Below are 72,089 nucleotides of genomic sequence, written 5' to 3'. Positions count from 1 at the left end.
AGTTCGGACACCGCTCTGAGTAAGACGAACGTGTTGTCCACCCTCTAGACTTCAATGAGGTTAAGCCGTGATACCTAAGACATATCTGCACTCGATGACACCTCGATAACAGCCGGTCCCCACACTTACATCTTGCTCTCCTTACGTCAGTATACATCATATCAGTCTGTGACGCTGGCTTTGCAACATCTTGCGTGCCTTTAGGTTCGCCGCGACCAACACTTACCATGCACTGACCACAAAAAATGGAAGCGCCGCGGCTTGAACCCTGCACCTTTCACATGCGAAGCGAACGCTCTACCAACTGAGCTACGCCACATGCACGACCAAACTGCGCTATTCCCCATTCTTTGCGACTCTGATGCGCACGGACACGATGGTTGGTTGGTTTGTAGCGGTGAAGGGAGCAGAGTACAAAGGCGCGGACACGTTCATATACACAAAAGTTCCAAGTAGTTTCGATGCTCTGGTATTACAAATGCAAATTCCGTCTGTTTTTAACGTCTTAAATTGATAAGAGCCGTCACAAATTGCTCCGTTTTCACTCCTTGTCGACAATCATACAGCACCTGAGGTAACAAACACATCTCGAGCCCCATTGTGCACTCCATTATTCATGCCAACTCAGTGCCTCGCTCTTTACTACTGTGTACTAATCTTGTCGTCCAACAGCAAAACACTGGGCCACAACAAGTTTCCACGTCTCCATTGCACTGCGCACACTACAAAACGCTCCCCAAACTTGGCACTCACCCACGCAGCCGACTTTTCCGACTTTCCACGAAGCTCCCGCTAGTGACAGCATTATTTATAGTTCGACGTCGCGCCAAAGCGAATGAGCACATTTCGCCTACGGCTTAGGCCGCCCTCCTAGTGTGGCTGCTCGGTGTCTGCAGGCAGCGAGGGTCTGCTAGCTTCCTGTGTTCGCACCTATGTCACCTGTGCTTGCTTGTCAGAGACAGACTATCGCAAAACATACAACTCACTCCATGAATTGATTGCTACGGCATCTGTTATCAGCAGTGACAACTAGCAACACCAGTAGCAGCCGACTGCACGCAAAGAATAGGAATGTGCAGTGGGATTTACGTGAACTCGGCGCAAGGCAGATCTTTCCGACATAGGCTTGAGAATCTTACGGGAACACTTGTACTGTTTCTAAATAAAGTGTAGGCGTGGGAGGAGGGTGCCTCCCGCGCACTAATAACAGCACGCTTGCCAATTGTGGATGCTAATCATTCGCTTGTATCTTCCTAGACACATCTGCAGGCTGAGAATTATTCCACTTGCATGGCAAGGTGCGCATGTAGGTGTGTTAAAAATTCTGGAGGCACTGGGTATTGATCCCAGTACCTCTCGCATACTAAGCGAGCGCTCTACCATCTGAGCTACGCCCGCCTCCCGAAGACTAATCGTGCTACATACAGCCATATAGACGACACAGACCCTTGCACTCCCATTATTCAGCAGACAAACACTACCCTCTATGTATCCGTTAGGGTGTCTTTCAGGTTTCGTGCATTCTGTATCGAATCGTAGTTGGCCACAATGAAAGTGGCACGTATAACGTCGAAAATAGAGTTCGGACACCGCTCTGAGTAAGACGAACGTGTTGTCCACCCTCTAGACTTCAATGAGGTTAAGCCGTGATACCTAAGACATATCTGCACTCGATGACACCTCGATAACAGCCGGTCCCCACACTTACATCTTGCTCTCCTTACGTCAGTATACATCATATCAGTCTGTGACGCTGGCTTTGCAACATCTTGCGTGCCTTTAGGTTCGCCGCGACCAACACTTACCATGCACTGACCACAAAAAATGGAAGCGCCGCGGCTTGAACCCTGCACCTTTCACATGCGAAGCGAACGCTCTACCAACTGAGCTACGCCACATGCACGACCAAACTGCGCTATTCCCCATTCTTTGCGACTCTGATGCGCACGGACACGATGGTTGGTTGGTTTGTAGCGGTGAAGGGAGCAGAGTACAAAGGCGCGGACACGTTCATATACACAAAAGTTCCAAGTAGTTTCGATGCTCTGGTATTACAAATGCAAATTCCGTCTGTTTTTAACGTCTTAAATTGATAAGAGCCGTCACAAATTGCTCCGTTTTCACTCCTTGTCGACAATCATACAGCACCTGAGGTAACAAACACATCTCGAGCCCCATTGTGCACTCCATTATTCATGCCAACTCAGTGCCTCGCTCTTTACTACTGTGTACTAATCTTGTCGTCCAACAGCAAAACACTGGGCCACAACAAGTTTCCACGTCTCCATTGCACTGCGCACACTACAAAACGCTCCCCAAACTTGGCACTCACCCACGCAGCCGACTTTTCCGACTTTCCACGAAGCTCCCGCTAGTGACAGCATTATTTATAGTTCGACGTCGCGCCAAAGCGAATGAGCACATTTCGCCTACGGCTTAGGCCGCCCTCCTAGTGTGGCTGCTCGGTGTCTGCAGGCAGCGAGGGTCTGCTAGCTTCCTGTGTTCGCACCTATGTCACCTGTGCTTGCTTGTCAGAGACAGACTATCGCAAAACATACAACTCACTCCATGAATTGATTGCTACGGCATCTGTTATCAGCAGTCACAACTAGCAACACCAGTAGCAGCCGACTGCACGCAAAGAATAGGAATGTGCAGTGGGATTTACGTGAACTCGGCGCAAGGCAGATCTTTCCGACATAGGCTTGAGAATCTTACGGGAACACTTGTACTGTTTCTAAATAAAGTGCAGGCGTGGGAGGAGGGTGCTTCCCGCGCACTAATAACAGCACGCTTGCCAATTGTGGATGCTAATCATTCGCTTGTATCTTCCTAGACACATCTGCAGGCTGAGAATTATTCCACTTGCATGGCAAGGTGCGCATGTAGGTGTGTTAAAAATTCTGGAGGCACTGGGTATTGATCCCAGTACCTCTCGCATACTAAGCGAGCGCTCTACCATCTGAGCTACGCCCGCCTCCCGAAGACTAATCGTGCTACATACAGCCATATAGACGACACAGACCCTTGCACTCCCATTATTCAGCAGACAAACACTACCCTCTATGTATCCGTTAGGGTGTCTTTCAGGTTTCGTGCATTCTGTATCGAATCGTAGTTGGCCACAATGAAAGTGGCACGTATAACGTCGAAAATAGAGTTCGGACACCGCTCTGAGTAAGACGAACGTGTTGTCCACCCTCTAGACTTCAATGAGGTTAAGCCGTGATACCTAAGACATATCTGCACTCGATGACACCTCGATAACAGCCGGTCCCCACACTTACATCTTGCTCTCCTTACGTCAGTATACATCATATCAGTCTGTGACGCTGGCTTTGCAACATCTTGCGTGCCTTTAGGTTCGCCGCGACCAACACTTACCATGCACTGACCACAAAAAATGGAAGCGCCGCGGCTTGAACCCTGCACCTTTCACATGCGAAGCGATCGCTCTACCAACTGAGCTACGCCACAGGCACGACCAAACTGCGCTATTCCCCATTCTTTGCGACTCTGATGCGCACGGACACGATGGTTGGTTGGTTTGTAGCGGTGAAGGGAGCAGAGTACAAAGGCGCGGACACGTTCATATACACAAAAGTTCCAAGTAGTTTCGATGCTCTGGTTTTACAAATGCAAATTCCGTCTGTTTTTAACGTCTTAAATTGAAAGAGCCGTCACAAATTGCTCCGTTTTCACTCCTTGTCGACAATCATACAGCACCTGCGGTAACAAACACATCTCGAGCCCCATTGTGCACTCCATTATTCATGCCACTCAGTGCCTCGCTCTTTACTACTGTGTACCAATCTGGTCGTCCAACTGCAAAACACTGGGCCACAACAAGTTTCCGCGTCTCCATTGCACTGCGCATACTACAAAACGCTCCCCAAACTTGGCACTACCCACGCAGCCGACTTTTCCGACTTTCCACGACGCTCACGCTAGTGACAGCATTATTTATAGTTCGACGTCGCGCCAAAACGAATGAGCACATTTCGCCTACGGCTTAGGCCGCCCTCCTAGTGTGGCTGCTCGGTGTCTGCAGGCAGCTGAGGTCTGCTAGCTCCCTGTGTTCGCACCTATGTCACCTGTGCTTGCTTGTCAGAGACAGACTATCGCAAAACATACAACTCACTCCATGAATTGATTGCTACGGCATCTGTTATCAGCAGTCACAACTAGCAACACCAGTAGCAGCCGACTGCACGCAAAGAATAGGAATGTGCAGTGTTTCCGACATAGGCTTGAGAATCTTACGGGAACACTTGTACTGTTTCTAAATAAAGTGTAGGCGTGGGAGGAGGGTGCCTCCCGCGCACTAATAACAGCACGCTTGCCAATTGTGGATGCTAATCATTCGCTTGTATCTTCCTAGACACATCTGCAGGCTGAGAATTATTCCACTTGCATGGCAAGGTGCGCATGTAGGTGTGTTAAAAATTCTGGAGGCACTGGGTATTGATCCCAGTACCTCTCGCATACTAAGCGAGCGCTCTACCATCTGAGCTACGCCCGCCTCCCGAAGACTAATCGTGCTACATACAGCCATATAGACGACACAGACCCTTGCACTCCCATTATTCAGCAGACAAACACTACCCTCTATGTATCCGTTAGGGTGTCTTTCAGGTTTCGTGCATTCTGTATCGAATCGTAGTTGGCCACAATGAAAGTGGCACGTATAACGTCGAAAATAGAGTTCGGACACCGCTCTGAGTAAGACGAACGTGTTGTCCACCCTCTAGACTTCAATGAGGTTAAGCCGTGATACCTAAGACATATCTGCACTCGATGACACCTCGATAACAGCCGGTCCCCACACTTACATCTTGCTCTCCTTACGTCAGTATACATCATATAAGTCTGTGACGCTGGCTTTGCAACATCTTGCGTGCCTTTAGGTTCGCCGCGACCAACACTTACCATGCACTGACCACAAAAAATGGAAGCGCCGCGGCTTGAACCCTGCACCTTTCACATGCGAAGCGAACGCTCTACCAACTGAGCTACGCCACATGCACGACCAAACTGCGCTATTCCCCATTCTTTGCGACTCTGATGCGCACGGACACGATGGTTGGTTGGTTTGTAGCGGTGAAGGGAGCAGAGTACAAAGGCGCGGACACGTTCATATACACAAAAGTTCCAAGTAGTTTCGATGCTCTGGTATTACAAATGCAAATTCCGTCTGTTTTTAACGTCTTAAATTGATAAGAGCCGTCACAAATTGCTCCGTTTTCACTCCTTGTCGACAATCATACAGCACCTGAGGTAACAAACACATCTCGAGCCCCATTGTGCACTCCATTATTCATGCCAACTCAGTGCCTCGCTCTTTACTACTGTGTACTAATCTTGTCGTCCAACAGCAAAACACTGGGCCACAACAAGTTTCCACGTCTCCATTGCACTGCGCACACTACAAAACGCTCCCCAAACTTGGCACTCACCCACGCAGCCGACTTTTCCGACTTTCCACGAAGCTCCCGCTAGTGACAGCATTATTTATAGTTCGACGTCGCGCCAAAGCGAATGAGCACATTTCGCCTACGGCTTAGGCCGCCCTCCTAGTGTGGCTGCTCGGTGTCTGCAGGCAGCGAGGGTCTGCTAGCTTCCTGTGTTCGCACCTATGTCACCTGTGCTTGCTTGTCAGAGACAGACTATCGCAAAACATACAACTCACTCCATGAATTGATTGCTACGGCATCTGTTATCAGCAGTCACAACTAGCAACACCAGTAGCAGCCGACTGCACGCAAAGAATAGGAATGTGCAGTGGGATTTACGTGAACTCGGCGCAAGGCAGATCTTTCCGACATAGGCTTGAGAATCTTACGGGAACACTTGTACTGTTTCTAAATAAAGTGTAGGCGTGGGAGGAGGGTGCTTCCCGCGCACTAATAACAGCACGCTTGCCAATTGTGGATGCTAATCATTCGCTTGTATCTTCCTAGACACATCTGCAGGCTGAGAATTATTCCACTTGCATGGCAAGGTGCGCATGTAGGTGTGTTAAAAATTCTGGAGGCACTGGGTATTGATCCCAGTACCTCTCGCATACTAAGCGAGCGCTCTACCATCTGAGCTACGCCCGCCTCCCGAAGACTAATCGTGCTACATACAGCCATATAGACGACACAGACCCTTGCACTCCCATTATTCAGCAGACAAACACTACCCTCTATGTATCCGTTAGGGTGTCTTTCAGGTTTCGTGCATTCTGTATCGAATCGTAGTTGGCCACAATGAAAGTGGCACGTATAACGTCGAAAATAGAGTTCGGACACCGCTCTGAGTAAGACGAACGTGTTGTCCACCCTCTAGACTTCAATGAGGTTAAGCCGTGATACCTAAGACATATCTGCACTCGATGACACCTCGATAACAGCCGGTCCCCACACTTACATCTTGCTCTCCTTACGTCAGTATACATCATATCAGTCTGTGACGCTGGCTTTGCAACATCTTGCGTGCCTTTAGGTTCGCCGCGACCAACACTTACCATGCACTGACCACAAAAAATGGAAGCGCCGCGGCTTGAACCCTGCACCTTTCACATGCGAAGCGAACGCTCTACCAACTGAGCTACGCCACATGCACGACCAAACTGCGCTATTCCCCATTCTTTGCGACTCTGATGCGCACGGACACGATGGTTGGTTGGTTTGTAGCGGTGAAGGGAGCAGAGTACAAAGGCGCGGACACGTTCATATACACAAAAGTTCCAAGTAGTTTCGATGCTCTGGTATTACAAATGCAAATTCCGTCTGTTTTTAACGTCTTAAATTGATAAGAGCCGTCACAAATTGCTCCGTTTTCACTCCTTGTCGACAATCATACAGCACCTGAGGTAACAAACACATCTCGAGCCCCATTGTGCACTCCATTATTCATGCCAACTCAGTGCCTCGCTCTTTACTACTGTGTACTAATCTTGTCGTCCAACAGCAAAACACTGGGCCACAACAAGTTTCCACGTCTCCATTGCACTGCGCACACTACAAAACGCTCCCCAAACTTGGCACTCACCCACGCAGCCGACTTTTCCGACTTTCCACGAAGCTCCCGCTAGTGACAGCATTATTTATAGTTCGACGTCGCGCCAAAGCGAATGAGCACATTTCGCCTACGGCTTAGGCCGCCCTCCTAGTGTGGCTGCTCGGTGTCTGCAGGCAGCGAGGGTCTGCTAGCTTCCTGTGTTCGCACCTATGTCACCTGTGCTTGCTTGTCAGAGACAGACTATCGCAAAACATACAACTCACTCCATGAATTGATTGCTACGGCATCTGTTATCAGCAGTCACAACTAGCAACACCAGTAGCAGCCGACTGCACGCAAAGAATAGGAATGTGCAGTGGGATTTACGTGAACTCGGCGCAAGGCAGATCTTTCCGACATAGGCTTGAGAATCTTACGGGAACACTTGTACTGTTTCTAAATAAAGTGCAGGCGTGGGAGGAGGGTGCTTCCCGCGCACTAATAACAGCACGCTTGCCAATTGTGGATGCTAATCATTCGCTTGTATCTTCCTAGACACATCTGCAGGCTGAGAATTATTCCACTTGCATGGCAAGGTGCGCATGTAGGTGTGTTAAAAATTCTGGAGGCACTGGGTATTGATCCCAGTACCTCTCGCATACTAAGCGAGCGCTCTACCATCTGAGCTACGCCCGCCTCCCGAAGACTAATCGTGCTACATACAGCCATATAGACGACACAGACCCTTGCACTCCCATTATTCAGCAGACAAACACTACCCTCTATGTATCCGTTAGGGTGTCTTTCAGGTTTCGTGCATTCTGTATCGAATCGTAGTTGGCCACAATGAAAGTGGCACGTATAACGTCGAAAATAGAGTTCGGACACCGCTCTGAGTAAGACGAACGTGTTGTCCACCCTCTAGACTTCAATGAGGTTAAGCCGTGATACCTAAGACATATCTGCACTCGATGACACCTCGATAACAGCCGGTCCCCACACTTACATCTTGCTCTCCTTACGTCAGTATACATCATATCAGTCTGTGACGCTGGCTTTGCAACATCTTGCGTGCCTTTAGGTTCGCCGCGACCAACACTTACCATGCACTGACCACAAAAAATGGAAGCGCCGCGGCTTGAACCCTGCACCTTTCACATGCGAAGCGATCGCTCTACCAACTGAGCTACGCCACAGGCACGACCATACTGCGCTATTCCCCATTCTTTGCGACTCTGATGCGCACGGACACGATGGTTGGTTGGTTTGTAGCGGTGAAGGGAGCAGAGTACAAAGGCGCGGACACGTTCATATACACAAAAGTTCCAAGTAGTTTCGATGCTCTGGTTTTACAAATGCAAATTCCGTCTGTTTTTAACGTCTTAAATTGAAAGAGCCGTCACAAATTGCTCCGTTTTCACTCCTTGTCGACAATCATACAGCACCTGCGGTAACAAACACATCTCGAGCCCCATTGTGCACTCCATTATTCATGCCACTCAGTGCCTCGCTCTTTACTACTGTGTACCAATCTGGTCGTCCAACTGCAAAACACTGGGCCACAACAAGTTTCCGCGTCTCCATTGCACTGCGCATACTACAAAACGCTCCCCAAACTTGGCACTACCCACGCAGCCGACTTTTCCGACTTTCCACGACGCTCACGCTAGTGACAGCATTATTTATAGTTCGACGTCGCGCCAAAACGAATGAGCACATTTCGCCTACGGCTTAGGCCGCCCTCCTAGTGTGGCTGCTGGGTGTCTGCAGGCAGCGAGGGTCTGCTAGCTCCCTGTGTTCGCACCTATGTCACCTGTGCTTGCTTGTCAGAGACAGACTATCGCAAAACATACAACTCACTCCATGAATTGATTGCTACGGCATCTGTTATCAGCAGTCACAACTAGCAACACCAGTAGCAGCCGACTGCACGCAAAGAATAGGAATGTGCAGTGTTTCCGACATAGGCTTGAGAATCTTACGGGAACACTTGTACTGTTTCTAAATAAAGTGTAGGCGTGGGAGGAGGGTGCTTCCCGCGCACTAATAACAGCACGCTTGCCAATTGTGGATGCTAATCATTCGCTTGTATCTTCCTAGACACATCTGCAGGCTGAGAATTATTCCACTTGCATGGCAAGGTGCGCATGTAGGTGTGTTAATAATTCTGGAGGCACTGGGTATTGATCCCAATACCTCTCCCATACTAAGCGAGCGCTCTACCATCTGAGCTACGCCCGCCCCCCCGAAGACTGATGGTGCTACATACAGCCATATAGACGACACAGACCCTTGCACTCCCATTATTCAGCAGACAAACACTACTCTCTATGTATCCGTTAGGGTGTCTTTCAGGTTTCGTGCATTCTGTATCGAATCGTAGTTGGCTACAATGAAAGTGGCACGTATAACGTCGAAAATAGAGTTCGGACACCGCTCTGAGTAAGACGAACGTGTTGTCCACCCTCTAGACTTCAATGAGGTTAAGCCGTGATACCTAAGACATATCTGCACTCGATGACACCTCGATAACAGCCGGTCCCCACACTTACATCTTGCTCTCCTTACGTCAGTATACATCATATCAGTCTGTGACGCTGGCTTTGCAACATCTTGCGTGCCTTTAGGTTCGCCGCGACCAACACTTACCATGCACTGACCACAAAAAATGGAAGCGCCGCGGCTTGAACCCTGCACCTTTCACATGCGAAGCGAACGCTCTACCAACTGAGCTACGCCACATGCACGACCAAACTGCGCTATTCCCCATTCTTTGCGACTCTGATGCGCACGGACACGATGGTTGGTTGGTTTGTAGCGGTGAAGGGAGCAGAGTACAAAGGCGCGGACACGTTCATATACACAAAAGTTCCAAGTAGTTTCGATGCTCTGGTATTACAAATGCAAATTCCGTCTGTTTTTAACGTCTTAAATTGATAAGAGCCGTCACAAATTGCTCCGTTTTCACTCCTTGTCGACAATCATACAGCACCTGAGGTAACAAACACATCTCGAGCCCCATTGTGCACTCCATTATTCATGCCAACTCAGTGCCTCGCTCTTTACTACTGTGTACTAATCTTGTCGTCCAACAGCAAAACACTGGGCCACAACAAGTTTCCACGTCTCCATTGCACTGCGCACACTACAAAACGCTCCCCAAACTTGGCACTCACCCACGCAGCCGACTTTTCCGACTTTCCACGAAGCTCCCGCTAGTGACAGCATTATTTATAGTTCGACGTCGCGCCAAAGCGAATGAGCACATTTCGCCTACGGCTTAGGCCGCCCTCCTAGTGTGGCTGCTCGGTGTCTGCAGGCAGCGAGGGTCTGCTAGCTTCCTGTGTTCGCACCTATGTCACCTGTGCTTGCTTGTCAGAGACAGACTATCGCAAAACATACAACTCACTCCATGAATTGATTGCTACGGCATCTGTTATCAGCAGTCACAACTAGCAACACCAGTAGCAGCCGACTGCACGCAAAGAATAGGAATGTGCAGTGGGATTTACGTGAACTCGGCGCAAGGCAGATCTTTCCGACATAGGCTTGAGAATCTTACGGGAACACTTGTACTGTTTCTAAATAAAGTGCAGGCGTGGGAGGAGGGTGCTTCCCGCGCACTAATAACAGCACGCTTGCCAATTGTGGATGCTAATCATTCGCTTGTATCTTCCTAGACACATCTGCAGGCTGAGAATTATTCCACTTGCATGGCAAGGTGCGCATGTAGGTGTGTTAAAAATTCTGGAGGCACTGGGTATTGATCCCAGTACCTCTCGCATACTAAGCGAGCGCTCTACCATCTGAGCTACGCCCGCCTCCCGAAGACTAATCGTGCTACATACAGCCATATAGACGACACAGACCCTTGCACTCCCATTATTCAGCAGACAAACACTACCCTCTATGTATCCGTTAGGGTGTCTTTCAGGTTTCGTGCATTCTGTATCGAATCGTAGTTGGCCACAATGAAAGTGGCACGTATAACGTCGAAAATAGAGTTCGGACACCGCTCTGAGTAAGACGAACGTGTTGTCCACCCTCTAGACTTCAATGAGGTTAAGCCGTGATACCTAAGACATATCTGCACTCGATGACACCTCGATAACAGCCGGTCCCCACACTTACATCTTGCTCTCCTTACGTCAGTATACATCATATCAGTCTGTGACGCTGGCTTTGCAACATCTTGCGTGCCTTTAGGTTCGCCGCGACCAACACTTACCATGCACTGACCACAAAAAATGGAAGCGCCGCGGCTTGAACCCTGCACCTTTCACATGCGAAGCGATCGCTCTACCAACTGAGCTACGCCACAGGCACGACCAAACTGCGCTATTCCCCATTCTTTGCGACTCTGATGCGCACGGACACGATGGTTGGTTGGTTTGTAGCGGTGAAGGGAGCAGAGTACAAAGGCGCGGACACGTTCATATACACAAAAGTTCCAAGTAGTTTCGATGCTCTGGTTTTACAAATGCAAATTCCGTCTGTTTTTAACGTCTTAAATTGAAAGAGCCGTCACAAATTGCTCCGTTTTCACTCCTTGTCGACAATCATACAGCACCTGCGGTAACAAACACATCTCGAGCCCCATTGTGCACTCCATTATTCATGCCACTCAGTGCCTCGCTCTTTACTACTGTGTACCAATCTGGTCGTCCAACTGCAAAACACTGGGCCACAACAAGTTTCCGCGTCTCCATTGCACTGCGCATACTACAAAACGCTCCCCAAACTTGGCACTACCCACGCAGCCGACTTTTCCGACTTTCCACGACGCTCACGCTAGTGACAGCATTATTTATAGTTCGACGTCGCGCCAAAACGAATGAGCACATTTCGCCTACGGCTTAGGCCGCCCTCCTAGTGTGGCTGCTCGGTGTCTGCAGGCAGCGAGGGTCTGCTAGCTCCCTGTGTTCGCACCTATGTCACCTGTGCTTGCTTGTCAGAGACAGACTATCGCAAAACATACAACTCACTCCATGAATTGATTGCTACGGCATCTGTTATCAGCAGTCACAACTAGCAACACCAGTAGCAGCCGACTGCACGCAAAGAATAGGAATGTGCAGTGTTTCCGACATAGGCTTGAGAATCTTACGGGAACACTTGTACTGTTTCTAAATAAAGTGTAGGCGTGGGAGGAGGGTGCTTCCCGCGCACTAATAACAGCACGCTTGCCAATTGTGGATGCTAATCATTCGCTTGTATCTTCCTAGACACATCTGCAGGCTGAGAATTATTCCACTTGCATGGCAAGGTGCGCATGTAGGTGTGTTAATAATTCTGGAGGCACTGGGTATTGATCCCAATACCTCTCCCATACTAAGCGAGCGCTCTACCATCTGAGCTACGCCCGCCCCCCCGAAGACTGATGGTGCTACATACAGCCATATAGACGACACAGACCCTTGCACTCCCATTATTCAGCAGACAAACACTACTCTCTATGTATCCGTTAGGGTGACTTTCAGGTTTCGTGCATTCTGTATCGAATCGTAGTTGGCTACAATGAAAGTGGCACGTATAACGTCGAAAATAGAGTTCGGACACCGCTCTGAGTAAGACGAACGTGTTGTCCACCCTCTAGACTTCAATGAGGTTAAGCCGTGATACCTAAGACAGATCTGCACTCGATGACACCTCGATAACAGCCGGTCCCCACACTTACATCTTGCTCTCCTTACGTCAGTATACATCATATCAGTCTGTGACGCTGGCTTTGCAACATCTTGCGTGCCTTTAGGTTCGCCACGACCAACACTTACCATGCACTCACCACAAAAAATGGAGGCGCCGCGGCTTGAACCCTGCACCTTTCACATGCAAAGCGAACGCTCTACCAACTGAGCTACGCCACATGCACGACCAAACTGCGCTATTCCCCATTCTTTGCGACTCTGATGCGCACGGACACGATGGTTGGTTGGTTTGTAGCGGTGAAGGGAGCAGAGTACAAAGGCGCGGACACGTTCATATACACAAAAGTTCCAAGTAGTTTCGATGCTCTGGTATTACAAATGCAAATTCCGTCTGTTTTTAACGTCTTAAATTGATAAGAGCCGTCACAAATTGCTCCGTTTTCACTCCTTGTCGACAATCATACAGCACCTGAGGTAACAAACACATCTCGAGCCCCATTGTGCACTCCATTATTCATGCCAACTCAGTGCCTCGCTCTTTACTACTGTGTACTAATCTTGTCGTCCAACAGCAAAACACTGGGCCACAACAAGTTTCCACGTCTCCATTGCACTGCGCACACTACAAAACGCTCCCCAAACTTGGCACTCACCCACGCAGCCGACTTTTCCGACTTTCCACGAAGCTCCCGCTAGTGACAGCATTATTTATAGTTCGACGTCGCGCCAAAGCGAATGAGCACATTTCGCCTACGGCTTAGGCCGCCCTCCTAGTGTGGCTGCTCGGTGTCTGCAGGCAGCGAGGGTCTGCTAGCTTCCTGTGTTCGCACCTATGTCACCTGTGCTTGCTTGTCAGAGACAGACTATCGCAAAACATACAACTCACTCCATGAATTGATTGCTACGGCATCTGTTATCAGCAGTCACAACTAGCAACACCAGTAGCAGCCGACTGCACGCAAAGAATAGGAATGTGCAGTGGGATTTACGTGAACTCGGCGCAAGGCAGATCATTCCGACATAGGCATGAGAATCTTACGGGAACACTTGTACTGTTTCTAAATAAAGTGTAGGCGTGGGAGGAGGGTACTTCCCGCGCACTAATAACAGCACGCTTGCCAAATGTGGACGCTAATCATTCGCTTGTATCTTCCTAGACACATCTGCAGGCTGAGAATTATTCCACTTGCATGGCAAGGTGCGCATGTAGGTGTGTTAAAAATTCTGGAGGCACTGGGTATTGATCCCAGTACCTCTCGCATACTACACGAGCGGTCTACCATCTGAGCTACGCCCGCCCTCCCGAAGACTAATGGTGCTACATACAGCCATATAGACGACACAGACCCTTGCACTCCCATTATTCAGCAGACAAACACTACTCTCTATGTATCCGTTAGGGTGTCTTTCAGGTTTCGTGCATTCTGTATCGAATCGTAGTTGGCCACAATGAAAGTGGCACGTATAACGTCGAAAATAGAGTTCGGACACCGCTCTGAGTAAGACGAACGTGTTGTCCACCCTCTAGACTTCAATGAGGTTAAGCCGTGATACCTAAGACAGATCTGCACTCGATGACACCTCGATAACAGCCGGTCCCCACACTTACATCTTGCTCTTCTTACGTCAGTATACATCATATCAGTCTGTGACGCTGGCTTTGCAACATCTTGCGTGCCTTTAGGTTCGCCGCGACCAACACTTACCATGCACTGACCACAAAAAATGGAAGCGCCGCGGGTTGAACACTGCACCTTTCACATGCGAAGCGAACGCTCTACCAACTGAGCTACGCCACATGCACGACCAAACTGCGCTATTCCCCATTCTTTGCGACTCTGATGCGCACGGACACGATGGTTGTTTGGTTTGTAGCGGTGAAGGGAGCAGAGTACAAAGGCGCGGACACGTTCATATACACAAAAGTTCCAAGTAGTTTCGATGCTCTGGTATTACAAATGCAAATTCCGTCTGTTTTTAACGTCTTAAATTGAAAGAGCCGTCACAAATTGCTCCGTTTTCACTCCTTGTCGACAATCATACAGCACCTGAGGTAACAAACACATCTCGAGCCCCATTGTGCACTCCATTATTCATGCCAACTCAGTGCCTCGCTCTTTACTACTGTGTACTAATCTTGTCGTCCAACAGCAGAACACTGGGCCACAACAAGTTTCCGCGTCTCCATTGCACTGCGCATACTACAAAACGCTCCACAAACTTGGCACTCACCCACGCAGCCGACTTTTCCGACTTTCCACGACGCACACGCAACGCTCACGCTAGTGACAGCATTATTTATAGTTCGACGTCGTGCCAAAGCGAATGAGCACATTTCGCCTACGGCTTAGGCCGCCCTCCTAGTGTGGCTGCTCTGTGTCTGCAGGCAGCGAGGGTCTGCTAGCTCCCTGTGTTCGCACCTATGTCACCTGTGCTTGCTTGTCAGAGACAGACTATCGCAAAACATACAACTCATTCCATGAATTGATTGCTACGGCATCTGTTATCAGCAGTCACAACTAGCAACACCAGTAGCAGCCGACTGCACGCAAAGAAAAGGAATGTGCAGTGGGATTTACGTGAACTCGGCGCAAGGCAGATCTTTCCGACATAGGCGTGAGAATCTTACGGGAACACTTGTACTGTTTCTAAATAAAGTGTAGGCGTGGGAGGAGGGTACTTCCCGCGCACTAATAACAGCACGCTTGCCAAATGTGGATGCTAATCATTCGCTTGTATCTTCCTAGACACATCTGCAGGCTGAGAATTATTCCACTTGCATGGCAAGGTGCGCATGTAGGTGTGTTAAAAATTCTGGAGGCACTGGGTATTGATCCCAGTACCTCTCGCATACTAAGCGAGCGGTCTACCATCTGAGCTACGCCCGCCCCCCCGAAGACTAATGGTGCTACATACAGCCATATAGACGACACAGACCCTTGCACTCCCATTATTCAGCAGACAAACACTACTCTCTATGTATCCGTTAGGGTGTCTTTCAGGTTTCGTGCATTCTGTATCGAATCGTAGTTGGCCACAATGAAAGTGGCACGTATAACGTCGAAAATAGAGTTCGGACACCGCTCTGAGTAAGACGAACGTGTTGTCCACCCTCTAGACTTCAATGAGGTTAAGCCGTGATACCTAAGACAGATCTGCACTCGATGACACCTCGATAACAGCCGGTCCCCACACTTACATCTTGCTCTTCTTACGTCAGTATACATCATATCAGTCTGTGACGCTGGCTTTGCAACATCTTGCGTGCCTTTAGGTTCGCCGCAACCAACACTTACCATGCACTGACCACAAAAAGTGGAGGCGCCGCGGCTTGAACCCTGCAGCTTTCACATGCGAAGCGAACGCTCTACCAACTGAGCTACGACACATGCACGACCAAACTGCGCTATTCCCCATTCTTTGCGACTCTGATGCGCACGGACACGATGGTTGTTTGGTTTGTAGCGGTGAAGGGAGCAGAGTACAAAGGCGCGGACACGTTCATATACACAAAAGTTCCAAGTAGTTTCGATGCTCTGGTATTACAAATGCAAATTCCGTCTGTTTTTAACGTCTGAAATTGAAAGAGCCGTCACAAATTGCTCCGTTTTCACTCCTTGTCGACAATCATACAGCACCTGAGGTAACAAACACATCTCGAGCCCCATTGTGCACTCCATTATTCATGCCAACTCAGTGCCTCGCTCTTTACTACTGTGTACCAATCTTGTCGTTCAACTGCAAAACACTGGGCCACAACAAGTTTCCGCGTCTCCATTGCACTGCGCATACTACAAAACGCTCCCCAAACTTGGCACTCACCCACGCAGCCGACTTTTCCGACTTTCCACGACTCTCACGCTAGTGACAGCATTATTTATAGTTCGACGTCGCGCCAAAGCGAATGAGCACATTTCGCCTACGGCTTAGGCCGCCCTCCTAGTGTGGCTGCTCGGTGTCTGCAGGCAGCGAGGGTCTGCTAGCTCCCTGTGTTCGCACCTATGTCACCTGTGCTTGCTTGTCAGAGACAGACTATCGCAAAACATACAACTCACTCCATGAATTGATTGCTACGGCATCTGTTATCAGCAGTCACAACTAGCAACACCAGTAGCAGCCGACTGCACGCAAAGAATAGGAATGTGCAGTGGGATTTACGTGAACTCGGCGCAAGGCAGATCTTTCCGACATAGGCGTGAGAATCTTACGGGAACACTTGTACTGTTTCTAAATAAAGTGTAGGCGTGGGAGGAGGGTACTTCCCGCGCACTAATAACAGCACGCTTGCCAAATGTGGATGCTAATCATTCGCTTGTATCTTCCTAGACACATCTGCAGGCTGAGAATTATTCCACTTGCATGGCAAGGTGCGCATGTAGGTGTGTTAAAAATTCTGGAGGCACTGGGTATTGATCCCAGTACCTCTCGCGTACTAAGCGAGCGGTCTACCATCTGAGCTACGCCCGCCCCCCCGAAGACTAATGGTGCTTCATACAGCCATATAGACGACACAGACCCTTGCACTCCCATTATTCAGCAGACAAACACTACTCTCTATGTATCCGTTAGGGTGTCTTTCAGGTTTCGTGCATTCTGTATCGAATCGTAGTTGGCCACAATGAAAGTGGCACGTATAACGTCGAAAATAGAGTTCGGACACCGCTCTGAGTAAGACGAACGTGTTGTCCACCCTCTAGACTTCAATGAGGTTAAGCCGTGATACCTAAGACAGATCTGCACTCGATGACACCTCGATAACAGCCGGTCCCCACACTTACATCTTGCTCTTCTTACGTCAGTATACATCATATCAGTCTGTGACGCTGGCTTTGCAACATCTTGCGTGCCTTTAGGTTCGCCGCGACCAACACTTACCATGCACTGACCACAAAAAATGGAGGCGCCGCGGCTTGAACCCTGCACCTTTCACATGCGAAGCGAACGCTCTACCAACTGAGCTACGACACATGCACGACCGAACTGCGCTATTCCCCATTCTTTGCGACTCTGATGCGCACGGACACGATGGTTGTTTGGTTTGTAGCGGTGAAGGGAGCAGAGTACAAAGGCGCGGACACGTTCATATACACAAAAGTTCCAAGTAGTTTCGATGCTCTGGTATTACAAATGCAAATTCCGTCTGTTTTTAACGTCTTAAATTGAAAGAGCCGTCACAAATTGCTCCGTTTTCACTCCTTGTCGACAATCATACAGCACCTGAGGTAACAAACACATCTCGAGCCCCATTGTGCACTCCATTATTCATGCCAACTCAGTGCCTCGCTCTTTACTACTGTGTACCAATCTTGTCGTTCAACTGCAAAACACTGGGCCACAACAAGTTTCCGCGTCTCCATTGCACTGCGCATACTACAAAACGCTCCCCAAACTTGGCACTCACCCACGCAGCCGACTTTTCCGACTTTCCACGACGCTCACGCTAGTGACAGCATTATTTATAGTTCGACGTCGTGCCAAAGCGAATGAGCACATTTCGCCTACGGCTTAGGCCGCCCTCCTAGTGTGGCTGCTCGGTGTCTGCAGGCAGCGAGGGTCTGCTAGCTCCCTGTGTTCGCACCTATGTCACCTGTGCTTGCTTGTCAGAGACAGACTATCGCAAAACATACAACTCACTCCATGAATTGATTGCTACGGCATCTGTTATCAGCAGTCACAACTAGCAACACCAGTAGCAGCCGACTGCACGCAAAGAATAGGAATGTGCAGTGGGATTTACGTGAACTCGGCGCAAGGCAGATCATTCCGACATAGGCTTGAGAATCTTACGGGAACACTTGTACTGTTTCTAAATAAAGTGCAGGCGTGGGAGGAGGGTGCTTCCCGCGCACTAATAACAGCACGCTTGCCAATTGTGGATGCTAATCATTCGCTTGTATCTTCCTAGACACATCTGCAGGCTGAGAATTATTCCACTTGCATGGCAAGGTGCGCATGTAGGTGTGTTAAAAATTCTGGAGGCACTGGGTATTGATCCCAGTACCTCTCGCATACTAAGCGAGCGCTCTACCATCTGAGCTACGCCCGCCCGAAGACTAATCGTGCTACATACAGCCATATAGACGACACAGACCCTTGCACTCCCATTATTCAGCAGACAAACACTACTCTCTATGTATCCGTTAGGGTGTCTTTCAGGTTTCGTGCATTCTGTATCGAATCGTAGTTGGCCACAATGAAAGTGGCACGTATAACGTCGAAAATAGAGTTCGGACACCGCTCTGAGTAAGACGAACGTGTTGTCCACCCTCTAGACTTCAATGAGGTTAAGCCGTGATACCTAAGACATATCTGCACTCGATGACACCTCGATAACAGCCGGTCCCCACACTTACATCTTGCTCTCCTTACGTCAGTATACATCATATCAGTCTGTGACGCTGGCTTTGCAACATCTTGCGTGCCTTTAGGTTCGCCGCGACCAACACTTACCATGCACTGACCACAAAAAATGGAGGCGCCGCGGCTTGAACCCTGCACCTTTCACATGCGAAGCGAACGCTCTACCAACTGAGCTACGGCACATGCACGAACAAACTGCGCTATTCCCCATTCTTTGCGACTCTGATGCGCACGGACACGATGGTTGGTTGGTTTGTAGCGGTGAAGGGAGCAGAGTACAAAGGCGCGGACACGTTCATATACACAAAAGTTCCAAGTAGTTTCGATGCTCTGGTATTACAAATGCAAATTCCGTCTGTTTTTAACGTCTTAAATTGAAAGAGCCGTCACAAATTGCTCCGTTTTCACTCCTTGTCGACAATCATACAACACCTGAGGTAACAAACACATGTCGAGCCCCATTGTGCACTCCATTATTCATGCCAACTCAGTGCCTCGCTCTTTACTACTGTGTACTAATCTTGTCGTCCAACTGCAAAACACTGGGCCACAACAAGTTTCCGCGTCTCCATTGCACTGCGCATACTACAAAACGCTCCCCAAACTTGGCACTCACCCACGCAGCCGACTTTTCCGACTTTCCACGACGCTCACGCTAGTGACAGCATTATTTATAGTTCGACGTCGCGCCAAAGCGAATGAGCACATTTCGCCTACGGCTTAGGCCGCCCTCCTAGCGTGGCTGCTCGGTGTCTGCAGGCAGCGAGGGTCTGCTAGCTTCCTGTGTTCGCACCTATGTCACCTGTGCTTGCTTGTCAGAGACAGACTATCGCAAAACATACAACTCGCTCCATGAATTGATTGCTACGGCATCTGTTATCAGCAGTCACAACTAGCAACACCAGTAGCAGCCGACTGCACGCAAAGAATAGGAATGTGCAGTGGGATTTACGTGAACTCGGCGCAAGGCAGATCATTCCGACATAGGCGTGAGAATCTTACGGGAACACTTGTACTGTTTCTAAATAAAGTGTAGGCGTGGGAGGAGGGTACTTCCCGCGCACTAATAACAGCACGCTTGCCAAATGTGGATGCTAATCATTCGCTTGTATCTTCCTAGACACATCTGCAGACTGAGAATTATTCCACTTGCATGGCAAGGTGCGCATGTAGGTGTGTTAAAAATTCTGGAGGCACTGGGTATTGATCCCAGTACCTCTCGCATACTAAGCGAGCGGTCTACCATCTGAGCTACGCCCGCCTCCCCGAAGACTAATGGTGCTACATACAGCCATATAGACGACACAGACCCTTGCACTCCCATTATTCAGCAGACAAACACTACTCTCTATGTATCCGTTAGGGTGTCTTTCAGGTTTCGTGCATTCTGTATCGAATCGTAGTTGGCCACAATGAAAGTGGCACGTATAACGTCGAAAATAGAGTTCGGACACCGCTCTGAGTAAGACGAACGTGTTGTCCACCCTCTAGACTTCAATGAGGTTAAGCCGTGATACCTAAGACAGATCTGCACTCGATGACACCTCGATAACAGCCGGTCCCCACACTTACATCTTGCTCTTCTTACGTCAGTATACATCATATCAGTCTGTGACGCTGGCTTTGCAACATCTTGCGTGCCTTTAGGTTCGCCGCGACCAACACTTACCATGCACTGACCACAAAAAATGGAGGCGCCGCGGCTTGAACCCTGCACCTTTCACATGCGAAGCGAACGCTCTACCAACTGAGCTACGACACATGCACGACGAAACTGCGCTATTCCCCATTCTTTGCGACTCTGATGCGCACGGACACGATGGTTGTTTGGTTTGTAGCGGTGAAGGGAGCAGAGTACAAAGGCGGGGACACGTTCATATACACAAAAGTTCCAAGTACTTTCGATGCTCTGGTATTACTAATGCAAATTCCGTCTGTTTTTAACGTCTTAAATTGAAAGAGCCGTCACAAATTGCTCCGTTTTCACTCCTTGTCGACAATAATACAGCACCTGAGGTAACAAACACATCTCGAGCCCCATTGTGCACTCCATTATTCATGCCAACTCAGTGCCTCGCTCTTTACTACTGTGTACTAATCTTGTCGTCCAACTGCAAAACACTGGGCCACAACAAGTTTCCGCGTCTCCATTGCACTGCGCATACTACAAAACGCTGCCCAAACTTGGCACTCACCCACGCAGCCGACTTTTCCGACTTTCCACGACGCTCACGCTAGTGACAGCATTATTTATAGTTCGACGTCGCGCCAAAGCGAATGAGCACATTTCGCCTACGGCTTAGGCCGCCCTCCTAGTGTGGCTGCTCGGTGTCTGCAGGCAGCGAGGGTCTGCTAGCTCCCTGTGTTCGCACCTCTGTCACCTATGCTTGCTTGTCAGAGACAGACTATCGCAAAACATACAACTCACTCCATGAATTGATTGCTACGGCATCTGTTATCAGCAGTCACAACTAGCAACACCAGTAGCAGCCGACTGCACGCAAAGAATAGGAATGTGCAGTGGGATTTACGTGAACTCGGCGCAAGGCAGATCTTTCCGACATAGGCTTGAGAATCTTACGGGAACACTTGTACTGTTTCTAAATAAAGTGTAGGCGTGGGAGGAGGGTACTTCCCGCGCACTAATAACAGCACGCTTGCCAAATGTGGATGCTAATCATTCGCTTGTATCTTCCTAGACACATCTGCAGGCTGAGAATTATTCCACTTGCATGGCAAGGTGCGCATGTAGGTGTGTTAAAAATTCTGGAGGCACTGGGTATTGATCCCAGTACCTCTCGCGTACTAAGCGAGCGGTCTACCATCTGAGCTACGCCCGCCCCCCCGAAGACTAATGGTGCTACATACAGCCATATAGACGACACAGACCCTTGCACTCCCATTATTCAGCAGACAAACACTACTCTCTATGTATCCGTTAGGGTGTCTTTCAGGTTTCGTGCATTCTGTATCGAATCGTAGTTGGCCACAATGAAAGTGGCACGTATAACGTCGAAAATAGAGTTCGGACACCGCTCTGAGTAAGACGAACGTGTTGTCCACCCTCTAGACTTCAATGAGGTTAAGCCGTGATACCTAAGACAGATCTGCACTCGATGACACCTCGATAACAGCCGGTCCCCACACTTACATCTTGCTCTTCTTACGTCAGTATACATCATATCAGTCTGTGACGCTGGCTTTGCAACATCTTGCGTGCCTTTAGGTTCGCCGCGACCAACACTTACCATGCACTGACCACAAAAAATGGAGGCGCCGCGGCTTGAACCCTGCACCTTTCACATGCGAAGCGAACGCTCTACCAACTGAGCTACGACACATGCACGACCAAACTGCGCTATTCCCCATTCTTTGCGACTCTGATGCGCACGGACACGATTGTTGTTTGGTTTGTAGCGGTGAAGGGAGCAGAGTACAAAGGCGCGGACACGTTCATATACACAAAAGTTCCAAGTAGTTTCGATGCTCTGGTATTACTAATGCAAATTCCGTCTGTTTTTAACGTCTTAAATTGAAAGAGCCGTCACAAATTGCTCCGTTTTCACTCCTTGTCGACAATCATACAGCACCTGAGGTAACAAACACATCTCGAGCCCCATTGTGCACTCCATTATTCATGCCAACTCAGTGCCTCGCTCTTTACTACTGTGTACTAATCTTGTCGTCCAACTGCAAAACACTGGGCCACAACAAGTTTCCGCGTCTCCATTGCACTGCGCATACTACAAAACGCTCCCCAAACTTGGCACTCACCCACGCAGCCGACTTTTCCGACTTTCCACGACGCTCACGCTAGTGACAGCATTATTTATAGTTCGACGTCGCGCCAAAGCGAATGAGCACATTTCGCCTACGGCTTAGGCCGCCCTCCTAGTGTGGCTGCTCGGTGTCTGCAGGCAGCGAGGGTCTGCTAGCTTCCTGTGTTCGCACCTATGTCACCTGTGCTTGCTTGTCAGAGACAGACTATCGCAAAACATACAACTCACTCCATGAATTGATTGCTACGGCATCTGTTATCAGCAGTCACAACTAGCAACACCAGTAGCAGCCGACTGCACGCAAAGAATAGGAATGTGCAGTGGGATTTACGTGAACTCGGCGCAAGGCAGATCTTTCCGACATACGCTTGACAATCTTACGGGAACACTTGTACTGTTTCTAAATAAAGTGTAGGCGTGGGAGGAGGGTGCTTCCCCTCGCACTAATAACAGCACGCTTGCCAATTGTGGATGCTAATCATTCGCTTGTATCTTCCTAGACACATCTGCAGGCAGAGAATTATTCCACTTGCATGGCAAGGTGCGCATGTAGGTGTGTTAAAAATTCTGGAGGCACTGGGTATTGATCCCAGTACCTCTCGCATACTAAGCGAGCGCTCTACCATCTGAGCTACGCCCGCCCCCCCAAAGACTAATGGTGCTACATACAGCCATATAGACGACACAGACCCTTGCACTCCCATTATTCAGCAGACAAACACTACTCTCTATGTATCCGTTAGGGTGTCTTTCAGGTTTCGTGCATTCTGTATCGAATCGTAGTTGGCCACAATGAAAGTGGCACGTATAACGTCGAAAATAGAGTTCGGACACCGCTCTGAGTAAGACGAACGTGTTGTCCACCCTCTAGACTTCAATGAGGTTAAGCCGTGATACCTAAGACAGATCTGCACTCGATGACACCTCGATAACAGCCGGTCCCCACACTTACATCTTGCTCTCCTTACGTCAGTATACATCATATCAGTCTGTGACGCTGGCTTTGCAACATCTTGCATGCCTTTAGGTTCGCCGCGACCAACACTTACCATGCACTCACCACAAAAAATGGAGGCGCCGCGGCTTGAACCCTGCACCTTTCACATGCGAAGCGAACGCTCTACCAACTGAGCTACGCCACATGCACGACCAAATTCCGCTATTCCCCATTCTTTGCGACTCTGATGCGCACGGACACGATGGTTGGTTGGGTTGTAGCGGTGAAGGGAGCAGAGTACAAAGGCGCGGACACGTTCATATACACAAAAGTTCCAAGTAGTTTCGATGCTCTGGTATTACAAATGCAAATTCCGTCTGTTTTTAACGTCTTAAATTGAAAGAGCCGTCACAAATTGCTCCGTTTTCACTCCTTGTCGACAATAATACAGCACCTGAGGTAACAAACACATCTCGAGCCCCATTGTGCACTCCATTATTCATGCCAACTCAGTGCCTCGCTCTTTACTACTGTGCACTAATCTTGTCGTCCAACTGCAAAACACTGGGCCACAACAAGTTTCCGCGTCTCCATTGCACTGCGCATACTACAAAACGCTCCCCAAACTTGGCACTCACCCACGCAGCCGACTTTTCCGACTTTCCACGACGCTCACGCTAGTGACAGCATTATTTATAGTTCGACGTCGCGCCAAAGCGAATGAGCACATTTCGCCTACGGCTTAGGCCGCCCTCCTAGTGTGGCTGCTCGGTGTCTGCAGGCAGCGAGGGTCTGCTAGCTCCCTGTGTTCGCACCTCTGTCACCTGTGCTTGCTTGTCAGAGACAGACTATCGCAAAACATACAACTCACTCCATGAATTGATTGCTACGGCATCTGTTATCAGCAGTCACAACTAGCAACACCAGTAGCAGCCGACTGCACGCAAAGAATAGGAATGTGCAGTGGGATTTACGTGAACTCGGCGCAAGGCAGATCTTTCCGACATAGGCTTGTACTGTTTCTAAATAAAGTGTAGGCGTGGGAGGAGGGTACTTCCCGCGCACTAATAACAGCACGCTTGCCAAATGTGGATGCTAATCATTCGCTTGTATCTTCCTAGACACATCTGCAGGCTGAGAATTATTCCACTTGCATGGCAAGGTGCGCATGTAGGTGTGTTAAAAACTCTGGAGGCACTGGGTACTGATCCCAGTACCTCTCGCGTACTAAGCGAGCGGTCTACCATCTGAGCTACGCCCGCCCCCCCGAAGATTAATGGTGCTACATACAGCCATATAGACGACACAGACCCTTGCACTCCCATTATTCAGCAGACAAACACTACTCTCTATGTATCCGTTAGGGTGTCTTTCAGGTTTCGTGCATTCTGTATCGAATCGTAGTTGGCCACAATGAAAGTGGCACGTATAACGTCGAAAATAGAGTTCGGACACCGCTCTGAGTAAGACGAACGTGTTGTCCACCCTCCAGACTTCAATGAGGTTAAGCCGTGATACCTAAGACAGATCTGCACTCGATGAAACCTCGATAACAGCCGGTCCCCACACTTACATCTTGCTCTTCTTACGTCAGTATACATCATATCAGTCTGTGACGCTGGCTTTGCAACATCTTGCGTGCCTTTAGGTTCGCCGCGACCAACACTTACCATGCACTGACCACAAAAAATGGAGGCGCCGCGGCTTGAACCCTGCACCTTTCACATGCGAAGCGAACGCTCTACCAACTGAGCTACGACACATGCACGACCAAACTGCGCTATTCCCCATTCTTTGCGACTCTGATGCGCACGGACACGATGGTTGTTTGGTTTGTAGCGGTGAAGGGAGCAGAGTACAAAGGCGCGGACACGTTCATATACACAAAAGTTCCAAGTAGTTTCGATGCTCTGGTATTACTAATGCAAATTCCGTCTGTTTTTAACGTCTTAAATTGAAAGAGCCGTCACAAATTGCTCCGTTTCCACTCCTTGTCGACAATCATACAGCACCTGAGGTAACAAACACATCTCGAGCCCCATTGTGCACTCCATTATTCATGCCAACTCAGTGCCTCGCTCTTTACTACTGTGTACTAATCTTGTCGTCCACCTGCAAAACACTGGGCCACAACAAGTTTCCGCGTCTCCATTGCACTGCGCATACTACAAAACGCTCCCCAAACTTGGCACTCACCCACGCAGCCGACTTTTCCGACTTTCCACGACGCTCACGCTAGTGACAGCATTATTTATAGTTCGACGTCGCGCCAAAGCGAATGAGCACATTTCGCCTACGGCTTAGGCCGCCCTCCTAGTGTGGCTGCTCGGTGTCTGCAGGCAGCGAGGGTCTGCTAGCTTCCTGTGTCCGCACCTATGTCACCTGTGCTTGCTTGTCAGAGACAGACTATCGCAAAACATACAACTCACTCCATAAATTGATTGCTACGGCATCTGTTATCAGCAGTCACAACTAGCAACACCAGTAGCAGCCGACTGCACGCAAAGAATAGGAATGTGCAGTGGGATTTACGTGAACTCGGCGCAAGGCAGATCTTTCCGACATACGCTTGACAATCTTACGGGAACACTTGTACTGTTTCTAAATAAAGTGTAGGCGTGGGAGGAGGTTGCTTCCCCTCGCACTAATAACAGCACGCTTGCCAATTGTGGATGCTAATCATTCGCTTGTATCTTCCTAGACACATCTGCAGGCAGAGAATTATTCCACTTGCATGGCAAGGTGCGCATGTAGGTGTGTTAAAAATTCTGGAGGCACTGGGTATTGATCCCAGTACCTCTCGCATACTAAGCGAGCGCTCTACCATCTGAGCTACGGCCGCCCTCCCAAAGACTAATGGTGCTACATACAGCCATATAGACGACACAGACCCTTGCACTCCCATTATTCAGCAGACAAACACTACTCTCTATGTATCCGTTAGGGTGTCTTTCAGGTTTCGTGCATTCTGTATCGAATCGTAGTTGGCCACAATGAAAGTGGCACGTATAACGTCGAAAATAGAGTTCGGACACCGCTCTGAGTAAGACGAACGTGGTGTCCACCCTCTAGACTTCAATGAGGTTAAGCCGTGATACCTAAGACAGATCTGCACTCGATGACACCTCGATAACAGCCGGTCCCCACACTTACATCTTGCTCTCCTTACGTCAGTATACATCATATCAGTCTGTGACGCTGGCTTTGCAACATCTTGCGTGCCTTTAGGTTCGCCGCGACCAACACTTACCATGCACTCACCACAAAAAATGGAGGCGCCGCGGCTTGAACCCTGCACCTTTCACATGCGAAGCGAATGCTCTACCAACTGAGCTACGCCACATGCACGACCAAACTGCGCTATTCCCCATTCTTTGCGACTCTGATGCGCACGGACACGATGGTTGGTTGGTTTGTAGCGGTGAAGGGAGCAGAGTACAAAGGCGCGGACACGTTCATATACACAAAAGTTCCAAGTAGTTTCGATGCTCTGGTATTACAAATGCAAATTCCGTCTGTTTTTAACGTCTTAAATTGAAAGAGCCGTCACAAATTGCTCCGTTTTCACTCCTTGTCGGCAATAATACAGCACCTGAGGTAACAAACACATCTCGAGCCCCATTGTGCACTCCATTATTCATGCCAACTCAGTGCCTCGCTCTTTACTACTGTGTACTAATCTTGTCGTCCAACTGCAAAACACTGGGCCACAACAAGTTTCCGCGTCTCCATTGCACTGCGCATACTACAAAACGCTCCCCAAACTTGGCACTCACCCACGCAGCCGACTTTTCCGACTTTCCACGACGCTCACGCTAGTGACAGCATTATTTATAGTTCGACGTCGCGCCAAAGCGAATGAGCACATTTCGCCTACGGCTTAGGCCGCCCTCCTAGTGTGGCTGCTCGGTGTCTGCAGGCAGCGAGGGTCTGCTAGCTCCCTGTTTTCGCACCTCTGTCACCTGTGCTTGCTTGTCAGAGACAGACTATCGCAAAACATACAACTCACTCCATGAATTGATTGCTACGGCATCTGTTATCAGCAGTCACAACTAGCAACACCAGTAGCAGCCGACTGCACGCAAAGAATAGGAATGTGCAGTGGGATTTACGTGAACTCGGCGCAAGGCAGATCTTTCCGACATAGGCTTGAGAATCTTACGGGAACACTTGTACTGTTTCTAAATAAAGTGTAGGCGTGGGAGGAGGGTACTTCCCGCGCACTAATAACAGCACGCTTGCCAATTGTGGAAGCTAATCATTCGCTTGTATCTTCCTAGAGACATCTGCAGGCTGAGAATTATACCACTTGCATGGCAAGGTGCGCATGTAGGTGTGTTAAAAATTCTGGAGGCACTGGATATTGATCCCAGTACCTCTCGCATACTAAGCGAGCGCTCTACCATCTGAGCTACCCCGCTGCCCCCCCGCCCCCGAAGACTAATGGTGCTACATACAGCCATATAGACGACACAGACCCTTGCACTCCCATTATTCAGCAGACAAACACTACTCTCTATGTATCCGTTAGGGTGTCTTTCAGGTTTCGTGCATTCTGTATCGAATCGTAGTTGGCCACAATGAAAGTGGCACGTATAACGTCGAAAATAGAGTTCGGACACCGCTCTGAGTAAGACGAACGTGTTGTCCACCCTCTAGACTTCAATGAGGTTAAGCCGTGATACCTAAGACAGATCTGCACTCGATGACACCTCGATAACAGCCGGTCCCCACACTTACATCTTGCTCTCCTTACGTCAGTATACATCATATCAGTCTGTGACGCCGGCTTTGCAACATCTTGCGTGCCTTTAGGTTCGCTGCGACCAACACTTACCATGCACTGACCACAAAAAATGGAGGCGCCGCGGCTTGAACCCTGCACCTTTCACATGCGAAGCGAACGCTCTACCAACTGAGCTACGCCACATGCACGACCAAACTGCGCTATTCCCCATTCTTTGCGACACTGATGCGCACGGACACGATGGTTGTTTGGTTTGTAGCGGTGAAGGGAGCAGAGTACAAAGGCGCGGACACGTTCATATACACAAAAGTTCCAAGTAGTTTCGATGCTCTGGTATTACAAATGCAAATTCCGTCTGTTTTTAACGTCTTAAATTGAAAGAGCCGTCACAAATTGCTCCGTTTTCACTCCTTGTCGACAATCATACAGCACCTGAGGTAACAGACACATCTCGATCCCCATTGTGCACTCCATTATTCATGCCAACTCAGTGCCTCGCTCTGTACTACTGTGTACTAATCTTGTCGTCCAACACCAAACACTGGGCCACAACAAGTTTCCGCGTCTCCATTGCACTGCGCATACTACAAAACGCTCCCCAAACTTGGCACTCACCCACGCAGCCGACTTTTCCGACTTTCCACGACGCTCACGCTAGTGACAGCATTATTTATAGTTCGACGTCGCGCCAAAGCGAATGAGCACATTTCGCCTACGGCTTAGGCCGCCCTCCTAGTGTGGCTGCTCGGTGTCTGCAGGCAGCGAGGGTCTGCTAGCTTCCTGTGTTCGCACCTATGTCACCTGTGCTTGCTTGTCAGAGACAGACTATCGCAAAACATACAACTCACTCCATGAATTGATTGCTACGGCATCTGTTATCAGCAGTGACAACTAGCAACACCAGTAGCAGCCGACTGCACGCAAAGAATAGGAATGTGCAGTGGGATTTACGTGAACTCGGCGCAATGCAGATCTTTCCGACATAGGCTTGAGAATCTTACGGGAACACTTGTACTGTTTCTAAATAAAGTGTAGGCGTGGGAGGAGGGTACTTCCCGCGCACTAATAACAGCACGCTTGCCAATTGTGGATGCTAATCATTCGCTTGTATCTTCCTAGACACATCTGCAGGCTGAGAATTATTCCACTTGCATGGCAAGGTGCGCATGTAGGTGTGTTAAAAATTCTGGAGGCACTGGGTATTGATCCCAGTACCTCTCATATACTAAGCGAGCGCTCTACCATCTGAGCTACGCCTTCCCCCCCCCGCCCCTGGAAGACTAATGGTGCTACATACAGCCATATAGACGACACAGACCCTTGCACTCCCATTATTCAGCAGACAAACACTACTCTCTATGTATCCGTTAGGGTGTCTTTCAGGTTTCGTGCATTCTGTATCGAATCGTAGTTGGCCACAATGAAAGTGGCACGTATAACGTCGAAAATAGAGTTCGGACACCGCTCTGAGTAAGACGAACGTGTTGTCCACCCTCTAGACTTCAATGAGGTTAAGCAGTGATACCTAAGACAGATCTGCACTCGATGACACCTCGATAACAGCCGGTCCCCACACTTACATCTTGCTCTCCTTACGTCAGTATACATCATATCAGTCTGTGACGCTGGCTTTGCAACATCTTGCGTGCCTTTAGGTTCGCCGCGACCAACACTTACCATGCACTGACCACAAAAAATGGAGGCGCCGCGGCTTGAACGCTGCACCTTTCACATGCGAAGCGAACGCTCTACCAACTGAGCTACGCCACATGCACAACCAAACTGCGCTATTCCCCATTCTTTGCGACTCTGATGCGCACGGACACGATGGTTGGTTGGTTTGTAGCGGTGAAGGGAGCAGAGTACAAAGGCGCGGACACGTTCATATACACAAAAGTTCCAAGTAGTTTCGATGCTCTGGTATTACAAATGCAAATTCCGTCTGTTTTTAACGTCTTAAATTGAAAGAGCCGTCACAAATTGCTCCGTTTTCACTCCTTGTTGACAATCATACAGCACCTGAGGTAACAAACACATCTCGAGCCCCATTGTGCACTCCATTATTCATGCCAACTCAGTGCCTCGCTCTTTACTACTGTGTACTAATCTTGTCGTCCAACAGCAAAACACTGGGCCACAACAAGTTTCCGCATCTCCACTGCACATCGCATACTACAAAACGCTCCCCAAACTTGGCACTCACCCACGCAGCCGACTTTTCCGACTTTCCACGACGCTCACGCTAGTGACAGCATTATTTATAGTTCGACGTCACGCCAAAGCGAATGAGCACATTTCGCCTACGGCTTAGGCCGCCCTCCTAGTGTGGCTGCTCGGTGTCTGCAGGCAGCGAGGGTCTGCTAGCTTCCTGTGTTCGCACCTATGTCACCTGTGCTTGCTTGTCAGAGACAGACTATCGCAAAACATACAACTCACTCCATGAATTGATTGCTACGGCATCTGTTATCAGCAGTCACAACTAGCAACATCAGTAGCAGCCGACTGCACGCAAAGAATAGGAATGTGCAGTGGGATTTACGTGAACTCGGCGCGAGGCAGATCTTTCCGACATAGGCTTGACAATCTTACGGGAACACTTGTACTGTTTCTAAATAAAGTGTAGGCATGTCAGGAGGGTGCTTCCCGCGCACTAATAACAGCACGCTTGCCAATTGTGGATGCTAATCATTCGCTTGTATCTTCCTAGACACATCTGCAGGCTGAGAATTATTCCACTTGCATGGCAAGGTGCGCATGTAGGTGTGTTAAAAATTCTGGAGGCACTGGGTATTGATCCCAGTACCTCTCGCATACTAAGCGAGCGCTCTACCATCTGAGCTACGCCCGCCACCCCGAAGACTAATGCTGCTACATACAGCCATATAGACGACACAGACCCTTGCACTCCCATTATTCAGCAGACAAACACTACTCTCTATGTATCCGTTAGGGTGTCTTTCAGGTTTCGTGCATTCTGTATCGGATCGTAGTTGGCCACAATGAAAGTGGCACGTATAACGTCGAAAATAGAGTTCGGACACCGCTCTGAGTAAGACGAACGTGTTGTCCACCCTCTAGACTTCAATGAGGTTAAGCCGTGACACCTAAGACAGATCTGCACTCGATGACACCTCGATAACAGCCGGTCCCCACACTTACATCTTGCTCTCCTTACGTCAGTATACATCATATCAGTCTGTGACGCTGGCTTTGCAACATCTTGCGTGCCTTTAGGTTCGCCGCGACCAACACTTACCATGCACTGACCACAAAAAATGGAGGCGCCGCAGCTTGAACCCTGCACCTTTCAGATGCGAAGCGAACGCTCTACCAACTGAGCTACGCCACATGCACGACCAGACTGCGCTATTCCCCATTCTTTGCAACTCTGATGCGCACGGACACGATGGTTGGTTGGTTTGTAGCGGTGAAGGGAGCAGAGTACAAAGGCGCGGACACGTTCATATACACAAAAGTTCCAAGTAGTTTCGATGCTCTGGTATTACAAATGCAAATTCCGTCTGTTTTTAACGTCTTAAATTGAAAGAGCCGTCACAAATTGCTCCGTTTTCACTCCTTGTCGACAATCATACAGCACCTGAGGTAACAAACACATCTCGAGCCCCATTGTGCACTCCATTATTCATGCCAACTCAGTGCCTCGCTCTTTACTACTGTGTACTAATCTTGTCGTCCAACTGCAAAACACTGGGCCACAACAAGTTTCCGCGTCTCCATTGCACTGCGCATACTACAAAACGCTCCCCAAACTTGGCACTCACCCACGCAGCCGACTTTTCCGACTTTCCACGACGCTCACGCAACGCTCACGCTAGTGACAGCATTATTTATAGTTCGACGTCGCGCCAAAGCGAATGAGCACATTTCGCCTACGGCTTAGGCCGCCCTCCTAGTGTGGCTGCTCGGTGTCTGCAGGCAGCGAGGGTCTGCTAGCTCCCTGTGTTCGCACCTATGTCACCTGTGCTTGCTTGCCAGAGACAGACTATCGCAAAACATACAACTCACTCCATGAATTGATTGCTACGGCATATGTTATCAGCAGTCACAACTAGCAACACCAGTAGCAGCCGACTGCACGCAAAGAATAGGAATGTGCAGTGGGATTTACGTGAACTCGGCGCAAGGCAGATCTTTCCGACATAGGCTTGAGAATCTTACGGGAACACTTGTACTGTTTCTAAATAAAGTGTAGGCGTGGGAGGAGGGTACTTCCCGCGCACTAATAACAGCACGCTTGCCAATTGTGGATGCTAATCATTCGCTTGTATCTTCCTAGACACATCTGCAGGCTGAGAATTATTCCACTTGCATGGCAAGGTGCGCGTGTAGGTGTGTTAAAAATTCTGGAGGCACTGGGTATCGATCCCAGTACCTCTCGCATACTAAGCGAGAGCTCTACCATCTGAGCTACGCCCACCCCCCCGAAGACTAGTGGTGCATCAAACAGCCATATAGACGACAAAGACCCTTGCACTCCCATTATTCAGCAGACAGACACTACTCTCTATGTATCCGTTAGGGTGTCTTTCAGGTTTCGTGCATTCTGTATCGAATCGTAGTTGGCCACAATGAAAGTGGCACGTATAACGTCGAAAATAGAGTTCGGACACCGCTCTGAGTAAGACGAACGTGTTGTCCACCCTCTAGTCTTCAATGAGGTTAAGCCGTGATACCTAAGACAGATCTGCACTCGATGACACCTCGATAACAGCCGGTCCCCACACTTACATCTTGCTCTCCTTACGTCAGTATACATCATATCAGTCTGTGACGCTGGCTTTGCAACATCTTGCGTGCCTTTAGGTTCGCCGCGACCAACACTTACCATGCACTGACCACAAAAAATGGAGGCGCCGCGGCTTGAACGCTGCACCTTTCACATGCGAAGCGAACGCTCTACCAACTGAGCTACGCCACATGCACGACCAAACTGCGCTATTCCCCATTCTTTGCGACTCTGATGCGCACGGACACGATGGTTGGTTGGTTTGTAGCGGTGAAGGGAGCAGAGTACAAAGGCGCGGACACGTTCATATACACAAAAGTTCCAAGTAGTTTCGATGCTCTGGTATTACAAATGCAAATTCCGTCTGTTTTTAACGTCTTAAATTGAAAGAGCCGTCACAAATTGCTCCGTTTTCACTCCTTGTCGACAATCATACAGCACCTGAGGTAACAAACACATCTCGAGCCCCATTGTGCACTCCATTATTCATGCCAACTCAGTGCCTCGCTCTTTACTACTGTGTACTAATCTTGTCGTCCAACTGCAAAACACTGGGTCACAACAAGTTTCCGCGTCTCCATTGCACTGCGCATACTACAAAACGCTCCCCAAACTTGGCACTCACCCACGCAGCCGACTTTCCACGACGCTCACGCAACGCTCACGCTAGTGACAGCATTATTTATAGTTCGACGTCGCGCCAAAGCGAATGAGCACATTTCGCCTACGGCTTAGGCCGCCCTCCTAGTGTGGCTGCTCGGTGTCTGCAGGCAGCGAGGGTCTGCTAGCTCCCTGTGTTCGCACCTATGTCACCTGTGCTTGCTTGCCAGAGACAGACTATCGCAAAACATACAACTCACTCCATGAATTGATTGCTACGGCATCTGTTATCAGCAGTCACAACTAGCAACACCAGTAGCAGCTGACTGCACGCAAAGAATAGGAATGTGCAGTGGGATTTACGTGAACTCGGCGCAAGGCAGATCTTTCCGACATAGGCTTGAGAATCTTACGGGAACACTTGTACTGTTTCTAAATAAAGTGTAGGCGTGGGAGGAGGGTACTTCCCGCGCACTAATAACAGCACGCTTGCCAATTGTGGATGCTAATCATTCGCTTGTATCTTCCTAGACACATCTGCAGGCTGAGAATTATTCCACTTGCATGGCAAGGTGCGCATGTAGGTGTGTTAAAAATTCTGGAGGCACTGGGTATTGATCCCAGTACCTCTCGCATACTAAGCGAGCGCTCTACCATCTGAGCTACGCCCGCCCCCCCGTAGACTAATGGTGCTACATACAGCCATATAGACGACAAAGACCCTTGCACTCCCATTATTCAGCAGACAGACACTACTCTCTATGTATCCGTTAGGGTGTCTTTCAGGTTTCGTGCATTCTGTATCGAATCGTAGTTGGCCACAATGAAAGTGGCACGTATAACGTCGAAAATAGAGTTCGGACACCGCTCTGAGTAAGACGAACGTGTTGTCCACCCTCTAGACTTCAATGAGGTTAAGCCGTGATACCTAAGACAGATCTGCACTCGATGACACCTCGATAACAGCCGGTCCCCACACTTACATCTTGCTCTCCTTACGTCAGTATACATCATATCAGTCTGTGACGCTGGCTTTGCAACATCTTGCGTGCCTTTAGGTTCGCCGCGACCAACACTTACCATGCACTGACCACAAAAAATGGAGGCGCCGCTGCTTGAACGCTGCACCTTTCACATGCGAAGCGAACGCTCTACCAACTGAGTTACGCCACATGCACGACCAAACTGCGCTATTCCCCATTCTTTGCGACTCTGATGCGCACGGACACGATGGTTGGTTGGTTTGTAGCGGTGAAGGGAGCAGAGTACAAAGGCGCGGACACGTTCATATACACAAAAGTTCCAAGTAGTTTCGATGCTCTGGTATTACAAATGCAAATTCCGTCTGTTTTTAACGTCTTAAATTGAAAGAGCCGTCACAAATTGCTCCGTTTTCACTCCTTGTCGACAATAATACAGCACCTGAGGTAACAAACACATCTCGAGCCCCATTGTGCACTCCATTATTCATGCCAACTCAGTGCCTCGCTCTTTACTACTGTGTACTAATCTTGTCGTCCAACTGCAAAACACTGGGCCACAACAAGTTTCCGCGTCTCCATTGCACTGCGCATACTACAAAACGCTCCCCAAACTTGGCACTCACCCACGCAGCCGACTTTTCCGACTTTCCACGACGCTCACGCTAGTGACAGCATTATTTATAGTTCGACGTCGCGCCAAAGCGAATGAGCACATTTCGCCTACGGCTTAGGCCGCCCTCCTAGTGTGGCTGCTCGGTGTCTGCAGGCAGCGAGGGTCTGCTAGCTCCCTGTGTTCGCACCTATGTCACCTGTGCTTGCTTGTCAGAGACAGACTATCGCAAAACATACAACTCACTCCATGAATTGATTGCTACGGCATCTTTTATCAGCAGTCACAACTAGCAACACCAGTAGCAGCCGACTGCACGCAAAGAATAGGAATGTGCAGTGGGATTTACGTGAACTCGGCGCAAGGCAGATCTTTGTGGATGCTAATCATTCGCTTGTATCTTCCTAGACACATCTGCAGGCTGAGAATTATTCCACTTGCATGGCAAGGTGCGCAGGTAGGTGTGTTAAAAATTCTGGAGGCACTGGGTATTGAACCCAGTACGTCTCGCATACTAAGCGAGCGCTCTACCATCTGAGCTACGCCCGCCCCCCCCCCCCCGAAATCTAATGGTGCTACATACAGCCATATAGACGACAAAGACCCTTGCACTCCCATTATTCAGCAGACAAACACTACTCTCTATGTATCCGTTAGGGTGTCTTTCAGGTTTCGTGCATTCTGTATCGAATCGTAGTTGGCCACAATGAAAGTGGCACGTATAACGTCGAAAATAGAGTTCGGACACCGCTCTGAGTAAGACGAACGTGTTGTCCACCCTCTAGACTTCAATGAGGTTAAGCCGTGATACCTAAGACAGATCTGCACTCGATGACACCTCGATAACAGCCGGTCCCCACACTTACATCTTGCTCTCCTTACGTCAGTATACATCATATCAGTCTGTGACGCTGGCTTTGCAACATCTTGCGTGCCTTTAGGTTCGCCGCGACCAACACTTACCATGCACTGACCACAAAAAATGGAGGCGCCGCGGCTTGAACGCTGCACCTTTCACATGCGAAGCGAACGCTCTACCAACTGAGTTACGCCACATGCACGACCAAACTGCGCTATTCCCCATTCTTTGCGGCTCTGATGCGCACGGACACGATGGTTGGTTGGTTTGTAGCGGTGAAGGGAGCAGAGTACAAAGGCGCGGACACGTTCATATACACAAAAGTTCCAAGAAGTTTCGATGCTCTGGTATTACAAATGCAAATTCCGTCTGTTTTTAACGTCTTAAATTGAAAGAGCCGTCACAAATTGCTCCGTTTTCACTCCTTGTAGACAATAATACAGCACCTGAGGTAACAAACACATCTCGAGCCCCATTGTGCACTCCATTATTCATGCCAACTCAGTGCCTCGCTCTTTACTACTGTGTACTAATCTTGTCGTCCAACTGCAAAACACTGGGCCACAACAAGTTTCCGCGTCTCCATTGCACTGCGCATACTACAAAACGCTCCCCAAACTTGGCACTCACCCACGCAGCCGACTTTTCCGACTTTCCACGACGCTCACGCTAGTGACAGCATTATTTATAGTTCGACGTCGCGCCAAAGCGAATGAGCACATTTCGCCTACGGCTTAGGCCGCCCTCCTAGTGTGGCTGCTCGGTGTCTGCAGGCAGCGAGGGTCTGCTAGCTCCCTGTGTTCGCACCTATGTCACCTGTGCTTGCTTGTCAGAGACAGACTATCGCAAAACATACAACTCACTCCATGAATTGATTGCTACGGCATCTTTTATCAGCAGTCACAACTAGCAACACCAGTAGCAGCCGACTGCACGCAAAGAATAGGAATGTGCAGTGGGATTTACGTGAACTCGGCGCAAGGCAGATCTTTCCGACATAGGCTTGAGAATCTTACGGGAACACTTGTACTGTTTCTAAATAAAGTGTAGGCGTGGGAGGAGGGTGCTTCCCGCGCACTAATAGCAGCACGCTTGTCAATTGTGGATGCTAATCATTCGCTTGTATCTTCCTAGACACATCTGCAGGCTGAGAATTATTCCACTTGCATGGCAAGGTGCGCATGTAGGTGTGTTAAAAATTCTGGAGGCACTGGGTATTGATCCCAGTACCTCTCGCATACTAAGCGAGCGCTCTACCATCTGAGCTACGCCCGCCTCCCCTCCCCCCCCCCCCCCCCCCGAAGACTAATGGTGCTACATACAGCCATATAGACGACACAGACCCTTGCACTCCCATTATTCAGCAGACAAACACTACTCTCTATGTATCCGTTAGGGTGTCTTTCAGGTTTCGTGCATTCTGTATCGAATCGTAGTTGGACACAATGAAAGTGGCACGTATAACGTCGAAAATAGAGTTCGGACACCGCTCTGAGTAAGACGAACGTGTTGTCCACCCTCTAGACTTCAATGAGGTTAAGCAGTGATACCTAAGACAGATCTGCACTCGATGACACCTCGATAACAGCCGGTCCCCACACTTACATCTTGCTCTCCTTACGTCAGTATACATCATATCAGTCTGTGACGCTGGCTTTGCAACATCTTGCGTGCCTTTAGGTTCGCCGCGACCAACACTTACCATGCACTGACCACAAAAAATGGAGGCGCCGCGGCTTGAACCCTGCACCTTTCACATGCGAAGCGAACGCTCTACCAACTGAGCTACGCCACATGCACAACCAAACTGCGCTATTCCCCATTCTTTGCGACTCTGATGCGCACGGACACGATGGTTGGTTGGTTTGTAGCGGTGAAGGGAGCAGAGTACAAAGGCGCGGACACGTTCATATACACAAAAGTTCCAAGTAGTTTCGATGCTCTGGTATTACAAATGCAAATTCCGTCTGTTTTTAACGTCTTAAATTGAAAGAGCCGTCACAAATTGCTCCGTTTTCACTCCTTGTTGACAATCATACAGCACCTGAGGTAACAAACACATCTCGAGCCCCATTGTGCACTCCATTATTCATGCCAACTCAGTGCCTCGCTCTTTACTACTGTGTACTAATCTTGTCGTCCAACAGCAAAACACTAGGCCACAACAAGTTTCCGCATCTCCATTGCACTGCGCATACTACAAAACGCTCCCCAAACTTGGCACTCACCCACGCAGCCGACTTTTCCGACTTTCCACGACGCTCACGCTAGTGACAGCATTATTTATAGTTCGACGTCACGCCAAAGCGAATGAGCACATTTCGCCTACGGCTTAGGCCGCCCTCCTAGTGTGGCTGCTCGGTGTCTGCAGGCAGCGAGGGTCTGCTAGCTTCCTGTGTTCGCACCTATGTCACCTGTGCTTGCTTGTCAGAGACAGACTATCGCAAAACATACAACTCACTCCATGAATTGATTGCTACGGCATCTGTTATCAGCAGTCACAACTAGCAACATCAGTAGCAGCCGACTGCACGCAAAGAATAGGAATGTGCAGTGGGATTTACGTGAACTCGGCGCAAGGCAGATCTTTGTGGATGCTAATCATTCGCTTGTATCTTCCTAGACACATCTGCAGGCTGAGAATTATTCCACTTGCATGGCAAGGTGCGCAGGTAGGTGTGTTAAAAATTCTGGAGGCACTGGGTATTGAACCCAGTACGTCTCGCATACTAAGCGAGCGCTCTACCATCTGAGCTACGCCCGCCCCCCCCCGAAATCTAATGGTGCTACATACAGCCATATAGACGACAAAGACCCTTGCACTCCCATTATTCAGCAGACAAACACTACTCTCTATGTATCCGTTAGGGTGTCTTTCAGGTTTCGTGCATTCTGTATCGAATCGTAGTTGGCCACAATGAAAGTGGCACGTATAACGTCGAAAATAGAGTTCGGACACCGCTCTGAGTAAGACGAACGTGTTGTCCACCCTCTAGACTTCAATGAGGTTAAGCCGTGATACCTAAGACAGATCTGCACTCGATGACACCTCGATAACAGCCGGTCCCCACACTTACATCTTGCTCTCCTTACGTCAGTATACATCATATCAGTCTGTGACGCTGGCTTTGCAACATCTTGCGTGCCTTTAGGTTCGCCGCGACCAACACTTACCATGCACTGACCACAAAAAATGGAGGCGCCGCGGCTTGAACGCTGCACCTTTCACATGCGAAGCGAACGCTCTACCAACTGAGTTACGCCACATGCACGACCAAACTGCGCTATTCCCCATTCTTTGCGGCTCTGATGCGCACGGACACGATGGTTGGTTGGTTTGTAGCGGTGAAGGGAGCAGAGTACAAAGGCGCGGACACGTTCATATACATAAAAGTTCCAAGAAGTTTCGATGCTCTGGTATTACAAATGCAAATTCCGTCTGTTTTTAACGTCTTAAATTGAAAGAGCCGTCACAAATTGCTCCGTTTTCACTCCTTGTAGACAATAATACAGCACCTGAGGTAACAAACACATCTCGAGCCCCATTGTGCACTCCATTATTCATGCCAACTCAGTGCCTCGCTCTTTACTACTGTGTACTAATCTTGTCGTCCAACTGCAAAACACTGGGCCACAACAAGTTTCCGCGTCTCCATTGCACTGCGCATACTACAAAACGCTCCCCAAACTTGGCACTCACCCACGCAGCCGACTTTTCCGACTTTCCACGACGCTCACGCTAGTGACAGCATTATTTATAGTTCGACGTCGCGCCAAAGCGAATGAGCACATTTCGCCTACGGCTTAGGCCGCCCTCCTAGTGTGGCTGCTCGGTGTCTGCAGGCAGCGAGGGTCTGCTAGCTCCCTGTGTTCGCACCTATGTCACCTGTGCTTGCTTGTCAGAGACAGACTATCGCAAAACATACAACTCACTCCATGAATTGATTGCTACGGCATCTTTTATCAGCAGTCACAACTAGCAACACCAGTAGCAGCCGACTGCACGCAAAGAATAGGAATGTGCAGTGGGATTTACGTGAACTCGGCGCAAGGCAGATCTTTCCGACATAGGCTTGAGAATCTTACGGGAACACTTGTACTGTTTCTAAATAAAGTGTAGGCGTGGGAGGAGGGTGCTTCCCGCGCACTAATAGCAGCACGCTTGTCAATTGTGGATGCTAATCATTCGCTTGTATCTTCCTAGACACATCTGCAGGCTGAGAATTATTCCACTTGCATGGCAAGGTGCGCATGTAGGTGTGTTAAAAATTCTGGAGGCACTGGGTATTGATCCCAGTACCTCTCGCATACTAAGCGAGCGCTCTACCATCTGAGCTACGCCCGCCCCCCACGAAGACTAATGGTGCTACATACAGCCATATAGACGACACAGACCCTTGCACTCCCATTATTCAGCAGACAAACACTACTCTCTATGTATCCGTTAGGGTGTCTTTCAGGTTTCGTGCATTCTGTATCGGATCGTAGTTGGCCACAATGAAAGTGGCACGTATAACGTCGAAAATAGAGTTCGGACACCGCTCTGAGTAAGACGAACGTGTTGTCCACCCTCTAGACTTCAATGAGGTTAAGCCGTGACACCTAAGACAGATCTGCACTCGATGACACCTCGATAACAGCCGGTCCCCACACTTACATCTTGCTCTCCTTACGTCAGTATACATCATATCAGTCTGTGACGCTGGCTTTGCAACATCTTGCGTGCCTTTAGGTTCGCCGCGACCAACACTTACCATGCACTGACCACAAAAAATGGAGGCGCCGCGGCTTGAACCCTGCACCTTTCACATGCGAAGCGAACGCTCTACCAACTGAGCTACGCCACATGCACGACCAGATTGCGCTATTCCCCATTCTTTGCAACTCTGATGCGCACGGACACGATGGTTGGTTGGTTTGTAGCGGTGAAGGGAGCAGAGTACAAAGGCGCGGACACGTTCATATACACAAAAGTTCCAAGTAGTTTCGATGCTCTGGTATTACAAATGCAAATTCCGTCTGTTTTTAACGTCTTAAATTGAAAGAGCCGTCACAAATTGCTCCGTTTTCACTCCTTGTCGACAATTATACAGCACCTGAGGTAACAAACACATCTCGAGCCCCATTGTGCACTCCATTATTCATGCCAACTCAGTGCCTCGCTCTTTACTACTGTGTACTAATCTTGTCGTCCAACTGCAAAACACTGGGCCACAACAAGTTTCCGCGTCTCCATTGCACTGCGCATACTACAAAACGCTCCCCAAACTTGGCACTCACCCACGCAGCCGACTTTTCCGACTTTCCACGACGCTCACGCTAGTGACAGCATTATTTATAGTTCGACGTCGCGCCAAAGCGAATGAGCACATTTCGCCTACGGCTTAGGCCGCCCTCCTAGTGTGGCTGCTCGGTGTCTGCAGGCAGCGAGGGTCTGCTAGCTCCCTGTGTTCGCACCTATGTCACCTGTGCTTGCTTGTCAGAGACAGACTATCGCAAAACATACAACTCACTCCATGAATTGATTGCTACGGCATCTTTTATCAGCAGTCACAACTAGCAACACCAGTAGCAGCCGACTGCACGCAAAGAATAGGAATGTGCAGTGGGATTTACGTGAACTCGGCGCAAGGCAGATCTTTCCGACATAGGCTTGAGAATCTTACGGGAACACTTGTACTGTTTCTAAATAAAGTGTAGGCGTGGGAGGAGGGTGCTTCCCGCGCACTAATAGCAGCACGCTTGTCAATTGTGGATGCTAATCATTCGCTTGTATCTTCCTAGACACATCTGCAGGCTGAGAATTATTCCACTTGCATGGCAAGGTGCGCATGTAGGTGTGTTAAAAATTCTGGAGGCACTGGGTATTGATCCCAGTACCTCTCGCATACTAAGCGAGCGCTCTACCATCTGAGCTACGCCCGCCTCCCCTCCCCCCCCCCCCCCCCGAAGACTAATGGTGCTACATACAGCCATATAGACGACACAGACCCTTGCACTCCCATTATTCAGCAGACAAACACTACTCTCTATGTATCCGTTAGGGTGTCTTTCAGGTTTCGTGCATTCTGTATCGAATCGTAGTTGGCCACAATGAAAGTGGCACGTATAACGTCGAAAATAGAGTTCGGACACCGCTCTGAGTAAGACGAACGTGTTGTCCACCCTCTAGACTTCAATGAGGTTAAGCCGTGACACCTAAGACAGATCTGCACTCGATGACACCTCGATAACAGCCGGTCCCCACACTTACATCTTGCTCTCCTTACGTCAGTATACATCATATCAGTCTGTGACGCTGGCTTTGCAACATCTTGCGTGCCTTTAGGTTCGCCGCGACCAACAATTACCATGCACTGACCACAAAAAATGGAGGCGCCGCGGCTTGAACCCTGCACCTTTCACATGCGAAGCGAACGCTCTACCAACTGAGCTACGCCACATGCACGACCAGATTGCGCTATTCCCCATTCTTTGCAACTCTGATGCGCACGGACACGATGGTTGGTTGGTTTGTAGCGGTGAAGGGAGCAGAGTACAAAGGCGCGGACACGTTCATATACACAAAAGTTCCAAGTAGTTTCGATGCTCTGGTATTACAAATGCAAATTCCGTCTGTTTTTAACGTCTTAAATTGAAAGAGCCGTCACAAATTGCTCCGTTTTCACTCCTTGTCGACAATCATACAGCACCTGAGGTAACAAACACATCTCGAGCCCCATTGTGCACTCCATTATTCATGCCAACTCAGTGCCTCGCTCTTTACTACTGTGTACTAATCTTGTCGTCCAACTGCAAAACACTGGGCCACAACAAGTTTCCGCGTCTCCATTGCACTGCGCATACTACAAAACGCTCCCCAAACTTGGCACTCACCCACGCAGCCGACTTTTCCGACTTTCCACGACGCTCACGCAACGCTCACGCTAGTGACAGCATTATTTATAGTTCGACGCCGCGCCAAAGCGAATGAGCACATTTCGCCTACGGCTTAGGCCGCCCTCCTAGTGTGGCTGCTCGGTGTCTGCAGGCAGCGAGGGTCTGCTAGCTCCCTGTGTTCGCACCTATGTCACCTGTGCTTGCTTGCCAGAGACAGACTATCGCAAAACATACAACTCACTCCATGAATTGATTGCTACGGCATCTGTTATCAGCAGTCACAACTAGCAACACCAGTAGCAGCCGACTGCACGCAAAGAATAGGAATGTGCAGTGGGATTTACGTGAACTCGGCGCAAGGCAGATCTTTCCGACATAGGCTTGAGAATCTTACGGGAACACTTGTACTGTTTCTAAATAAAGTGTAGGCGTGGGAGGAGGGTACTTCCCGCGCACTAATAACAGCACGCTTGCCAATTGTGGATGCTAATCATTCGCTTGTATCTTCCTAGACACATCTGCAGGCTGAGAAATATTCCACTTGCATGGCAAGGTGCGCATGCAGGTGTGTTAAAAATTCTGGAGGCACTGGGTATTGATCCCAGTACCTCTCGCATACTAAGCGAGCGCTCTACCATCGGAGCTACGCCCGCCCCCCACGAAGACTAATGGTGCTACATACAGCCATATAGACGACACAGACCCTTGCACTCCCATTATTCAGCAGACAAACACTACTCCCTATGTATCTGTTTGGGTGTATTTCAGGTTTCGTGCATTCTGTATCGAATCGTAGTTGGCCACAATGAAAGTGGCACGTATAACGTCGAAAATAGAGTTCGGACACCGCTCTGAGTAAGACGAACGTGTTGTCCACCCTCTAGACTTCAATGAGGTTAAGCCGTGATACCTAAGACAGATCTGCACTCGATGACACCTCGATAACAGCCGGTCCCCACACTTACATCTTGCTCTCCTTACGTCAGTATACATCATATCAGTCTGTGACGCTGGCTTTGCAACATCTTGCGTGCCTTTAGGTTCGCCGCGACCAACACTTACCATGCACTGACCACAAAAAATGGAGGCGCCGCGGCTTGAACGCTGCACCTTTCACATGCGAAGCGAACGCTCTACCAACTGAGCTACGACACATGCACGACCAAACTGCGCTATTCCCCATTCTTTGCGACTCTGATGCGCACGGACACGATGGTTGGTTGGTTTGTAGCGGTGAAGGGAGCAGAGTACAAAGGCGCGGACACGTTCATATACACAAAAGTTCCAAGTAGTTTCGATGCTCTGGTATTACAAATGCAAATTCCGTCTGTTTTTAACGTCTTAAATTGAAAGAGCCGTCACAAATTGCTCCGTTTTCACTCCTTGTCGACAATAATACAGCACCTGAGGTAACAAACACATCTCGAGCCCCATTGTGCACTCCATTATTCATGCCAACTCAGTGCCTCGCTCTTTACTACTGTGTACTAATCTTGTCGTCCAACTGCAAAACACTGGGCCACAACAAGTTTCCGCGTCTCCATTGCACTGCGCATACTACAAAACGCTCCCCAAACTTGGCACTCACCCACGCAGCCGACTTTTCCGACTTTCCACGACGCTCACGCTAGTGACAGCATTATTTATAGTTCGACGTCGCGCCAAAGCGAATGAGCACATTTCGCCTACGGCTTAGGCCGCCCTCCTAGTGTGGCTGCTCGGTGTCTGCAGGCAGCGAGGGTCTGCTAGCTCCCTGTGTTCGCACCTATGTCACCTGTGCTTGCTTGCCAGAGACAGACTATCGCAAAACATACAACTCACTCCATGAATTGATTGCTACGGCATCTGTTATCAGCAGTCACAACTAGCAACACCAGTAGCAGCCGACTGCACGCAAAGAATAGGAATGTGCAGTGGGATTTACGTGAACTCGGCGCAAGGCAGATCTTTCCGACATAGGCTTGAGAATCTTACGGGAACACTTGTACTGTTTCTAAATAAAGTGTAGGCGTGGGAGGAGGGTACTTCCCGCGCACTAATAACAGCACGCTTGCCAATTGTGGATGCTAATCATTCGCTTGTATCTTCCTAGACACATCTGCAGGCTGAGAAATATTCCACTTGCATGGCAAGGTGCGCATGCAGGTGTGTTAAAAATTCTGGAGGCACTGGGTATTGATCCCAGTACCTCTCGCATACTAAGCGAGCGCTCTACCATCGGAGCTACGCCCGCCCCCCACGAAGACTAATGGTGCTACATACAGCCATATAGACGACACAGACCCTTGCACTCCCATTATTCAGCAGACAAACACTACTCCCTATGTATCTGTTTGGGTGTATTTCAGGTTTCGTGCATTCTGTATCGAATCGTAGTTGGCCACAATGAAAGTGGCACGTATAACGTCGAAAATAGAGTTCGGACACCGCTCTGAGTAAGACGAACGTGTTGTCCACCCTCTAGACTTCAATGAGGTTAAGCCGTGATACCTAAGACAGATCTGCACTCGATGACACCTCGATAACAGCCGGTCCCCACACTTACATCTTGCTCTCCTTACGTCAGTATACATCATATCAGTCTGTGACGCTGGCTTTGCAACATCTTGCGTGCCTTTAGGTTCGCCGCGACCAACACTTACCATGCACTGACCACAAAAAATGGAGGCGCCGCGGCTTGAACGCTGCACCTTTCACATGCGAAGCGAACGCTCTACCAACTGAGCTACGACACATGCACGACCAAACTGCGCTATTCCCCATTCTTTGCGACTCTGATGCGCACGGACACGATGGTTGGTTGGTTTGTAGCGGTGAAGGGAGCAGAGTACAAAGGCGCGGACACGTTCATATACACAAAAGTTCCAAGTAGTTTCGATGCTCTGGTATTACAAATGCAAATTCCGTCTGTTTTTAACGTCTTAAATTGAAAGAGCCGTCACAAATTGCTCCGTTTTCACTCCTTGTCGACAATAATACAGCACCTGAGGTAACAAACACATCTCGAGCCCCATTGTGCACTCCATTATTCATGCCAACTCAGTGCCTCGCTCTTTACTACTGTGTACTAATCTTGTCGTCCAACTGCAAAACACTGGGCCACAACAAGTTTCCGCGTCTCCATTGCACTGCGCATACTACAAAACGCTCCCCAAACTTGGCACTCACCCACGCAGCCGACTTTTCCGACTTTCCACGACGCTCACGCTAGTGACAGCATTATTTATAGTTCGACGTCGCGCCAAAGCGAATGAGCACATTTCGCCTACGGCTTAGGCCGCCCTCCTAGTGTGGCTGCTCGGTGTCTGCAGGCAGCGAGGGTCTGCTAGCTCCCTGTGTTCGCACCTATGTCACCTGTGCTTGCTTGCCAGAGACAGACTATCGCAAAACATACAACTCACTCCATGAATTGATTGCTACGGCATCTGTTATCAGCAGTCACAACTAGCAACACCAGTAGCAGCCGACTGCACGCAAAGAATAGGAATGTGCAGTGGGATTTACGTGAACTCGGCGCAAGGCAGATCTTTCCGACATAGGCTTGAGAATCTTACGGGAACACTTGTACTGTTTCTAAATAAAGTGTAGGCGTGGGAGGAGGGTACTTCCCGCGCACTAATAACAGCACGCTTGCCAATTGTGGATGCTAATCATTCGCTTGTATCTTCCTAGACACATCTGCAGGCTGAGAAATATTCCACTTGCATGGCAAGGTGCGCATGCAGGTGTGTTAAAAATTCTGGAGGCACTGGTTATTGATCCCAGTACCTCTCGCATACTAAGCGAGCGCTCTACCATCGGAGCTACGCCCGCCCCCCACGAAGACTAATGGTGCTACATACAGCCATATAGACGACACAGACCCTTGCACTCCCATTATTCAGCAGACAAACACTACTCCCTATGTATCTGTTTGGGTGTATTTCAGGTTTCGTGCATTCTGTATCGAATCGTAGTTGGCCACAATGAAAGTGGCACGTATAACGTCGAAAATAGAGTTCGGACACCGCTCTGAGTAAGACGAACGTGTTGTCCACCCTCTAGACTTCAATGAGGTTAAGCCGTGATACCTAAGACAGATCTGCACTCGATGACACCTCGATAACAGCCGGTCCCCACACTTACATCTTGCTCTCCTTACGTCAGTATACATCATATCAGTCTGTGACGCTGGCTTTGCAACATCTTGCGTGCCTTTAGGTTCGCCGCGACCAACACTTACCATGCACTGACCACAAAAAATGGAGGCGCCGCGGCTTGAACGCTGCACCTTTCACATGCGAAGCGAACGCTCTACCAACTGAGCTACGCCACATGCACGACCAAACTGCGCTATTCCCCATTCTTTGCGACTCTGATGCGCACGGACACGATGGTTGGTTGGTTTGTAGCGGTGAAGGGAGCAGAGTACAAAGGCGCGGACACGTTCATATACACAAAAGTTCCAAGTAGTTTCGATGCTCTGGTATTACAAATGCAAATTCCGTCTGTTTTTAACGTCTTAAATTGAAAGAGCCGTCACAAATTGCTCCGTTTTCACTCCTTGTCGACAATAATACAGCACCTGAGGTAACAAACACATCTCGAGCCCCATTGTGCACTCCATTATTCATGCCAACTCAGTGCCTCGCTCTTTACTACTGTGTACTAATCTTGTCGTCCAACTGCAAAACACTGGGCCACAACAAGTTTCCGCGTCTCCATTGCACTGCGCATACTACAAATCGCTCCCCAAACTTGGCACTCACCCACGCAGCCGACTTTTCCGACTTTCCACGACGCTCACGCTAGTGACAGCATTATTTATAGTTCGACGTCGCGCCAAAGCGAATGAGCACATTTCGCCTACGGCTTAGGCCGCCCTCCTAGTGTGGCTGCTCGGTGTCTGCAGGCAGCGAGGGTCTGCTAGCTCCCTGTGTTCGCACCTATGTCACCTGTGCTTGCTTGTCAGAGACAGACTATCGCAAAACATACAACTCACTCCATGAATTGATTGCTACGGCATCTTTTATCAGCAGTCACAACTAGCAACACCAGTAGCAGCCGACTGCACGCAAAGAATAGGAATGTGCAGTGGGATTTACGTGAACTCGGCGCAAGGCAGATCTTTGTGGATGCTAATCATTCGCTTGTATCTTCCTAGACACATCTGCAGGCTGAGAATTATTCCACTTGCATGGCAAGGTGCGCAGGTAGGTGTGTTAAAAATTCTGGAGGCACTGGGTATTGAACCCAGTACCTCTCGCATACTAAGCGAGCGCTCTACCATCTGAGCTACGCCCGCCCCCCCCCCGAAATCTAATGGTGCTACATACAGCCATATAGACGACAAAGACCCTTGCACTCCCATTATTCAGCAGACAAACACTACTCTCTATGTATCCGTTAGGGTGTCTTTCAGGTTTCGTGCATTCTGTATCGAATCGTAGTTGGCCACAATGAAAGTGGCACGTATAACGTCGAAAATAGAGTTCGGACACCGCTCTGAGTAAGACGAACGTGTTGTCCACCCTCTAGACTTCAATGAGGTTAAGCCGTGATACCTAAGACAGATCTGCACTCGATGACACCTCGATAACAGCCGGTCCCCACACTTACATCTTGCTCTCCTTACGTCAGTATACATCATATCAGTCTGTGACGCTGGCTTTGCAACATCTTGCGTGCCTTTAGGTTCGCCGCGACCAACACTTACCATGCACTGACCACAAAAAATGGAGGCGCCGCGGCTTGAACCCTGCACCTTTCACATGCGAAGCGAACGCTCTACCAACTGAGTTACGCCACATGCACGACCAAACTGCGCTATTCCCCATTCTTTGCGACTCTGATGCGCACGGACACGATGGTTGGTTGGTTTGTAGCGGTGAAGGGAGCAGAGTACAAAGGCGCGGACACGTTCATATACACAAAAGTTCCAAGTAGTTTCGATGCTCTGGTATTACAAATGCAAATTCCGTCTGTTTTTAACGTCTTAAATTGAAAGAGCCGTCACAAATTGCTCCGTTTTCACTCCTTGTCGACAATAATACAGCACCTGAGGTAACAAACACATCTCGAGCCTCATTGTGCACTCCATTATTCATGCCAACTCAGTGCCTCGCTCTTTACTACTGTGTACTAATCTTGTCGTCCAACTGCAAAACACTGGGCCACAACAAGTTTCCGCGTCTCCATTGCACTGCGCATACTACAAAACGCTCCCCAAACTTGGCACTCACCCACGCAGCCGACTTTTCCGACTTTCCACGACGCTCACGCTAGTGACAGCATTATTTATAGTTCGACGTCGCGCCAAAGCGAATGAGCACATTTCGCCTACGGCTTAGGCCGCCCTCCTAGTGTGGCTGCTCGGTGTCTGCAGGCAGCGAGGGTCTGCTAGCTCCCTGTGTTCGCACCTATGTCCCCTTTGCTTGCTTGTCAGAGACAGACTATCGCAAAACATACAACTCACTCCATGAATTGATTGCTACGGCATCTTTTATCAGCAGTCACAACTAGCAACACCAGTAGCAGCCGACTGCACGCAAAGAATAGGAATGTGCAGTGGGATTTACGTGAACTCGGCGCAAGGCAGATCTTTGTGGATGCTAATCATTCGCTTGTATCTTCCTAGACACATCTGCAGGCTGAGAATTATTCCACTTGCATGGCAAGGTGCGCAGGTAGGTGTGTTAAAAATTCTGGAGGCACTGGGTATTGAACCCAGTACCTCTCGCATACTAAGCGAGCGCTCTACCATCTGAGCTACGCCCGCCCCCCCCGAAATCTAATGGTGCTACATACAGCCATATAGACGACAAAGACCCTTGCACTCCCATTATTCAGCAGACAAACACTACTCTCTATGTATCCGTTAGGGTGTCTTTCAGGTTTCGTGCATTCTGTATCGAATCGTAGTTGGCCACAATGAAAGTGGCACGTATAACGTCGAAAATAGAGTTCGGACACCGCTCTGAGTAAGACGAACGTGTTGTCCACCCTCTAGACTTCAATGAGGTTAAGCCGTGATACCTAAGACAGATCTGCACTCGATGACACCTCGATAACAGCCGGTCCCCACACTTACATCTTGCTCTCCTTACGTCAGTATACATCATATCAGTCTGTGACGCTGGCTTTGCAACATCTTGCGTGCCTTTAGGTTCGCCGCGACCAACACTTACCATGCACTGACCACAAAAAATGGAGGCGCCGCGGCTTGAACCCTGCACCTTTCACATGCGAAGCGAACGCTCTACCAACTGAGTTACGCCACATGCACGACCAAACTGCGCTATTCCCCATTCTTTGCGACTCTGATGCGCACGGACACGATGGTTGGTTGGTTTGTAGCGGTGAAGGGAGCAGAGTACAAAGGCGCGGACACGTTCATATACACAAAAGTTCCAAGTAGTTTCGATGCTCTGGTATTACAAATGCAAATTCCGTCTGTTTTTAACGTCTTAAATTGAAAGAGCCGTCACAAATTGCTCCGTTTTCACTCCTTGTCGACAATCATACAGCACCTGAGGTAACAAACACATCTCGAGCCCCATTGTGCACTCCATTATTCATGCCAACTCAGTGCCTCGCTCTTTACTACTGTGTACTAATCTTGTCGTCCAACTGCAAAACACTGGGCCACAACAAGTTTCCGCGTCTCCATTGCACTGCGCATACTACAAAACGCTCCCCAAACTTGGCACTCACCCACGCAGCCGACTTTTCCGACTTTCCACGACGCTCACGCTAGTGACAGCATTATTTATAGTTCGACGTCGCGCCAAAGCGAATGAGCACATTTCGCCTACGGCTTAGGCCGCCCTCCTAGTGTGGCTGCTCGGTGTCAGCAGGCAGCGAGGGTCTGCTAGCTTCCTGTGTTCGCACCTATGTCACCTGTGCTTGCTTGTCAGAGACAGACTATCGCAAAACATACAACTCACTCCATGAATTGATTGCTACGGCATCTTTTATCAGCAGTCACAACTAGCAACACCAGTAGCAGCCGACTGCACGCAAAGAATAGGAATGTGCAGTGGGATTTACGTGAACTCGGCGCAAGGCAGATCTTTGTGGATGCTAATCATTCGCTTGTATCTTCCTAGACACATCTGCAGGCTGAGAATTATTCCACTTGCATGGCAAGGTGCGCATGTAGGTGTGTTAAAAATTCTGGAGGCACTGGGTATTGAACCCAGTACCTCTCGCATACTAAGCGAGCGCTCTACCATCTGAGCTACGCCCGCCCCCCCCCAGAAATCTAATGGTGCTACATACAGCCATATAGACGACAAAGACCCTTGCACTCCCATTATTCAGCAGACAAACACTACTCTCTATGTATCCGTTAGGGTGTCTTTCAGGTTTCGTGCATTCTGTATCGAATCGTAGTTGGCCACAATGAAAGTGGCAGGTATAACGTCGAAAATAGAGTTCGGACACCGCTCTGAGTAAGACGAACGTGTTGTCCACCCTCTAGACTTCAATGAGGTTAAGCCGTGATACCTAAGACAGATCTGCACTCGATGACACCTCGATAACAGCCGGTCCCCACACTTACATCTTGCTCTCCTTACGTCAGTATACATCATATCAGTCTGTGACGCTGGCTTTGCAACATCTTGCGTGCCTTTAGGTTCGCCGCGACCAACAATTACCATGCACTGACCACAAAAAATGGAGGCGCCGCGGCTTGAACCCTGCACCTATCACATGCGAAGCGAACGCTCTACCAACTGAGCTACGCCACATGCACGACCAAACTGCGCTATTCCCCATTCTTTGCGACTCTGATGCGCACGGACACGATGGTTGATTGGTTTGTAGCGGTGAAGGGAGCAGAGTACAAAGGCGCGGACACGTTCATATACACAAAAGTTCCAAGTAGTTTCGATGCTCTGGTATTACAAATGCAAATTCCGTCTGTTTTTAACGTCTTAAATTGAAAGAGCCGTCACAAATTGCTCCGTTTTCACTCCTTGTCGACAATCATACAGCACCTGAGGTAACAAACACATCTCGAGCCCCATTGTGCACTCCATTATTCATGCCAACTCAGTGCCTCGCTCTTTACTACTGTGTACCAATCTTGTCGTCCAACTGCAAAACACTGGGCCACAACAAGTTTCCGCGTCTCCATTGCACTGCGCATACTACAAAACGCTCCCCAAACTTGGCATTCACCCACGCAGCCGAGTTTTCCGACTTTCCATGACGCTCACGCAACGCTCACGCTAGTGACAGCATTATTTATAGTTCGACGTCGCGCCAAAGCGAATGAGAACATTTCGCCTACGGCTTAGGCCGCCCTCCTAGTGTGGCTGCTCGGTGTCTGCAGGCAGCGAGGGTCTGCTAGCTTCCTGTGTTCGCACCTATGTCACCTGTGCTTGCTTGTCAGAGACAGACTATCGCAAAACATACAACTCACTCCATGAATTGATTGCTACGGCATCTGTTATCAGCAGTCACAACTAGCAACACCAGTAGCAGCCGACTGCACGCAAAGAATAGGAATGTGCAGTGGGATTTACGTGAACTCGGCGCAAGGCAGATCTTTCCGACATAGGCTTGACAATCTTACGGGAACACTTGTACTGTTTCTGAATAAAGTGTTGGCGTATGAGGAGGGTACTTCCCGCGCACTAATAACAGCACGCTTGCCAATTGTGGATGCTAATCATTCGCTTGTATCTTCCTAGACACATCTGCAGGCTGAGAATTATTCCACTTGCATGGCAAGGTGCGCATGTAGGTGTGTTAAAAATTCCGGAGCTACTGGGTATTGATCCCAGTAGCTCTCGCATACTAAGCGAGCGCTCTACCATCTGAGCTACGCCCGCCCCCCACGAAGACTAATGGTGCTACATACAGCCATATAGACGACACAGACCCTTGCACTCCCATTATTCAGCAGACAAACACTACTCCCTATGTATCTGTTTGGGTGTATTTCAGGTTTCGTGCATTCTGTATCGAATCGTAGTTGGCCACAATGAAAGTGGCACGTATAACGTCGAAAATAGAGTTCGGACACCGCTCTGAGTAAGACGAACGTGTTGTCCACCCTCTAGACTTCAATGAGGTTAAGCCGTGATACCTAAGACAGATCTGCACTCGATGACACCTCGATAACAGCCGGTCCCCACACTTACATCTTGCTCTCCTTACGTCAGTATACATCATATCAGTCTGTGACGCTGGCTTTGCAACATCTTGCGTGCCTTTAGGTTCGCCGCGACCAACACTTACCATGCACTGACCACAAAAAATGGAGGCGCCGCGGCTTGAACCCTGCACCTTTCACATGCGAAGCGAACGCTCTACCAACTGAGCTACACCACATGCACGACCAAACTGCGCTATTCCCCATTCTTTGCGACTCTAATGCGCACGGACACGATGGTTGGTTGGTTTGTAGCGGTGAAGGGAGCAGAGTACAAAGGCGCGGACACGTTCAAATACACAAAAGTTCCAAGTAGTTTCGATGCTCTGGTATTACAAATGCAAATTCCGTCTGTTTTTAACGTCTTAAATTGAAAGAGCCGTCACAAATTGCTCCGTTTTCACTCCTTGTCGACAATCATACAGCACCTGAGGTAACAAACACATCTCGAGCCCCATTGTGCACTCCATTATTCATGCCAACTCAGTGCCTCGCTCTTTACTACTGTGTACCAATCTTGTCGTCCAACTGCAAAACACTGGGCCACAACAAGTTTCCGCGTCTCCATTGCACTGCGCATACTACAAAACGCTCCCCAAACTTGGCATTCACCCACGCAGCCGACTTTTCCGACTTTCCATGACGCTCACGCAACGCTCACGCTAGTGACAGCATTATTTATAGTTCGACGTCGCGCCAAAGCGAATGAGAACATTTCGCCTACGGCTTAGGCCGCCCTCCTAGTGTGGCTGCTCGGTGTCTGCAGGCAGCGAGGGTCTGCTAGCTTCCTGTGTTCGCACCTATGTCACCTGTGCTTGCTTGTCAGAGACAGACTATCGCAAAACATACAACTCACTCCATGAATTGATTGCTACGGCATCTGTTATCAGCAGTCACAACTAGCAACACCAGTAGCAGCCGACTGCACGCAAAGAATAGGAATGTGCAGTGGGATTTACGTGAACTCGGCGCAAGGCAGATCTTTCCGACATAGGCTTGACAATCTTACGGGAACACTTGTACTGTTTCTAAATAAAGTGTAGGCGTGGGAGGAGGGTACTTCCCGCGCACTAATAACAGCACGCTTGCCAATTGTGGATGCTAATCATTCGCTTGTATCTTCCTAGACACATCTGCAGGCTGAGAATTATTCCACTTGCATGGCAAGGTGCGCATGTAGGTGTGTTAAAAATTCCGGAGGCACTGGGTATTGATCCCAGTACCTCTCGCATACTAAGCGAGCGCTCTACCATCTGAGCTACGCCCGCCCCCCACGAAGACTAATGGTGCTACATACAGCCATAGAGACGACACAGACCCTTGCACTCCCATTATTCAGCAGACAAACACTACTCCCTATGTATCTGTTTGGGTGTATTTCAGGTTTCGTGCATTCTGTATCGAATCGTAGTTGGCCACAATGAAAGTGGCACGTATAACGTCGAAAATAGAGTTCGGACACCGCTCTGAGTAAGACGAACGTGTTGTCCACCCTCTAGACTTCAATGAGGTTAAGCCGTGACACCTAAGACAGATCTGCACTCGATGACACCTCGATAACAGCCGGTCCCCACACTTACATCTTGCTCTCCTTACGTCAGTATACATCATATCAGTCTGTGACGCTGGCTTTGCAACATCTTGCGTGCCTTTAGGTTCGCCGCGACCAACACTTACCATGCACTGACCACAAAAAATGGAGGCGCCGCGGCTTGAACCCTGCACCTTTCACATGCGAAGCGAACGCTCTACCAACTGAGCTACGCCACATGCACGACCAAACTGCGCTATTCCCCATTGTTTGCGACTCTGATGCGCACGGACACGATGGTTGGTTGGTTTGTAGCGGTGAAGGGAGCAGAGTACAAAGGCGCGGACACGTTCATATACACAAAAGTTCCAAGTAGTTTCGATGCTCTGGTATTACAAATGCAAATTCCGTCTGTTTTTAACGTCTTAAATTGAAAGAGCCGTCACAAATTGATCCGTTTTCACTCCTTGTCGACAATCATACAGCACCTGAGGTAACAAACACATCTCGAGCCCCATTGTGCACTCCATTATTCATGCCAACTCAGTGCCTCGCTCTTTACTACTGTGTACTAATCTTGTCGTCCAACTGCAAAACACTGGGCCACAACAAGTTTCCGCGTCTCCATTGCACTGCGCATACTACAAAACGCTCCCCAAACTTGGCACTCACCCACGAGGCCGACTTTTCCGACTTTCCACGACGCTCACGCTAGTGACAGCATTATTTATAGTTCGACGTCGCGCCAAAGCGAATGAGCACATTTCGCCTACGGCTTAGGCCGCCCTCCTAGTGTGGCTGCTCGGTGTCTGCAGGCAGCGAGGGACTGCTAGCTTCCTGTGTTCGCACCTATGTCACCTGTGCTTGCTTGTCAGAGACAGACTATCGCAAAACATACAACTCACTCCATGAATTGATTGCTACGGCATCTGTTATCAGCAGTCACAACTAGCAACACCAGTAGCAGCCGACTGCACGCAAAGAATAGGAATGTGCAGTGGGATTTACGTGAACTCGGCGCAAGGCAGATCTTTCCGACATACGCTTGACAATCTTACGGGAACACTTGTACTGTTTCTAAATAAAGTGTTGTCGTGGGAGGAGGGTGCTTCCCGCGCACTAATAACAGCACGCTTGCCAATTGTGGATGCTAATCATTCGCTTGTATCTTCCTAGACACATCTGCAGGCTGAGAATTATTCCACTTGCATGGCAAGGTGCGCATGCAGGTGTGTTAAAAATTCTGGAGGCACTGGGTATTGATCCCAGTACCTCTCGCATACTAAGCGAGCGCTCTACCACCTGAGCTACGCCCGCCCCCCAAGAAAACTGATGGTGCTACATACAGCCATATAGACGACACAGACCCTTGCACTCCCATTATTCAGCAGACAAACACTACTCCCTATGTATCTTTTTCGGTGTATTTCAGGTTTCGTGCATTCTGTATCGAATCGTAGTTGGCCACAATGAAAGTGGCACGTATAACGTCGAAAATAGAGTTCGGACACCGCTCTGAGTATGACGAACGTGTTGTCCACCCTCTAGACTTCAATGAGGTTAAGCCGTGATACCTAAGACAGATCTGCACTCGATGACACCTCGATAACAGCCGGTCCCCACACTTACATCTTGCTCTCCTTACGTCAGTATACATCATATCAGTCTGTGACGCTGGCTTTGCCACATCTTGCGTGCCTTTAGGTTCGCCGCGACCAACACTTGCCATGCACTGACCACAAAAAATGGAGGCGCCCCGGCTTGAACCCTGCACCTTCCACATGCGAAGCGAACGCTCTACCAACTGAGCTACGCCACATGCACGACCAAACTGCGCTATTCCCCATTCTTTGCGACTCTGATGCGCACGGACACGATGGTTGGTTGGTTTGTAGCGGTGAAGGGAGCAGAGTACAAAGGCGCGGACACGTTCATATACACAAAAGTTCCAAGTAGTTTCGATGCTCTGGTATTACAAATGCAAATTCCGTCTGTTTTTAACGTCTTAAATTGAAAGAGCCGTCACAAATTGCTCCGTTTTCACTCCTTGTCGACAATCATACAGCACCTGAGGTAACAAACAAATCTCGAGCCCCATTGTGCACTCCATTATTCATGCCAACTCAGTGCCTCGCTCTTTACTACTGTGTACTAATCTTGTCGTCCAACTGCAAAACACTGGGCCACAACAAGTTTCCGCGTCTCCATTGCACTGCGCATACTACAAAACGCTCCCCAAACTTGGCACTCACCCACGCAGCCGACTTTTCCGACTTTCCACGACGCTCACGCAACGCTCACGCTAGTGACAGCATTATTTATAGTTCGACGTCGCGCCAAAGCGAATGAGCACATTTCGCCTACGGCTTAGGCCGCCCTCCTAGTGTGGCTGCTCGGTGTCTGCAGGCAGCGAGGGTCTGCTAGCTCCCTGTGTTCGCACCTATGTCACCTGTGCTTGCTTGTCAGAGACAGACTATCGCAAAACATACAACTCACTCCATGAATTGATTTCTACGGCATCTGTTATCAGCAGTCACAACTAGCAACACCAGTAGCAGCCGACTGCACGCAAAGAATAGGAATGTGCATTGGGATTTACGTGAACTCGGCGCAAGGCAGATCTTTCCGACATAGGCTTGAGAATCTTACGGGAACACTTGTACTGTTTCTAAATAAAGTGTGGGCGTGGGAGGAGGGTACTTCCCGCGCACTAATAACAGCACGCTTGCCAATTGTGGATGCTAATCATTCGCTTGTATCTTCCTAGACACATCTGCAGGCTGAGAATTATTCCACTTGCATGGCAAGGTGCGCATGTAGGTGTGTAAAAAATTCTGGAGGCACTGGGTATTGATCCCAGTACCTCTCGCATACTAAGCGAGCGCTCTACCATCTGAGCTACGACCGCCCCCCCCGAAGACTAAACGTGCTACATACAGCCATATAGACGACAAAGACCCTTGCACTCCCATTATTCAGCAGACAAACACTACTCTCTATGTATCCGTTAGGGTGTCTTTCAGGTTTCGTGCATTCTGTATCGAATCGTAGTTGGCCACAATGAAAGTGGCACGTATAACGTCGAAAATAGAGTTCGGACACCGCTCTGAGTAAGACGAACGTGTTGTCCACCCTCTAGACTTCAATGAGGTTAAGCCGTGATACCTAAGACAGATCTGCACTCGATGACACCTCGATAACAGCCGGTCCCCACACTTACATCTTGCTCTCCTTACGTCAGTATACATCATATCAGTCTGTGACGCTGGCTTTGCAACATCTTGCGTGCCTTTAGGTTCGCCGCGACCAACACTTACCATGCACTGACCACAAAAAATGGAGGCGCCGCGGCTTGAACCCTGCACCTTTCACATGCAAAGCGAACGCTCTACCAAATGAGCTACGCCACATGCACGACCAAACTGCGCTATTCCCCATTCTTTGCGACTCTGATGCGCACGGACACGATGGTTGGTTGGTTTGTAGCGGTGAAGGGAGCAGAGTACAAAGGCGCGGACACGTTCATATACACAAAAGTTCCAAGTAGTTTCGATGCTCTGGTATTACAAATGCAAATTCCGTCTGTTTTTAACGTCTTAAATTGAAAGAGCCGTCACAAATTGATCCGTTTTCACTCCTTGTCGACAATCATACAGCACCTGAGGTAACAAACACATCTCGAGCCCCATTGTGCACTCCATTATTCATGCCAACTCAGTGCCTCGCTCTTTACTACTGTGTACTAATCTTGTCGTCCAACTGCAAAACACTGGGCCACAACAAGTTTCCGCGACTCCATTGCACTGCGCATACTACAAAACGCTCCCCAAACTTGGCACTCACCCACGCAGCCGACTTTTCCGACTTTCCACGACGCTCACGCTAGTGACAGCATTATTTATAGTTCGACGTCGCGCCAAAGCGAATGAGCACATTTCGCCTACGGCTAAGGCCGCCCTCCTAGTGTGGCTGCTCGGTGTCTGCAGGCAGCGAGGGTCTGCTAGATCCCTGTGTTCGCACCTATGTCACCTGTGCTTGCTTGTCAGAGACAGACTATCGCAAAACATACAACTCACTCCATGAATTGATTGCTACGGCATCTGTTATCAGCAGTCACAACTAGCAACACCAGTAGCAGCCGACTGCACGCAAAGAATAGGAATGTGCAGTGGGATTTACGTGAACTCGGCGCAAGGCAGATCTTTCCGACATACGCTTGACAATCTTACGGGAACACTTGTACTGTTTCTAAATAAAGTGTAGGCGTGGAAGGAGGGTGCTTCCCGCGCACTAATAACAGCACGCTTGCCAATTGTGGATGCTAATCATTCGCTTGTATCTTCCTAGACACATCTGCAGGCTGAGAATTATTCCACTTGCATGGCAAGGTGCGCATGTAGGTGTGTTAAAAATTCTGGAGGCACTGGGTATTGATCCCAGTACCTCTCGCGCATACTAAGCGAGCGCTCTACCATGTGAGCTACGCCCGCCCCCCCCCCCCCCCCGAAGACTAATGGTGCTACATACAGCCATATAGACGACACAGACCCTTGCACTCCCATTATTCAGCAGACAAACACTACTCTCTATGTATCCGTTAGGGTGTCTTTCAGGTTTCGTGCATTCTGTATCGAATCGTAGTTGGCCACAATGAAAGTGGCACGTATAACGTCGAAAATAGAGTTCGGACACCGCTCTGAGTAAGACGAACGTGTTGTCCACCCTCTAGACTTCAATGAGGTTAAGCCGTGATACCTAAGACAGATCTGCACTCGATGACACCTCGATAACAGCCGGTCCCCACACTTACATCTTGCTCTCCTTACGTCAGTATACATCATATCAGTCTGTGACGCTGGCTTTGCAACATCTTGCGTGCCTTTAGGTTCGCCGCGACCAACACTTACCATGCACTGACCACAAAAAATGGAGGCGCCGCAGCTTGAACCCTGCACCTTTCACATGCGAAGCGAACGCTCTACCAACTGAGCTACGCCACATGCACGACCAAGCTGCGCTATTCCCCATTCTTTGCGACTCTGATGCGCACGGCCACGATGGTTGGTTGGTTTGTAGCGGTGAAGGGAGCAGAGTAGAAAGGCGCGGACACGTTCATATACACAAAAGTTCCAAGTAGTTTCGATGCTCTGGTATTACAAATGCAAATTCCGTCTGTTTTTAACGTCTTAAATTGAAAGAGCCGTCACAAATTGATCCGTTTTCACTCCTTGTCGACAATCATACAGCACCTGAGGTAACAAACACATCTCGAGCCCCATTGTGCACTCCATTATTCATGCCAACTCAGTGCCTCGCTCTTTACTACTGTGTACTAATCTTGTCGTCCAACTGCAAAACACTGGGCCACAACAAGTTTCCGCGTCTCCATTACACTGCGCATACTACAAAACGCTCCCCAAACTTGGCACTCACCCACGCAGCCGACTTTTCCGACTTTCCACGACGCTCACGCTAGTGACAGCATTATTTATAGTTCGACGTCGCGCCAAAGCGAATGAGCACATTTCGCCTACGGCTTAGGCCGCCCTCCTAGTGTGGCTGCTCGGTGTCTGCCGGCAGCGAGGGTCTGCTAGCTTCCTGTGTTCGCACCTATGTCACCTGTGCTTGCTTGTCAGAGACAGACTATCGCAAAACATACAACTCACTCCATGAATTGATTGCTACGGCATCTGTTATCAGCAGTCACAACTAGCAACACCAGTAGCAGCCGACTGCACGCAAAGAATAGGAATGTGCAGTGGGATTTACGTGAACTCGGCGCAAGGCAGATCTTTCCGACATAGGCTTGAGAATCTTACGGGAACACTTGTACTGTTTCTAAATTAAGTGGTGGCGTGGGAGGAGGGTGCTTCCCGCGCACTAATAACAGCACGCTTGCCAATTGTGGATGCTAATCATTCGCTTGTATCTTCCTAGACACATCTGCAGGCTGAGAATTATTCCACTTGCATGGCAAGGTGCGCATGCAGGTGTGTTAAAAATTCTGGAGGCACTGGGTATTGATCCCAGTACTTCTCGCATACTAAGCGAGCGCTCTACCATCTGAGCTACAACCGCCCCCCACGAAGACTAATGGTGCTACATACAGCCATATAGACGACACAGACCCTTGCACTCCCATTATTCAGCAGACAAACACTACTCCCTATGTATCTGTTTGGGTGTATTTCAGGTTTCGTGCATTCTGTATCGAATCGTAGTTGGCCACAATGAAAGTGGCACGTATAACGTCGAAAATAGTGTTCGGACACCGCTCTGAGTAAGACGAACGTGTTGTCCACCCTCTAGACTTCAATGAGGTTAAGCCGTGATACCTAAGACAGATCTGCACTCGATGACACCTCGATAACAGCCGGTCCCCACACTTACATCTTGCTCTCCTTACGTCAGTATACATCATATCAGTCTGTGACGCTGGCTTTGCAACATCTTGCGTGCCTTTAGGTTCGGCGCGACCAACACTTACCATGCACTGACCACAAAAAATGGAGGCGCCGCGGCTTGAACCCTGCACCTTCCACATGCGAAGCGAACGCTCTACCAACTGAGCTACGCCACATGCACGACCAAACTGCGCTATTCCCCATTCTTTGCGACTCTGATGCGCACGGACACGATGGTTGGTTGGTTTGTAGCGGTGAAGGGAGCAGAGTACAAAGGCGCGGACACGTTCATATACACAAAAGTTCCAAGTAGTTTCGATGCTCTGGTATTACAAATGCAAATTCCGTCTGTTTTTAACGTCTTAAATTGAAAGAGCCGTCACAAATTGATCCGTTTTCACTCCTTGTCGACAATCATACAGCACCTGAGGTAACAAACACATCTCGAGCCCCATTGTGCACTCCATTATTCATGCCAACTCAGTGCCTCGCTCTTTACTACTGTGTACTAATCTTGTCGTCCAACTGCAAAACACTGGGCCACAACAAGTTTCCGCGTCTCCATTGCACTGCGCATACTACAAAACGCTCCCCAAACTTGGCACTCACCCACGCAGCCGACTTTTCCGACTTTCCACGACGCTCACGCTAGTGACAGCATTATTTATAGTTCGACGTCGCGCCAAAGCGAATGAGCACATTTCGCCTACGGCTAAGGCCGCCCTCCTAGTGTGGCTGCTCGGTGTCTGCAGGCAGCGAGGGTCTGCTAGCTCCCTGTGTTCGCACCTATGTCACCTGTGCTTGCTTGTCAGAGACAGACTATCGCAAAACATACAACTCACTCCATGAATTGATTGCTACGGAATCTGTTATCAGCAGTCACAACTAGCAACACCAGTAGCAGCCGACTGCACGCAAAGAATAGGAATGTGCAGTGGGATTTACGTGAACTCGGCGCAAGGCAGATCTTTCCGACATACGCTTGACAATCTTACGGGAACACTTGTACTGTTTCTAAATAAAGTGTAGGCGTGGAAGGAGGGTGCTTCCCGCGCACTAATAACAGCACGCTTGCCAATTGTGGATGCTAATCATTCGCTTGTATCTTCCTAGACACATCTGCAGGCTGAGAATTATTCCACTTGCATGGCAAGGTGCGCATGTAGGTGTGTTAAAAATTCTGGAGGCACTGGGTATTGATCCCAGTACCTCTCGCGCATACTAAGCGAGCGCTCTACCATGTGAGCTACGCCCGCCCCCCCCCCCCCCCCCCCCCCGAAGACTAATGGTGCTACATACAGCCATATAGACGACACAGACCCTTGCACTCCCATTATTCAGCAGACAAACACTACTCTCTATGTATCCGTTAGGGTGTCTTTCAGGTTTCGTGCATTCTGTATCGAATCGTAGTTGGCCACAATGAAAGTGGCACGTATAACGTCGAAAATAGAGTTCGGACACCGCTCTGAGTAAGACGAACGTGTTGTCCACCCTCTAGACTTCAATGAGGTTAAGCCGTGATACCTAAGACAGATCTGCACTCGATGACACCTCGATAACAGCCGGTCCCCACACTTACATCTTGCTCTCCTTACGTCAGTATACATCATATCAGTCTGTGACGCTGGCTTTGCAACATCTTGCGTGCCTTTAGGTTTGCCGCGACCAACACTTACCATGCACTGACCACAAAAAATGGAGGCGCCGCAGCTTGAACCCTGCACCTTTCACATGCAAAGCGAACGCTCTACCAACTGAGCTACGCCACATGCACGACCAAGCTGCGCTATTCCCCATTCTTTGCGACTCTGATGCGCACGGCCACGATGGTTGGTTGGTTTGTAGCGGTGAAGGGAGCAGAGTAGAAAGGCGCGGACACGTTCATATACACAAAAGTTCCAAGTAGTTTCGATGATCTGGTATTACAAATGCAAATTCCGTCTGTTTTTAACGTCTTAAATTGAAAGAGCCGTCACAAATTGATCCGTTTTCACTCCTTGTCGACAATCATACAGCACCTGAGGTAACAAACACATCTCGAGCCCCATTGTGCACTCCATTATTCATGCCAACTCAGTGCCTCGCTCTTTACTACTGTGTACTAATCTTGTCGTCCAACTGCAAAACACTGGGCCACAACAAGTTTCCGCGTCTCCATTGCACTGCGCATACTACAAAACGCTCCCCAAACTTGGCACTCACCCACGCAGCCGACTTTTCCGACTTTCCACGACGCTCACGCTAGTGACAGCATTATTTATAGTTCGACGTCGCGCCAAAGCGAATGAGCACATTTCGCCTACGGCTTAGGCCGCCCTCCTAGTGTGGCTGCTCGGTGTCTGCCGGCAGCGAGGGTCTGCTAGCTTGCTGTGTTCGCACCTATGTCACCTGTGCTTGCTTGTCAGAGACAGACTATCGCAAAACATACAACTCACTCCATGAATTGATTGCTACGGCATCTGTTATCAGCAGTCACAACTAGCAACACCAGTAGCAGCCGACTGCACGCAAAGAATAGGAATGTGCAGTGGGACTTACGTGAACTCGGCGCAAGGCAGATCTTTCCGACATAGGCTTGAGAATCTTACGGGAACACTTGTACTGTTTCTAAATTAAGTGGTGGCGTGGGAGGAGGGTGCTTCCCGCGCACTAATAACAGCACGCTTGCCAATTGTGGATGCTAATCATTCGCTTGTATCTTCCTAGACACATCTGCAGGCTGAGAATTATTCCACTTGCATGGCAAGGTGCGCATGCAGGTGTGTTAAAAATTCTGGAGGCACTGGGTATTGATCCCAGTACCTCTCGCATACTAAGCGAGCGCTCTACCATCTGAGCTACAACCGCCCCCCACGAAGACTAATGGTGCTACATACAGCCATATAGACGACACAGACCCTTGCACTCCCATTATTCAGCAGACAAACACTACTCCCTATGTATCTGTTTGGGTGTATTTCAGGTTTCGTGCATTCTGTATCGAATCGTAGTTGGCCACAATGAAAGTGGCACGTATAACGTCGAAAATAGTGTTCGGACACCGCTCTGAGTAAGACGAACGTGTTGTCCACCCTCTAGACTTCAATGAGGTTAAGCCGTGATACCTAAGACAGATCTGCACTCGATGACACCTCGATAACAGCCGGTCCCCACACTTACATCTTGCTCTCCTTACGTCAGTATACATCATATCAGTCTGTGACGCTGGCTTTGCAACATCTTGCGTGCCTTTAGGTTCGCCGCGACCAACACTTACCATGCACTGACCACAAAAAATGGAGGCGCCGCGGCTTGAACCCTGCACCTTTCACATGCGAAGCGAATTATCTACCAACTGAGCTACGCCACATGCACGACCAAACTGCGCTATTCCCCATTCTTTGCGACTCTGATGCGCACGGACACGATGGTTGGTTGGTTTGTAGCGGTGAAGGGAGCAGAGTACAAAGGCGCGGACACGTTCATATACACAAAAGTTCCAAGTAGTTTCGATGCTCTGGTATTACAAATGCAAATTCCGTCTGTTTTTAACGTCTTAAATTGAAAGAGCCGTCACAAATTGCTCCGTTTTCACTCCTTGTCGACAATCATACAGCACCTGAGGTAACAAACACATCTCGAGCCCCATTGTGCACTCCATTATTCATGCCAACTCAGTGCCTCGCTCTTTACTACTGTGTACTAATCTTGTCGTCCAACTGCAAAACACTGGGCCACAACAAGTTTCCGCGTCTCCATTGCACTGCGCATACTACAAAACGCTCCCCAAACTTGGCACTCACCCACGCAGCCGACTTTTCCGACTTTCCACGACGCTCACGCAACGCTCACGCTAGTGACAGCATTATTTATAGTTCGACGTCGCGCCAAAGCGAATGAGCACATTTCGCCTACGGCTTAGGCCGCCCTCCTGGTGTGGCTGCTCGGTGTCTGCAGGCAGCGAGGGTCTGCTAGCTCCCTGTATTCGCACCTATGTCACCTGTGCTTGCTTGTCAGAGACAGACTATCGCAAAACATACAACTCACTCCATGAATTGATTTCTACGGCATCTGTTATCAGCAGTCACAACTAGCAACACCAGTAGCAGCCGACTGCACGCAAAGAATAGGAATGTGCATTGGGATTTACGTGAACTCGGCGCAAGGCAGATCTTTCCGACATAGGCTTGAGAATCTTACGGGAACACTTGTACTGTTTCTAAATAAAGTGTGGGCGTGGGAGGAGGGTACTTCCCGCGCACTAATAACAGCACGCTTGCCAATTGTGGATGCTAATCATTCGCTTGTATCTTCCTAGACACATCTGCAGGCTGAGAATTATTCCACTTGCATGGCAAGGTGCGCATGTAGGTGTGTAAAAAATTCTGGAGGCACTGGGTATTGATCCCAGTACCTATCGCATACTAAGCGAGCGCTCTACTATCTGAGCTACGACCGCCCCCCCCCGAAGACTAAACGTGCTACATACAGCCATATAGACGACAAAGACCCTTGCACTCCCATTATTCAGCAGACAAACACTACTCTCTATGTATCCGTTAGGGTGTCTTTCAGGTTTCGTGCATTCTGTATCGAATCGTAGTTGGCCACAATGAAAGTGGCACGTATAACGTCGAAAATAGAGTTCGGACACCGCTCTGAGTAAGACGAACGTGTTGTCCACCCTCTAGACTTCAATGAGGTTAAGCCGTGATACCTAAGACAGATCTGCACTCGATGACACCTCGATAACAGCCGGTCCCCACACTTACATCTTGCTCTCCTTACGTCAGTATACATCATATCAGTCTGTGACGCTGGCTTTGCAACATCTTGCGTGCCTTTAGGTTCGCCGCGACCAACACTTACCATGCACTGACCACAAAAAATGGAGGCGCCGCGGCTTGAACCCTGCACCTTTCACATGCGAAGCGAACGCTCTACCAAATGAGCTACGCCACATGCACGACCAAACTGCGCTATTCCCCATTCTTTGCGACTCTGATGCGCACGGACACGATGGTTGGTTGGTTTGTAGCGGTGAAGGGAGCAGAGTACAAAGGCGCGGACACGTTCATATACACAAAAGTTCCAAGTAGTTTCGATGCTCTGGTATTACAAATGCAAATTCCGTCTGTTTTTAACGTCTTAAATTGAAAGAGCCGTCACAAATTGATCCGTTTTCACTCCTTGTCGACAATCATACAGCACCTGAGGTAACAAACACATCTCGAGCCCCATTGTGCACTCCATTATTCATGCCAACTCAGTGCCTCGCTCTTTACTACTGTGTACTAATCTTGTCGTCCAACTGCAAAACACTGGGCCACAACAAGTTTCCGCGTCTCCATTGCACTGCGCATACTACAAAACGCTCCCCAAACTTGGCACTCACCCACGCAGCCGACTTTTCCGACTTTCCACGACGCTCACGCTAGTGACAGCATTATTTATAGTTCGACGTCGCGCCAAAGCGAATGAGCACATTTCGCCTACGGCTAAGGCCGCCCTCCTAGTGTGGCTGCTCGGTGTCTGCAGGCAGCGAGGGTCTGCTAGCTCCCTGTGTTCGCACCTATGTCACCTGTGCTTGCTTGTCAGAGACAGACTATCGCAAAACATACAACTCACTCCATGAATTGATTGCAACGGCATCTGTTATCAGCAGTCACAACTAGCAACACCAGTAGCAGCCGACTGCACGCAAAGAATAGGAATGTGCAGTGGGATTTACGTGAACTCGGCGCAAGGCAGATCTTTCCGACATACGCTTGACAATCTTACGGGAACACTTGTACTGTTTCTAAATAAAGTGTAGGCGTGGAAGGAGGGTGCTTCCCGCGCACTAATAACAGCACGCTTGCCAATTGTGGATGCTAATCATTCGCTTGTATCTTCCTAGACACATCTGCAGGCTGAGAATTATTCCACTTGCATGGCAAGGTGCGCATGTAGGTGTGTTAAAAATTCTGGAGGCACTGGGTATTGATCCCAGTACCTCTCGCGCATACTAAGCGAGCGCTCTACCATGTGAGCTACGCCCGCCCCCCCCCCCCCCCCCGAAGACTAATGGTGCTACATACAGCCATATAGACGACACAGACCCTTGCACTCCCATTATTCAGCAGACAAACACTACTCTCTATGTATCCGTTAGGGTGTCTTTCAGGTTTCGTGCATTCTGTATCGAATCGTAGTTGGCCACAATGAAAGTGGCACGTATAACGTCGATAATAGAGTTCGGACACCGCTCTGAGTAAGACGAACGTGTTGTCCACCCTCTAGACTTCAATGAGGTTAAGCCGTGATACCTAAGACAGATCTGCACTCGATGACACCTCGATAACAGCCGGTCCCCACACTTACATCTTGCTCTCCTTACGTCAGTATACATCATATCAGTCTGTGACGCTGGCTTTGCAACATCTTGCGTGCCTTTAGGTTCGCCGCGACCAACACTTACCATGCACTGACCACAAAAAATGGAGGCGCCGCAGCTTGAACCCTGCACCTTTCACATGCGACGCGAACGCTCTACCAACTGAGCTACGCCACATGCACGACCAAGCTGCGCTATTCCCCATTCTTTGCGACTCTGATGCGCACGGACACGATGGTTGGTTGGTTTGTAGCGGTGAAGGGAGCAGAGTAGAAAGGCGCGGACACGTTCATATACACAAAAGTTCCAAGTAGTTTCGATGCTCTGGTATTACAAATGCAAATTCCGTCTGTTTTTAACGTCTTAAATTGAAAGAGCCGTCACAAATTGATCCGTTTTCACTCCTTGTCGACAATCATACAGCACCTGAGGTAACAAACACATCTCGAGCCCCATTGTGCACTCCATTATTCATGCCAACTCAGTGCCTCGCTCTTTACTACTGTGTACTAATCTTGTCGTCCAACTGCAAAACACTGGGCCACAACAAGTTTCCGCGTCTCCATTGCACTGCGCATACTACAAAACGCTCCCCAAACTTGGCACTCACCCACGCAGCCGACTTTTCCGACTTTCCACGACGCTCACGCTAGTGACAGCATTATTTATAGTTCGACGTCGCGCCAAAGCGAATGAGCACATTTCGCCTACGGCTTAGGCCGCCCTCCTAGTGTGGCTGCTCGGTGTCTGCCGGCAGCGAGGGTCTGCTAGCTTGCTGTGTTCGCACCTATGTCACCTGTGCTTGCTTGTCAGAGACAGACTATCGCAAAACATACAACTCACTCCATGAATTGATTGCTACGGCATCTGTTATCAGCAGTCACAACTAGCAACACCAGTAGCAGCCGACTGCACGCAAAGAATAGGAATGTGCAGTGGGATTTACGTGAACTCGGCGCAAGGCAGATCTTTCCGACATAGGCTTGAGAATCTTACAGGAACACTTGTACTGTTTCTAAATTAAGTGGTGGCGTGGGAGGAGGGTGCTTCCCGCGCACTAATAACAGCACGCTTGCCAATTGTGGATGCTAATCATTCGCTTGTATCTTCCTAGACACATCTGCAGGCTGAGAATTATTCCACTTGCATGGCAAGGTGCGCATGCAGGTGTGTTAAAAATTCTGGAGGCACTGGGTATTGATCCCAGTACCTCTCGCATACTAAGCAAGCGCTCTACCATCTGAGCTACAACCGCCCCCCACGAAGACTAATGGTGCTACATACAGCCATATAGACGACACAGACCCTTGCACTCCCATTATTCAGCAGACAAACACTACTCCCTATGTATCTGTTTGGGTGTATTTCAGGTTTCGTGCATTCTGTATCGAATCGTAGTTGGCCACAATGAAAGTGGCACGTATAACGTCGAAAATAGTGTTCGGACACCGCTCTGAGTAAGACGAACGTGTTGTCCACCCTCTAGACTTCAATGAGGTTAAGCCGTGATACCTAAGACAGATCTGCACTCGATGACACCTCGATAACAGCCGGTCCCCACACTTACATCTTGCTCTCCTTACGTCAGTATACATCATATCAGTCTGTGACGCTGGCTTTGCAACATCTTGCGTGCCTTTAGGTTCGCCGCGACCAACACTTACCATGCACTGACCACAAAAAATGGAGGCGCCGCGGCTTGACCCCTGCACCTTTCACATGCGAAGCGAACGCTCTACCAACTGAGCTACGCCACATGCACGACCAAACTGCGCTATTCCCCATTCTTTGCGACTCTGATGCGCACGGACACGATGGTTGGTTGGTTTGTAGCGGTGAAGGGAGCAGAGTACAAAGGCGCGGACACGTTCATATACACAAAAGTTCCAAGTAGTTTCGATGCTCTGGTATTACAAATGCAAATTCCGTCTGTTTTTAACGTCTTAAATTGAAAGAGCCGTCACAAATTGATCCGTTTTCACTCCTTGTCGACAATCATACAGCACCTGAGGTAACAAACACATCTCGAGCCCCATTGTGCACTCCATTATTCATGCCAACTCAGTGCCTCGCTCTTTACTACTGTGTACTAATCTTGTCGTCCAACTGCAAAACACTGGGCCACAACAAGTTTCCGCGTCTCCATTGCACTGCGCATACTACAAAACGCTCCCCAAACTTGGCACTCACCCACGCAGCCGACTTCTCCGACTTTCCACGACGCTTACGCTAGTGACAGCATTATTTATAGTTCGACGTCGCGCCAAAGCGAATGAGCACATTTCGCCTACGGCTTAGGCCGCCCTCCTAGTGTGGCTGCTCGGTGTCTGCAGGCAGCGAGGGTCTGCTAGCTTCCTGTGTTCGCACCTATGTCACCTGTGCTTGCTTGTCAGAGACAGACTATCGCAAAACATACAACTCACTCCATGAATTGATTGCTACGGCATCTGTTATCAGCAGTCACAACTAGCAACACCAGTAGCAGCCGACTGCACGCAAAGAATAGGAATGTGCAGTGGGATTTACGTGAACTCGGCGCAAGGCAGATCTTTCCGACATAGGCTTGAGAATCTTACGGGAACACTTGTACTGTTTCTAAATAAAGTGTAGGCGTGGGAGGAGGGTGCTTCCCGCGCACTAATAACAGCACGCTTGCCAATTGTGGATGCTAATCATTCGCTTGTATCTTCCTAGACACATCTGCAGGCTGAGAATTATTCCACTTGCATGGCAAGGTGCGCATGTAGGTGTGTTAAAAATTCTGGAGGCACTGGGTATTGATCCCAATACCTCTCGCATACTAAGCGAGCGCTCTACCAATTGAGCTACGCCCGCCAACCCGAAGATTGATGGTGCTACATACAGCCGTATAGACGACACAGACCCTTGCACTCCCATTATTCAGCAGACAAACACTACTCTCTATGTATCCGTTAGGGTGTCTTTCAGGTTTCGTGCATTCTGTATCGAATCGTAGTTGGCCACAATGAAAGTGGCACGTGTAACGTCGAAAATAGAGTTCGGACACCGCTCTGAGTAAGACGAACGTGTTGTCCACCCTCTAGACTTCAATGAGCTTAAGCCGTGATACCTAAGACAGATCTGCACTCGATGACACCTCGATAACAGCCGGTCCCCACACTTACATCTTGCTCTCCTTACGTCAGTATACATCATATCAGTCTGTGACGCTGGCTTTGCAACATCTTGCGTGCCTTTAGGTTCGCCGCGACCAACACTTACCATGCACTGACCACAAAAAATGGAGACGCCGCGGCTTGAACCCTGCACCTTTCACATGCGAAGCGAACGCTCTACCAACTGAGCTACGCCACATGCACGACCAAACTGCGCTATTCCCCATTCTTTGCGACTCTGATGCGCACGGACACGATGGTTGGTTGGTTTGTAGCGGTGAAGGGAGCAGAGTACAAAGGCGCGGACACGTTCATATACACAAAAGTTCCAAGTAGTTTCGATGCTCTGGTATTACAAATGCAAATTCCGTCTGTTTTTAACGTCTTAAATTGAAAGAGCCGTCACAAATTGCTCCGTTTTCACTCCTTGTCGACAATCATACAGCACCTGAGGTAACAAACACATCTCGAGCCCCATTGTGCTCTCCATTATTCATGCCAACTCAGTGCCTCGCTCTTTACTACTGTGTACTAATCTTGTCGTCCAACTGCAAAACACTGGGCCACAACAAGTTTCCGCGTCTCCATTGCACTGCGCATACTACAAAACGCTCCCCAAACTTGGCACTCACCCACGCAGCCGACTTTTCCGACTTTCCACGACGCTCACGCAACGCTCACGCTAGTGACAGCATTATTTATAGTTCGACGTCGCGCCAAAGCGAATGAGCACATTTCGCCTACGGCTTAGGCCGCCCACTTAGTGTGGCTGCTCGGTGTCTGCAGGCAGCGAGGGTCTGCTAGCTCCCTGTGTTCGCACCTATGTCACCTGTGCTTGCTTGTCAGAGACAGACCATCGCAAAACATACAACTCACTCCATGAATTGATTGCTACGGCATCTGTTATCAGCAGTCACAACTAGCAACACCAGTAGCAGCCGACTGCACGCAAAGAATAGGAATGTGCAGTGGGATTTACGTGAACTCGGCGCAAGGCAGATCTTTCCGACATAGGCTTGAGAATCTTACGGGAACACATGTACTGTTTCTAAATTAAGTGGTGGCGTGGGACGAGGGTGCTTCCCGCGCACTAATAACAGCACGCTTGCCAATTGTGGATGCTAATCATTCGCTTGTATCTTCCTAGACACATCTGCAGGCTGAGAAATATTCCACTTGCATGGCAAGGTGCGCATGCAGGTGTGTTAAAAATGCTGGAGGCACTGGGTATTGATCCCAGTACCTCTCGCATACTAAGCGAGCGCTCTACCATCGGAGCTACGCCCGCCCCCCACGAAGACTAATGGTGCTACATACAGCCATATAGACGACACAGACCCTTGCACTCCCATTATTCAGCAGACAAACACTACTCCCTATGT

At 49.3% G+C, this 72,089-nt stretch overlaps 3 non-coding genes across 3 annotated transcripts; all 3 read right to left on the bottom strand.

The window, feature by feature from the left end:
• Positions 1-48,344: 48,344 nt before the first annotated feature.
• Trnat-agu (transfer RNA threonine (anticodon AGU)) lies at positions 48,345-48,418 on the bottom strand. Its single transcript has one exon. It is a non-coding gene; the product is annotated as a tRNA-Thr (tRNA).
• A 1,399-nt stretch (positions 48,419-49,817) lies between these two features.
• On the bottom strand, positions 49,818-49,891 carry Trnat-agu (transfer RNA threonine (anticodon AGU)). The gene has a single exon. It is a non-coding gene; the product is annotated as a tRNA-Thr (tRNA).
• Positions 49,892-51,288: 1,397 nt separating this feature from the next.
• On the bottom strand, positions 51,289-51,362 carry Trnat-agu (transfer RNA threonine (anticodon AGU)). Its single transcript has one exon. It is a non-coding gene; the product is annotated as a tRNA-Thr (tRNA).
• Between the last annotated feature and the right edge of the window lie 20,727 nt (positions 51,363-72,089).

This window comes from Schistocerca gregaria, chromosome 10 (assembly GCF_023897955.1).
Source record: "Schistocerca gregaria isolate iqSchGreg1 chromosome 10, iqSchGreg1.2, whole genome shotgun sequence".
NCBI classification, from domain to species: Eukaryota; Metazoa; Arthropoda; class Insecta; order Orthoptera; family Acrididae; genus Schistocerca; species Schistocerca gregaria.
This window is presented reverse-complemented; position numbering and strand designations above follow the sequence as displayed.